Source organism: Echeneis naucrates, chromosome 21 (assembly GCF_900963305.1).
Source record: "Echeneis naucrates chromosome 21, fEcheNa1.1, whole genome shotgun sequence".
NCBI classification, from domain to species: Eukaryota; Metazoa; Chordata; class Actinopteri; order Carangiformes; family Echeneidae; genus Echeneis; species Echeneis naucrates.
The window spans coordinates 7,351,480-7,405,008 of record NC_042531.1 but is presented as its reverse complement, the minus strand read 5'-3'; the positions used below and the strand labels follow the sequence as shown (position 1 = coordinate 7,405,008).

The 53,529-nt window shown below is 41.2% G+C and overlaps 4 protein-coding genes across 5 annotated transcripts in view; 1 reads left to right on the top strand and 3 right to left on the bottom strand.

The window, feature by feature from the left end:
- The first annotated feature begins 368 nt into the window (after positions 1–368).
- On the top strand, positions 369–2,984 carry dnajc15 (DnaJ (Hsp40) homolog, subfamily C, member 15). 2 transcript variants are annotated; one of them, XM_029529846.1, is made up of 6 exons: positions 369–483; positions 1,257–1,308; positions 1,478–1,551; positions 1,822–1,898; positions 1,986–2,056; positions 2,230–2,984. In XM_029529846.1, the coding sequence occupies exons 1-6, from the start codon at positions 376–378 to the stop codon at positions 2,298–2,300; spliced, it is 453 nt and encodes a 150-aa protein (XP_029385706.1). In that variant the 5' UTR covers positions 369–375; the 3' UTR covers positions 2,301–2,984. The 2 variants fall into 2 exon arrangements, with proteins under 2 accessions (XP_029385706.1, XP_029385707.1); XM_029529847.1 differs by having other exon boundaries at positions 376–487; positions 1,261–1,308.
- Positions 2,856–18,730, bottom strand: sestd1 (SEC14 and spectrin domains 1). The gene is made up of 19 exons (XM_029529845.1): positions 18,491–18,730; positions 16,641–16,710; positions 16,428–16,536; positions 15,117–15,207; positions 14,925–15,038; positions 11,201–11,314; positions 10,993–11,087; positions 10,846–10,901; positions 10,006–10,086; positions 9,374–9,531; positions 7,657–7,779; positions 7,286–7,480; positions 6,931–7,045; positions 6,593–6,758; positions 6,422–6,503; positions 6,222–6,344; positions 5,903–6,094; positions 5,542–5,645; positions 2,856–5,001 (listed from the first exon to the last, which is right to left on the bottom strand). The coding sequence occupies exons 2-19, from the start codon at positions 16,708–16,710 to the stop codon at positions 4,695–4,697; spliced, it is 2,295 nt and encodes a 764-aa protein (XP_029385705.1). The 5' UTR covers positions 18,491–18,730; the 3' UTR covers positions 2,856–4,694.
- A 1,103-nt stretch (positions 18,731–19,833) lies between these two features.
- Positions 19,834–26,428, bottom strand: LOC115062279 (solute carrier family 22 member 4-like). The gene is made up of 11 exons (XM_029530909.1): positions 26,219–26,428; positions 25,009–25,215; positions 23,543–23,646; positions 23,201–23,355; positions 22,799–22,970; positions 22,551–22,677; positions 22,379–22,479; positions 21,998–22,212; positions 21,385–21,567; positions 20,798–20,933; positions 19,834–20,441 (listed from the first exon to the last, which is right to left on the bottom strand). Exons 1-11 carry the CDS (start codon positions 26,426–26,428, stop codon positions 20,342–20,344), a joined length of 1,710 nt encoding a protein of 569 aa, XP_029386769.1. The 3' UTR covers positions 19,834–20,341.
- Positions 26,429–32,336: 5,908 nt separating this feature from the next.
- znf385b (zinc finger protein 385B) overlaps positions 32,337–53,529 on the bottom strand; it is a 41,435-nt gene continuing 20,242 nt past the window's right edge. Inside the window, exons 5-12 of the mRNA XM_029530773.1 lie at positions 38,749–38,885; positions 38,497–38,607; positions 35,666–35,837; positions 35,161–35,556; positions 34,551–34,735; positions 33,834–33,929; positions 33,575–33,609; positions 32,337–32,373 (exon numbers count right to left, since the gene is read on the bottom strand). Coding sequence (XP_029386633.1) covers positions 32,337–32,373; positions 33,575–33,609; positions 33,834–33,929; positions 34,551–34,735; positions 35,161–35,556; positions 35,666–35,837; positions 38,497–38,607; positions 38,749–38,885 — 1,169 coding nt within the window. The remainder of the gene's footprint in view (positions 32,374–33,574; positions 33,610–33,833; positions 33,930–34,550; positions 34,736–35,160; positions 35,557–35,665; positions 35,838–38,496; positions 38,608–38,748; positions 38,886–53,529) is intronic.

The following is a 53,529-nucleotide window of genomic DNA, read 5'->3' as shown; positions in this document are numbered from 1 at the left end:
GTCACTTGCTACAACCGCTTTTATACAAACGGATAACAAAGAAATCGAAAATGTGTTGACTTTTTTTTTTTTTTTTTTTTTTTTTAATCTTTTGAGGCATTTTATTCATCTGGTTTTACCAACTCAGAAAGACTTCCTCTTCATTCGGATGAATTAAAAACACATAGAGAAATATCGACGACAGAAAACACATTTCTGAGTCGACATTTGTAGTTTCATTTAAAAATATTGTCAATTTAAACAAAAAAAATATGTAAAAGTTGTTTTTGGATTAAGTGAACCATCGCTGTAGTTTCTGACAGGAAGCGGCTTTTGCACTTGAGCCTTATTTTGAAAAGTATAAACGGACGCGCTTGGATGACGTCAGACGGAGACATGGCGAACGCCGGCGGAGTGACCGCGGACGGAGGAGACTTGATGCGATATGCCGAATACAGCTCAAAAACAAAGGCCAGGGGCGACGCAGAGATAGACAGACGGCTGGTGAGTGTCTGCTGCCTTCCTCAAGACATTTGTGTTGTTTTGTCAAGCGAAACAAAATGTCTTTTAGTTGTTTGCCTGCTGAGGTTTGTGTCACCTCAGTGACCGCCAGCCTGTCAGCGCATTTCCATCAGCTGCACGGAGTGATGAATTTATTACAATGAGGCGTTTTTTAATGGCACAAAGCTCATTTTTATTTAGATCGACAAAAGTCAACTCATCCTGATCATTCATGTTAACTAGCTAGTTCAAACGGGTGACCTAAAGATGGATGTCTGAAGGTTTAGGAGTAAATCGATTTTAATTTATATCAACCTACAAGATGATTAATTTCTATCATAATCTATCATATAAAAAAGCCTTAAACAACTCGACTAGTAGTCAGTTAAGCCATCAACAGAGCTGGTAACTTAAACCTAAATAATCTTAACTGGTAACACAAAACATGTATTATGACACATTACCATATAACTGATTGTGATGGCAGTCCAAGTAAAATTAATATAGAAGCACTGGTATTTAGATAATTAAAATTTCACTGAAACTCCTGCAGTTTTAGTTTTATATCTTTACAATTAGATGGTTCTATGAGGATTGAGTTATAGTCCTGCAATGGAAAACTTACTGACTTGAATTTATTTTCCACATTGTACGAGATCAGTTATTCTTCTAGCCACAGAATTAGACCATATCAACACATTATTGCTGCCACACAAATCATAAACTACCTGTGTGACCCAGTGTGGTAACTGCTGGATGCTTTGTTTTGGTGGCAGGGAGGGACTCTGATTGCAGTCGGTCTTGGTGTGGCTGCTGCAGGTTTTGCAGGTAAGAATAGTTTGATATCCGATTAGTCATTTCCCAATATGATATGGTCTGAATGTGCATGTGCAGAAATCCTTTCCAGGGTTCTGTTTGCCATCTGCCTAACAGATTGTTATTATTTCCTTTACTCAGCGAGATGAGTTTTGTCCCATGTGTCTTTGTGTTTGAATAGGCCGCTATGCATTCCAGCTGTGGAAGCCTCTTGGACAAGTCTTCTCTGAAACTGTTAAGAAAATGCCCACAGCAGTAAGTATTTGATTAAGCTCCTATACATCAGTGTCTTCCATGATGTTAATAATCATTGGTGCTCCTTTTCTGCTAAATTCTCCATCTAAGTTTTTAGTTGTTTGCAAATTTGTCTCAATGTTTTTGGTTTGAGATTTAGATCTTAGGTATCACAAGAAAAAGCCCAACATTGTTTCAGGAGAAACTAATACAATAAATGTAACCCATCTCAAGTATTTTTTTTTTTCCTTACTGACAATCAATGCTTACCATACTTTTCTGTCACCTAAGGCTTTCTCATCATACTACAAAGGTGGTTTTGAGCAGAAGATGTCCAAACGAGAAGCCAGCCTCATTCTTGGCATCAGGTATAAAACATGTTGTAGTAAATATTTCATTCACTTTTAGCGTTTCTCAGTGTCTTGATCACATGGATGTTTGGTTTTCATTTCCAGCCCAACCAGCACCAAGGCCAAGGTACGTGAGGCTCATCGGAGGATTATGGTCCTGAACCATCCAGATAAAGGTAAACAGTGCTGTTGCTTTGCCAAGCTTCCTTTTGCCTCAGTTGATGTTTTCCATCTCTGACTAACAAAACACTCAAAAGTCTGATATAGATGGTGAAATGTGCCAGTAGCTGAGTAAGCAAACTTGTATAAGCCATTATTAATAGCTAAAAGTTGTTTTGTGTGTATGCAGGCGGGTCACCGTATCTTGCTGCGAAGATTAATGAGGCCAAAGATCTTTTGGACAAGGACACTCGGCGATGACCTGCACTGTGAACCAACACTTGGTACATCATCTCAGCTCCAAAGGACTGCTCCATCAACACACTTGGAAATCCACTCCTGGAAAATGACAGAGAAAAAAAATCCTGAAAGTATCTAATTTAATTTAAATAACTTGGAACTGTATTTTCCAACCTTCAGAATATATAACTATGTATCTCATGGATGGACTGTCCAGTTTATATGTAGTGGTAACTATTTTATATCTGAGATAAACTGCTTAAAAAGAGAACTGTTCTGGTTCGGGTATGTAACATTTTGGTGTGAGTGTTCATACATCAGCATGTTATGTAATTTCTAATATATAACTTTCATGTCACTAAAAGCATGGTGGGGTTTTTTTTTTATTTTATTTTTTTAATTTTTTTTTAAATGAAGTTACTTTCAAAATGCCTGAGCAGGTCTGATGATTTGAGTCCTGTGGAGTGTGAGAGTACAGTTTGTTTTAGTACCAAAACGGTTTGCTCTCGAACTTTAAGAAACAAAAGTGGTGTCAAGTCAGGACCGGTGCTTGGAGTTTCAAACTAATTTTGGCCTTTGAATTTTATAAGCACATTTAGTCTTTGTTGCTGTCTATCAACTTAATGATTTTTTAAAATCATTTTTAAAAACAGGGAGAAAAAAAAAAATCAAAGACAGCAACTTCAAAAAGCTTCTTTATTTAAGGGACGAGGTCATTGATGTCGTATGTTATTGGACTGAGAGGACAGAGAGCGAGACGTAGCATTTAGCAGTTACACTTACAGCAGCAGTTATTGGCCAAAAACAGCAAACAATAACAGCAAGGTTTTCAGTCAAATAAATAGAAAAGGAATCTTTTATACAGGTGTCACCATGTTAGCAAACCAGTCCCAGTGTTCCCATTCAGTCAGTGCCCTTGACTGCCAGCAGAGTCAGGAGGTCATCTCAGTCCCTGGACCAAGACAAGCAGCATGGGTTTGATTTCTATCATGAAGGCAGCGGGTTTATTTAGAGCAGCGCGATGGTGGGAGCCTCTGGGTCCTTGAAAGATGTAATCACTGAATATATTAATGTCACAATTGTGTTGACTGCAAGTCCCAGAGATCATTCAACAAAAAAAACAAGGACAAGTCAGACTCTAAATAAAACTCACTTCATAAATTCAACTCATCTTTCTTTGGTCAATGTTTACAAATTGTGAATTTTTGGTCAAGTCATTTTTCACTAAAAGACAGCTCAAAATTAATTTGTGCACATGATTTGTAAGTGCAGCAAATGTAATTTCAGTCAGCTGGACATTTGGGTATCAATGTTTTTACAGCTAAAGAGTGCATTATCCTGTAAAATGTCAAAGACAACACTATACTGTACCCAATGAATACCCACACATATTCATTCAAGTTCAAATATATGACACCAACAGGTGAATGACATCAGGTCAAACAGGTGTCATTTAGGGGGATTTTATAAATTACATAATGTTTTTACTTTAAGCTGAACAGATGTCTTTTTGTTTTGCTCTTTGGGACTTGAAGTTGCTTTCTCTTCTCTAATTGCTACAGTCTTTGATCCTGGAGTTTTCTTGATGAAAGCAGATTTATTTTTTTTGTTTTGTTTTTTAGCATATCTGTATCTGCTTCAGATCCACCACAGTGAAAGCTCCAACAGTCAGTCACCTGACATTGTCTGTAGGTGAAAAGTACAGCACACATTCAGGTCACTGCACACCTGATATGATGTAGTGCCGCCCTGTGAGTCCCCGGACTGGCCATCGAGCTCATTCTTTTGTTAGAAGCAAATAAAAGGAGGTAATGAAGCAAGAAATGGGAGGAAGTCTGAGGCGGCACAGACAGAAACTTTAGTAGCCATGTTAGCACCATGGAAGCTCCGCCTGCTGAGGGCAGCAAGTGGCATGCTGGGAGGAAGGCGGCCTTGTTAGGTGTATTTTTCTGATCCAAACATGTTATTTTGCAGTTGATCATCATCAATGTAGCATCCGGAGTCATGGGTATTAATTATTCCAGTAAATAAGTCCAATATGTTACATTTTTGATCCCACAGGTCCAGTTTGGAAAGAAATCCACGGGATTGCTTAACGGCAGAAAAAGTTAAAGGTTGCTGTTCTTCCAGGGCAAACGGTGATAAAATGTTCAGTTTCAGCTGAAAGGCATGAAAGCACGATAGAGAAGGATGTTCAGCCTCTAGAAGAAATGGAAAGCAATGCAGCTGATGGGAAACGTCATCTGATGTTGAGAACCCTCAACAGTAAGAACAACCTACTGCTGCAGCTAGAAAGATGCAACTAATCGAGGGTTTCATGGCTCAGGAGGCGACATATCGCAGGTCTTGGTGGAAAGTGATCTGCAGCCCTTCATTAACAAGCTTCATTAAGGCTGCTTGGGTCAACACTGTCCATTAGCAGTCCTGTGTAGCCTTCTCTATCTCTTCATCTTGCTGCCCCACCACCTGCTCCTCCTCCTCCTCTTCTTCTTCCTGTTCTTCTTTCTCACTGAGTTCCTCTCCTATCACATCTAGCCGTGCCTCCTGCCCATTTAGCACCTCCTCCTCCTCCTCCTCCTCCTCCGCCTCCTCCTCCTCATGGTCATTATGAAGCCTCGCCTCCTGCAGCTGCAGCCGCCGCTCCTCCACCAGCAGGAGGCGCTCTCTGACACCCTCTGCTGCTGCTGCTGTGTCGCTGGGACTCCCAAAGAACTGCTCACTCCTGAAATAACATTTTAAATTAGTAACTTGCATTATGTGTGATTAAGATTAACATCAAGTTTTTAGATGTGAGATTATTTTTGGTAAAGCTTAGTCATGTAGTATTTATGGATACAAATTCCAAATTTAACACAAAAGGTGTTATTTATGGCTATAAACCAAGGCAGAAAGAGAGAGTTATCAATTTGCAGCTCTTTACGGGATCTTACGAGATTGTTTTCAGCAAGAACTTTACTGTTTTTGTTCATTCTCAGCCACTGCAGCTGTTTATATCCCATTGGACGGTAGCTGGTCAGTACCAAAGGGAGGGCAGACAGTTTGAAATCTGCTGGTATTTCAGTCAGTCAGGAGGAGATTGATAAAAGAAAGGGATTAATGAACTTTTACAACCAGAGAGTCAACTATTGATACGTCTAGAGGCAGCGGCTAATTTTCCCATATCAACTTAAAACAGTATTGCTTTATTAGCATGGCAAGTCAAGGGTAAATCTTCAAAAAATATCAGCCAATGCAAAGTCCTCTTGTGTGTGTATGTTTGTACCCATCAGGGAAGATAACAGGCAATGTCAGTCGGTCCAACAAAGTTTTTCCAGAAGAGTCGACTTCATCCAGAGACTCTGCCTCGACACATTCCTGCTGCAACACCTGAAAATAAATAAATAAATAATACAGAGGAGAGACATATTCAGTGTTTGCATGGCTGCATGAGGTGCAATAGCGTGTGAGATGTCGAGTTCCACAAGCTGACTAAACATGACTGGTCACATGCACTTGTCGTAACAGATTTATTTCCTACTTAGTGTTTGCTGACCTGCTGACACACAGGTCAAGCTCCAGTCAGCTGTTCTGACACCTGAGAAGTAATACAGTGAGAGCCCTTTCTCTCGCTCAGCCTGTCTTACCCTCTCAGCGGAGGTGTGGAATTTCAGAGCCAGCTCTAGTCTCTGTTGTCTCTCCTCAGCGCTGACACTGAACTGTTTCCAGACTCGGTTGAGTCTCGGTAGTGTGTCTCCGGACGAGCGTGTCGTACAGCGCAGAGACTGACAGAGGACGACAGTCGCCTGCAGAAGCTGACGTCCGTAATCATAGGTGCTCTGAAATGAGACAGGAAGGAGACAGATTTTAAATATAGTTATAGTAAACTACAAATCAAAGCTGCAGTAATCAATTTTGTTGCATTAATGAAATAAACTGACAAACTGCAGTCTGGATGTGTCTCACCTGAGCGACATCTACAAACTTTCTGTGTTTGTCCAACATGGTCCTGGTCTCTTGAGAGTCATCGCCCAGTCTGACATGGGTCTTCAGGAGGGCATCCAAAAGTTCTCCAAGCCACTCTACTGCCTGAACACACACACAGATCATCAGTACAGGAGCTACATGTGCATATGCACATGTTTTATTGTTGTTGTGTGTCTGACCTGTAAGGCATCTTCTTCACACTTGAACAGCTGGACCATCTGGAGCATCTTCAGTCTCCTCACATCCACCATGTCCTCACACCTGTAAAAGAAACCGTCTCTTTAAATCTCCAAACTTACAATATAACCAAACAAACTAGAGTCCCAAACACGCACACAAAAAAAAGTCACCTCTGCTTGCGGAGCTGCATCTCCTCCATCACAGCCTGGATTTGCTGAATGTTGTCCTGCTGTTCTCCAGCGGGACTCTCGGTTTCCTCCAGCATCCATGGTGGCTGGCTGCACATCTGCTCCAGCAACACCCCCCCCTTCTGACGCAGAGAAGAAAGACCTGCCTCTACATGAGGCAGGGAGGAGGTTAATGTCACAGGGGAACTTTAAGCAGTTGATGCATCACTGCTCTGCCACAGGTATGAAAAGTGTTGATACATATGCAACTAATTCACAGGAATGTGAAAACATCAGTGATTTGGAGAAAAATTCACAATATTCTTATTCAGAGCACGAACCGACTGTTTGCAGCTTTTCCTCCAGAAGTTTGAGGTTTTGCTGAATGGAAGCTCCGTCTGCTGGAGCCACATCAGCACAGAGCATGCCCAGTAGGCCATCCAGCTGCTGAGAGAGCTGTTGACACAGACACATCAAATGCTCTTTCTTTTTTCTCTCCATTTGCACACATTCAGCTTCATCCTGCAACATTTTGGTTTTCGTTTTTTAGTTTGATAACTTCAACAATTTTTCTCTGGCTTTCTTTTAAGGGCGGCTAAACACATCATAAACCCATTCCTGTGCTAGATACACAAAAATGTAGATTACAGTAAGGTTAGAGAACTGATGAAGTCAGGTCCAGAGAGAAAGTGTTACCTCCTGTGTGGTGCTGTGGAAGCCCTGTGCTGCCTGCAGGACGTTCTGGCGACTCTCCAGCTGAGCCGCCTGTCGGTAGCAGACGTCACTGAGCTGCTGCTGCAAAGCCTTCAGCTCCACCACTTCCTCCTCCTCCCCGGCGCTGAGCAAGGCAGCAATCTGCTGGTTTAACTCCACATACACGGCAAACCACTCCTGCAGACACACAGAGATACACAATCAGCAGCCAACTCTATTTGCCACACCACAGGGACACAAAACACTTCGAAACATACTCTGCTGCAATCAATGTCGTCTTTATGGAGATTATATGATGGATGTGTCAAAACACAAACTACAGCCATCTTGTGTGAGTGTCAATGGTGCATTACACTGTGCTGGCTCTCGATCTCTTCGTGTTTCTGCTGCAAAGCCTGAGCCGCTCGCATTGAGTCCCCAATCGCCTGATGAGTCTTCAGCAGCTCTGATCCTGGACCCTGAAGCCACGTTACCACCTGAGAGAGACACACACACGGGGAAATTGCTGTACATTAAATAAGACTTCTTATAGGCGTCTCTGATCTTGCTGTGACCAAAAAGTAAGTAAATAATTTTGTTATTTAGAAATACTTTTCCTTCTTTGAAGTGAAAATGTCTGTTATGAAAAAGGCCTTTTAAGAGACATTAATGTCTTTGAGGATCTTCCTCTGTCTGGGTGCAGTGCAGTTCACTGACCAGCAGGAGGCTCTCAGCCTCTATCAGTGATATGATTATGAACTTCAACTTCAGTTCACTTCAGGTATGACATGATGTTCATAAATATGTATATGAAAATGACTATTGGGTATATTGTTTTCTTCATATAGTCAGTAGTAAAACAAATATGTTTACATGTTACAACAAATTAAAATACAAACAAGAATCTGAGAATTTAAGTTGAGGCTGGAGTCAGAGATATTCAGACTTTTACTCTCTTGTGGGGTTAAAGTGCAAACTCCAACATTTTACCATCAAGGCCACAACCATCACATGTTCCAAGATTTTGTCTGAGCAGCTAGATGTTCAACATCTAACATGTCGAGTCAAATCTGACATCATCCAAATCACCACATCAGTGACACTGTGATGGGTGCGTTAAATCAGTGGAATGACCCTTTAAACCTTAAACTTCACTGATAGAAAGCAGTGTTGTGAGAACAAAGGCAGAAAGCATCCATCATTTATAAGTCGTATTTATTTGTCTAACTATAATATACCGATTGTTTTCGAGAAAAGGTAAAATTTGAATTAAACTTTTAGGGAAAAGTTTTGTGGAAAACAAAAAACAAACAAAAACTGAATGCTGTTATGTTTGTTTAATATAATAATATAAATCATATACAGGGACAACAGCATCTTGAGCTCTATCCAGATGTATGTACCCAGATCATGATTTAACAGGTCAGTGATGCCTTGAAGACCTACCACCCACCCACACACCCACACACACACACCCACACCCACACACTTCAATCTTAGAACTAGGCCACCTCCCAAATCCTCTAGGCTAGCGACTGACATGTTCCAGTTACCATAGCAACCCCAGGCTCATCGCCAAGACATTAGTGTTACCCATCAGCCCTTGCAGCTGCGGAAACCCAAGTAGCAATAATGGAGACGTATCTATACTGAGGAGTGAAGCTGCTCTCTGCTCTGTCAAAGTCTGGATGAGAACAGTAAATTTCAGGACAGACAGCTTTTTGAAGGAAAAACAAAACAACAAAAAGATCTAAATTTTAATCTAAACTTAGAGGCTGAGAATTTAAAGATAACAGACAACATCCAGAAATGTGACAAATTTACATTTCCTACAAACCAAAGTAACCTTTTTTAAATATCTCAACGAACAAACATCAACGAAAGAAAGCATTCAGCTGTTTTTTTTCCTAAAAATACCTAAAACAATTTTTGATTATCAAAATGATTGACTAATTCACTCGATTAATTGAGCAATTGTAGCTATTCTATTGGTTTTATATTTGAGACTACATTTTAAAATCATACCATATTCACTGATGGGCACAAATATTCTTTCAGTTGTGTGTGTGTGTGTGTGTGTGTGTGTATTACCTGCATGACCTTGGTGTGGATCTCGTCTAGCTGGGTGCGTTTGTTTCGCTGCCTGCAGAGCTCTTGGTATCTGGTGTACTGCTCCCTGAGTGAGTCCAGCAGCTTCATCACCTGAGGCTGAGCCAGCAGTTCCTCCTCCATGGGACACCAGGCTGGACCTGGGGGTCAGAGGTCAGACAAGTCATGAAGAGGATCTCATTGGCAGTGTTCCAGCTTGCCTCAGGGCTGTTGAGGATAGTTCTTTAACACCAAAACTAACAAACGCATCATTGGCCGGACTTTGTGCAGACAATGAAATCACACATATAAGCTGACTGTGACTGCACAAACTATGATTAAAGCTCAACATTGGGGTTTGAGGTTTTACAGCGTTTTTAGGTTCAACAGTAGGTGGAAGAAATTAAATATAGAAAACAATAATAATGCCATTTTTGTAGATGTAGCAGTGCGGACTGTAACCTTTTAGTCTACCTCAAACTGTAGTAGCCTGTGTAGTACTCTGGAACAGCTGAGTGACTGCATTCAACTGCCCATCTCCAACAACAAATAATCAAAACTTTCATTCAGCCTCATTCATCCATCTCAACCAGCACAGTCACTTGCTGGAGACAGCTGCTTCCTCGCTTCCTCACCTCCTTGTACTCCTCCTCCTCCTCCTCCTCCCTCCGAACCATTAAAACGGCGCTGCTGCAGCTCCGACAGCAGCTCATGACCTGCAAACAGATGGAGAGACATACACAGGTTTGGTTTGAGATTTAAAAGTCTGTTATAAAAGCATCTGAAACAATTAGACGTCAGAGTTTGTGTACATGTTGTTATTATGAAATGAGCTGGTAGAGGGAGACGGGTGGTACCACAAACAAAGACTCCTTTCACCTCTGCCCAACACACAGACACAAGCTGCTCAGTACAGTGAACACAGCCGTCCATCTGTTCGTCTACCATTCATCCATCCTTCATGTCCATTTGGCTCCAGCAGTCTAAGTAACCAAGACCACCGCCTACCTGCTCCAGGTCAGGAAAGTAGTTTGGCTGCTTGGACTTTTTAAACATTAGCTTGTCACCAATTAGTCAGTCATTCTGCCCGAGCTTTTCTGTAAGCTGGTTTTGTTATTTATTTTTAAAACACCACAGTGTGCTGACCTACAAGCATAGACCTGGTGTTGACCCGGTGCGGCCTCAGATCTCCTGACCAATCACTGCTCTTTGTGTTATGCTTCACTAATTCATTCATTCATTGTCCATTTCCAGGTTACAGGGGATGCTGGAGCCAATCCCAACTCACACTGGGCAAGGGCGGGGTACACTCTGGACAGGCTTCACTAATTCCAGTTCAAATAAATGACTGGACTTTTTTTTTATTATTATTATTGTTTACTATGATTTAATGGAAGATTTGAATGGGATCCATAAATATACTGACCCAACTCAGAGTAAAATGTACAATGACCATCACATATGAGAGCAGTTACCGGTCTGAAGGACAGTCTCAGGGTCAAAGGACGGCAGGAGGGCACAGTCAGCTGATCTGCAGGGGACAGACATACACACAGTTCTGGATTTCATCTGTCTATTGCTCATGCACTTCAAACTGAAGTGTGTGCTGTGTGTTTGCATACTTGTCTTTGTCAACAGCGCTGCTCTTGTCACTGTCATTGATGATGGACAGCTCGTCCAGCAGTGACGTTGACTCCTTGGTGAACTTCTCAAAAACCTGCGACATGCAAACAAAAGCAAAACATGCTAAGACCAGCTACCATATTACCACGGTAAGACCTATTTTGAGGCATAAAGGCACGAAATATGTGGATGAAATAAAATAGTGACCAGTCTCTTGTTAAGCCAGTCATTGTGGTCGTAGTCCAGGCTTCCTCCAAAGTCGTCCGTCAGCTGACAGGGTTCAATGTAACGAGTCAGTTTGTTGGCTGAGACCAGGATGACCTGACAGACCAGAGAATAATAACAACATTAGTTAAAGGTATCAACAGAGGAACACTGAGCTGTAACAGTGGGACTGTTTCAACATGAAAAACTGATAAAACTAAAGTGATCCATGACTAACATAAGACCGGGGGACGGGTCAGTACAGTTGATGTTACACCATCATCTGCACATCATGCAACACATCATGTGTGGTTGACACCATGGCAGAAACCTGGCAACATGAAAATGGTGTTTTTGTGAAAAATATGGCAACAGAAACCACTAACCACTGTGGCACTCATTTATTGTGTCTACTATTAATTTCAGATCAAAGATTCCAAATAAAACTCAAAAATTTTTTGTTAGGTTTGAAGAAGGCTGTGCTGGTCTAACGGGTTTGAACCAGTCATAAATGCCACAAACTCCCTTAAAGCATTTGCATGCTCCACCCAAGGATCAATGTGCCCACATGTGGTTTTACAATGTGAAATTTACAGTTGTTCAGTTTAAATATGACATCACTAACTTTGGTTCATCTACTGGATCACAGATCCCAAAAAAATGACTTACACCCCTTTACAGAGCTCATGGATAGACATATCATAATGTGTACGCTATCAAATATACAGTTTGTATTTTTCCTCATTTATTTCACACTAAACACCTCAATGCCCCAACAATGATCACATCAGGTTATGCTTTCTACAAATTAGTCATAATCCCCAGAAAATTGTAAATGAATACTGTCAACAATTAATGCCTAGATGCATTGAACATGTATTGAATGTATCTGAATCCACTGAGTTAGTGATGACGTGCGTTCCTTGATGGAAACGCCCTTTCTGTTTGTCACGTGATCTGAATCATTGTAAACACATTTCTTAAACAAATCTAAAACATTATGATCCAACACTGGCTCATCCTCCAGTCACAAACATTTTTCTACTATTTTTCACTTTTAGACATGAATACATGTCCTGGTATGCCCTGTCAGGACACTGGAAAGCCACAGTTGGAGGTCACCAAAGGAAACTTTAGGTGTGGAAACTGTTTCCAGACACTGACTACTTCAGGGCATCCTCTGACAAACCAGACAAATATTCTGGATAGATTGCTGAAATGAAGAGGTTCCACATGGTCTGAATATCTCAGCATGGTCTTTGTTTCCTAAACAGTGAGGACTCACTGTTCAGCTCTGATCTCATTCATTTTAGCTTAATCATAGCTTTTTATCTGAGACCTTGAATCTCCCACTGTGCAGCACGTACCCAGGTCTGGTCACAGATTATATATGAACCATTGCTTTAGTCTCCCAGCTAAACACACTTGTGTGATCACAAGACATACCTCTCCCTCAGCTTCAAAGCACTTTCTAAATCTGTAGATAGAGCGTTCAGTGTTCGGGACCAGCCTGTGAGCTGCTCTGAGGTTTTACAACACATCTTTTCTGAAGAAAAACAGCCAGCTTCAACTTCCAACATTTAGCCATGTTTTTTGTGTGCATATGTGTTTTATCCCTCCTTATTGTTATATCACTCCATAAAGCCTCCTGAACAACACAAGCATGAAATATTGCTCTCCAAATGAATCTGGACAGTCGGACAGCTGGGATTGAATCTATCTTCCATTTGTCCCTGCAGCAGATGCTCTCAAAGTCAGAGATGCTGGCCTTAGCTCAAAGAGTGTGTGTGTGCATGTGCATGTGTGTACCAAGGGCTAATTTTGGAGACAAATTTTGAAATTTTAGCCTAAATACCCCGTAACTGGAGACATGGCTTTTCAGGTGCACACAATTTGCAAAAACCTTATCCCCACTCAGTGGGTGAGTCTAAGTTTTTAGTGGGGTTAAATTAAGGTTAAACAAAGCAGTGGTTAATGGTTACAGTGAGGCTTAGTCTCAAGGAAATGAATGGAAGTCTATGTACCTTACTCACCCTAAAGGTGACCAAGAAGTGTGTGTGTTTATGTAAATCTTCAGTCAGACTTTAAAGCAACCATACAGCAAACACCTCACTGTGACATTCACACACCCAACTATGACATCCACACACACACGCCATAGTTGACATGAGTCACATTTTAACACCGGCCCGAGAATCTGCCTTCCAGCAGCTGTGCGTGCACATGTGTGTGTGTTTGAATAGTGAAAGGATGAGCGAATTAACAGATTTAAATAATTTTTTTAATTTATCACATTTCTTTTTATAGCCAGTCACCTTTCAAATTTCGTTTAGCATCAAAAATAATCTTTTACAGCACACACACAGGAGCAAACATGGACATTGTGAACGGATTAATGTGTATTTGGCTCAGTCTTTGCTGCCAAACTGTTGCTGTGCGTCAGCCAACTCTCACATGTCAGATCAGCCTTGAACACACTAACAGGGAGAAGTTTCCCTGTTAGTGTATTCTCAGCCAACATGGCCGCCAAAATCTGGGTCACAGTGGCTACTGCTCTCTGTCGGTAAAACCATCTGTTATTATAGAGGAGGAGGCTAACCGAATAACACACACACACAAAAACACACTCACTCACTCACACACACACACACACATTCACTCCATCGATCCTGGCTCAGGTTTCCAGCAGCAGCACTTAGTTAATGATGCTCGAGGTTATTACAACAGGCTCAGTTTGTCTCCATTTGATATCAGGTAACAGCAGAAATCTGTGTGTGTGTGTGTGTGTGTGTGTGTGTTTGTGTGTGTATCTGTGTAGTAGGTCTAAGGTCTAATACAAAAATGTCCTCTCAACAACAAAAGCTGGAGATACAGACGGTCTTCTTTCTCTATGATAAGCAGCTTTTGATTTCAAGAAGGGCTCCAGAGGAGCTGATTGTAACATGTATAAACGCCAGGGACCAGACATTTCTCAGGGTCACATGGACAGATACACAGCAAGCCAGACAAGAAAAGGAAAAAAAAGATAATAAATTTTTTTTTAAATGGTAATTTAAAAAAGGTAGGAATAAATAAGAGTTAAGGCATACAGTGACACAAACAGAAAAACTAAACTAGGTGGACCAGCTTGTGTGGTCCTCAGCAGAAACCTGAACTCGGTATGAAAGACTGTCAATAAAAACTAACAACATTAGGAAGGATTCTCTCTCGTTATTTGTCCCAGAACATTAACAACACTTGAGTTTACAGTCACTGTAAAGCTGCACAGCTCAGTACTGCTCTGAACTAAATCCTAAAAAGCTCACAATGACATGTTCATCAACTTAGTTCAGTGTTAGCACCATTATATAAAAAGTAAAGTTTGTGTGTGTGTTTGCCAATGTTCATCTACAACAAAAATGCCATGGCAGTCCAACACTCCGCTAAAGCAATGCTGCAAGCATGACTGACAAATGACACAGTTAGTTTCAGTGTTGTCTTTTTAATAACACACTCTCTACAGTCAGAAAAGCCACAGATACCAGGAGAAGTTCCTGCAGTGGAACACGGATCCAAAGCCCAGAGCTTTCTAGGGACACTTTTCTGATCACAGCCAACAAACGTAAGAAATTACATTAAAAATGGCCTCTGATTGAGAAAATCTGCTAAACTGGTTAAAGGGGGAAAAGGTATTTTCAAATACTCACCTTTCCTCCTGTTTGGAAAGGTGAAAGCAGAGGAGACTCACCTCAAAGCCCAGGCGGTCCTTCTCCTTCCAGAAGCAGAAGTGTGTGACCTTCTTATCCCAGAATTCATCGGGCTTCACCACGCAGACCAGCGACACCTCAGCCGGGATCACATTCTGAAACAGTGACATTGTCCTAAGCTGTTAATAATCTAAAGCAACGTCTCCTTGAACATTATGTTGTTCCTAATGTACCTGGAGCATCAGCACCACAGTCTTCACAATATTCCACTGAGACTTCCGTCCGTCCACAATAACGGTGAAACCCCGAGCTTTACACTTCTCACTGAGACAGAGAGGTGAAGAGAATAAGGACATTTAGATCATTTACAATATTTACATAGAGATTCCTGGTAACGTGTGCAGCTCCAGAACTTCCAGAGTGATGCATACACAACACATTCATACATACAATTCATTAGACTTTAAACCATGACGGTGACTGGCAGATTCATTGAACAGATCATTTAAGTTAAATTGAAAGTAATTACTATTCTCATTGTTATTAATATTTTATCATGGTAACACTTGTGTCTCAGATCCATTAATATGATCTTAAAAATCTGCAATTAAAAAATTCAACATTGTGCCTTCATGATATCACATATTCTTTTTGTAATAACTGCCCGTAAAGAGAGTGTTTCATTGTGGGTTGTCTGTGTGCTGATGTTGCTGGCAAGCTTTTGAAGTTCAGTTATTTTTAAAAAGAGCCCACTTTTTGCAGTTTTCACGAAGCCCAAGCTAAATGACAGGAGTTTATGACAGGATGTATAATCTGTTTTGGAAGAATCAGCCAACAGCTTTAGTGGAGAAGCAAAACAGAGTGAACCATCTGTCTATCTCTCAAACATGGCCAGTGACAGAGGCCGTACTGATGAGGAGCTCAACAAGAAAGACTAAAAAACTCATTCTGACCTGAACTGTGACTTAGCGGGTGAAAAACAAGCTGCACAAAATGTAGCTCTGCTATATTTGTCTTTAACAGAAGCCTTTCTTGGTTTCATTTGCATATGTTGTGGTTTCGTAAGAAAGAGCTTTATATTTTCATAAAACCAGGTTCACCTCTTGTCTCTTTTTTGAGGAACCAATCTCCGATTAAAAGAGTTGCTGCATGAAAACTGGCATCACAATGAAACACTTAAAGTAAAGCACACCTACAAAATCATGCTGCTATAAATAAAACTTTCAGCTGTGAGAAAAGGATGGGTCATCTTATGGTCAGAGCCACACACATTAGGACCAATACAGCAAGAGCTGAGTTGTTATAAAGTGGCATCATCCTTCAAGCCTTTCCCAGAGCAGCTGAACAAGATGGATCCTTATACAATAGCCAAAGACACAAAGTACAGATCCAGAAGTTCTTCAGTGACAGTTCAAGTCCAAACATGGCCAAAGGCATAAAAACTGAGACAAAACAGGCCTTAATTTACACAGCTGCACACAGACACACTTCAAACTGTCACTATGGCCGCCAGCACCGCTCCTTCTGCATGTGCATGTGTGTACCTGGGGATGCTGAGGAGGTAGTCCAGTGTGGCACTGAGCTCCTCCATACTGGTCTGATCTGAACTGAGGGGGATGGTCAGGATCAGACCGCTGCGCCGGTCTTTGCCTCCTAAAGAAAGACAGAGCAGCAGAGAGATGTGTTCGGTTACCAAATACAAGTAAAATGACAGTAAACACATGTAGAGCTGTCGTGTGTGTGTGTGCATGTTTTACCTGACAAAAAGGCCAGCTTCTTCTTGAGGATGGGGAGGATGGTGGTCGCTTCCATGGTTACGTTTGACATCTGTAGACACACAGCCGAACAATATCTCAGAGTTAGTCTCATGCTTCTTTCAAGTCCATCTTAAAATGGCATTTCAGTGTTTGTTGTCGTCGAGCTTTGATCCCTAACTGTAAAATTGGGAAAGAAATGGAGACATAATCCAAAACATTGTTTGGCCAAACCTATTAAAAGTAAAAATGAAACGGAGCCAACATGAGGCTGCAGCAGTCTGTGTCTAATTCAAGCCAAAACCGGATAAAATCCCCTCTTTGTATCTTCAAATGTAGCAACATAAATAAGAAATTTCATGGTAAAAATATACACAAAATATACACAATTGTTCAAATCACATTAGTACACAAGTTCAGACACCACCCTAAATCTGAGACACTGTTCCACGTGTTCACTCTCTTCTCCACAGGCTCAAACACTGTTTCCTCAAAGAGGATCCAAAACTCGAAACCTGGTGTGAACTGCATCGATTTCAAGAAATATACAGGAGGTACAGCAATACTGCAATTCAGCAGGAAAAAAAAAACACCTCAGGAGTATAACAGTCATGTTACGGCTGATAAATTTAACTATTATAGGATCATTATTAAACACTGCAGCAGCACCGAGGCTGCACAAACCCCTGCTGATGTATTATGGGACTACAGAGAGACTACAGCAGTTTTATATGAGGAGTTTTCATCGGCTGGTATTTGTCCCACAAGATTCAGAGTCTTAGTGAGTGTTCCAACAGTCTGGCAGTAAATCAGACCATTTATATTTCTGCTAATTTATTGGGTGAATCAACCACAGAGTGGTAGAGTCAATTAGTACTGTATTCACTTCTTCTGTATGTCCACCACATAACGGTCATGAATTTCCCTCGTTTCTCACATGCTATGAGGTTGACATTGACTTGCTTTGAATCAAAGACTTCTTTTCATTTAAGGTTGTGATTTTAGACTTATGTTATATTCTTCATGTTTCATTTTCCATTTGTGCTGTAGTCCATTTTTTTAAATAATTATTAAAGGCCAGAAAAAGACTGTTTTCCACAGATATCTTCTTACCATTAATGACGTGATCCTACATCATTTTCCACCACAGCTGAAAGAGTTGTGGTTATTTTCACATGAGGGAATGTGTGTATGTCTCCTCTCTGTGGTTTGGAGTGAGTGGAGATGTTTGGAAAGTAAACACAATGTCATGTGTATAACTATCAGGATTTATAAACACTTCAATTAATATCTGTGGCCAGTTGTGGATGTCTTTCTGTGTTATCAATCAAATCGGACCAAACCACACCCAGACAGACTAAATGAAGCCAATTACTACTTCAAAATTTTGGTGTTGAACTCATAACAAATATATTTTAATTCTTCCTTTTTAGGCGTACATAAAATGTGAAACCAGGTTGAATATGTTGTTTACTTGAGAAACTTTCACTGAAGATTTTTTTTACAGTTCAACAATTCCACTCAACTTTAATTGGAAATAAGATCAGAATTATTTTCATTATTGTTAGTATAAATGCTGGAGGTAAGGATGAGTGTTGATCCCGTAGAAGCAGCAGCTTCCTCCTCCTCCTCAGCCTGCGGCCTGGCTGCAGCCGCAGGACGGCCCGGCCCAGCTCGGTTTGTCTCGGCGTGGTTCGGCTCGGCTCGGCCCACAGACACAATGACCTACATTCAGCGGCTGCAGGCTGTGGCCACCGCGGCTCAGACCTCATCTGACCTCAGACGCCATCCGCTTAGTATCGACAACTTGGAGATCGATCGACTTTAACTATTGATCAGGCGGGTTTTCTTACCTTTCCCTCAAATCTGCAGCATTTTACGCTGTCCCGTTTTTTTTCTCCTCCTCCTCCTCGTCGTCCTCTCTCCTTGTGTCTCCTTCCTCTCTGCGGCTCTTCCTCCTCCTCTTCCCCCTCCTGTCGGCGGATTTCTGTGCAGATGCTGGATCAGTTTTCCATTGAAGGACTTCACAGATTTGTTTCTTCTCCGTTTGCTTCAACAACAGCAGAAACAGCAGCCAGGCGGCGGAGCTCGCTGCTCTGCGCAGCCGCAGTGAAGGCGAAACAATTACGGCGACGTCCGGTCAAGCGACTTTCAAAATAAAGGCCCGGAGGAACAGTTTCTCAAACGATGAAACATTAATTTCTAAATTTCAAGTAATTTCTAAATGGACATTATTAACAGTGTTGGGCAACTTACTTCAAATTTTTAATGCATTATTAATTACTTGTTACTGTAATTTCAAACAAATTTATTACATACCATATTTGAAATGTAAGGCATTACACTACTTTTGCATTACTTCTAATCTACTCTCACCAAAATAAATGGAAATAATAAATGTAGCTCATTACACATACACACTGTATAATATAATATCAACATCATAGCCACAATTACTCGTGCTATTCCTGGAAGTGGACAGATCTGTAGGTTTCGCACTCAACGTGCATTTAACTACGACATTCCTTATGTCCTTTTTTCTAACGAACTGCAGTAATGGGCCGATCTCGGGAACGGATTGTCCCCACTAGAGACTCGGCCCCCTCAGAGGATGGCTCCCTCCACAGACCGGACCCCTTCAGAGACTAGAGACCAGACCAGACCAGACCCCCCTAGAGACTGGCTCCCTCCACAGACCGGATCCCTCCAGGGTCTAGAGACTAGACCAGACCAGAACCCTGCAGAGACTGGCTCCCTCTAAAGACCCGACCAGACCAGACCTCCCCAAAGACTGGCTCCCTCCACAGACAGGACCCCTCCAGGGTCTAGAGACCAGACCAGACCAGAACCCCGCAGAGACTGGCTTCCTCCACAGACCGGACCCCTCTGGGACTAGAGTCCAGACCCGACCAGAACCCCGCAGGGACTGGCTCCCTCTAGAGATCAGACCAGACCAGACCCCCCCAGAGACTGGCTCCCTCCACAGACTAGAGACCAGACTCCGTGGGTTGGAGGCGGGGTCACAGACAGACAGGCCACACCCTAACAAGCTCAGACCTGTGAGATGTTCAGGTGCCATCATGTCGAGGTAATGCACAATTTGGACAATAGACATTAGAAACGATTTTTTAAAAGTGGTTTATTAATTTAAACACCACTGAATATAATTAAATCTGTATAATATGCCCCATTACACTGGTAAAAAACACACACGAAAAACCCCAATACATTTTGTACAAACACAATACAATTGAAATTTATAAATACACCATTTCAGAATCTTTTAATGTAGCATGACTTTTGCTAACACTTATGGTACACCTGCTATTAAAGATGTCTTTACCAGATTAATATTCATGTCAGTTTAAATTCATTATTAGGATTAAATTTTATATTAATGCTGAGGCTGGCTGCCCTCACTTTCATGTCTTTTTTACTGTTTTTGTTTTTCAAAGTCTCTTCTTTAATGTTTGTTCCTGTCCTTGTAATTTTTCCTCACAAACTGTTTGCTCATGTTGAACTGTTTTCTTTCAATCTTTAATACTGCTGTTGTAAAGTGTTGACTTTATTTTGTAAATTATGTTGAGGTGTGTGTATGTTAAAGTGAACTCACTACAACTGACCCTGAAAAGCAAAGCAGTAAACTTGATCAACAGTTGGCGAAGTCGTTTGTAAATTTATTTTTTAAAATCTGTTTGTGTTTCTTATAGGCAAGTTGTGCAGATGATTTCAGGTGCTGTACTCTGCTCTTTAGCTGATTTCCCATCATCCTGAGGAGGAGTGGAGGCCCATGGCCACCTGAGCCTGGAAGTCAATTGAGGATTAATGCATCAGTGAGACTGCTTTACATAATGTGTATTCAATTTGTGTTCAGTCTGTGTGTGATGGAAGTTGTTCCATACAAAATTAGTTTAAACTTAGATTGGTACCACACAGCAATTATTTGGTTTGAAGGAGTACAGGCTACCAAGGAGGTCCAAACCTGCATTAAATAGTCTGCTCTGCAGACACTTTTACCACCATTTACCAGCATTAATGGTCTGTGGACCAAACTTTTTATTCTTGCTGCACAATACAGATTAATTGAGCTATAGAGCTCTAAGCCTGTTAGTGTTAATGACTGTGACAGTAAGTGGCATATTATGACTCTGTAGATGTACCTCTGTGGGGGTGGCATCTGTTCTATGGTGTCAGGAAGCGGCTGTCTGAATGTCTCCGGCAGGAAAACACAGAGGAGAACACCAAGTAGTGACAGAGAGGCCACAACGATCCACGGTAGGAACACATAGAACACAGCTGGAGAAGGAATCAGGCCAGATCAGACAATATCAGATCAGACCAGACCAGAACTGACCAGATCAGACCAGACCAGAACTGACCAGATCAGACCAGATCAGAACCGACCAGATCAGACCAGACCAGAACCGACCAGACCAGAACAGACCAGATCAGACCAGATCAGACCAGATCAGACCAGATCAGACCAGATCAGATCAGAACCGACCAGATCAGACCAGAACCGACCAGATCACATAAGACCAGATCAGAACCGACCAGATCAGACCAGGCCAGGCCAGACCAGACCAGATCAGATCAGACCAGATCAGAACCGACCAGATCAGATCAGACCAGGCCAGGCCAGACCAGAACAGACCAGACCAGGCCAGAATGAGTGGCCCAATACAGAAGACTGTCAGTAATAAAGGGTCAGTTCACCTAATAATATGCATGAAGTGAAAGGTCTCACCCAGCTGCATCATGTATGGAGAAACAGAGGAGCCTAATCTGGAGAACATGGCACATGTCGACATTGCTGTGTTCCTGATGACTGTGGGAGACACCTCACCGGTGTACACATATATCACCCCAGTGCCAGCCAGAATACCAAATTTACCCAGCAGCACCAGGGCCAGGATGAAAGCTGGTTGGCCTACAGGCAGAAAGAAGACGATAAGTCAGTGATGTTGGAAACAAAATTTTTAGAGAACGATGTTAGCGGCACATTTATTTCTAATACTCTACTGCATTACTCAAATTACTAATACTGCTCCCTTTGTCCTTCACTTGGACATAACATCTCCCACTGTTGCTGACCAGCCTACTGGAACAGACTACAACACACCGAGGCAAGTAATGGGAAGATCATAGGTTGGAATTAAGATACCGCTATTTTGCATGATTATGATTCTGGGGAGGGGCAGGATGCAGGATTTTCTTTCTTTGAATTTCTTCCATTGTCATATTTGCACATAGGTTTTACACCTTAAGGATACAATATGTTACACAGAACACGATACGTTGAAGAAAGACACCGGTAGACAAACAAAGGAGCATGGCTACATGATGGTCGTTTCACTCACTGTCCGGCGTGGCCTGGATTAGGAGCAGTGCTAGCACCCCCAGCAGAGTGAATGCAATGAACGACAGGCGACGAGGGAGACTGCGTGTTGCTAGCCAGATGGCAAAGTATGCTGGAAGCTCAACAGCTGACAAGAGGAAGTAGTTTAGGTAGGGGTTTCCATACAGGCCAGACGTGTTGAATGACAAACCAAAATAGCTTACACTTGTAGAAAACCTACAAGCCAGAACACAGGACAAAAAATGTTTTGTGCAGGCTGCACTGTTTGTCTTTTCTTTTAACACTGTTGTGTTAGAGTAAGGACCTTTAAGATCTCAATGGGTTATCTGGAGTACATTAAGTCTCGGAGGAGAATTTAAAATGAAAAAATGCTTTTACTCACCAGATGAGCCACAGAATGAGGGTGATACAGCGAACTTTAGGGCTCCTCAGCAGGTCCAGGAGGCTGAGAGACTCTACCTCCTTGCTAGAGGCCTTTTCCAACTGTGGAGACAGAAACTACTGTCCACTGTCCTTTAAAATCTGGGACGAGGCTAAGGTTAGAGGTTCCTTACGTTGGGTGGCAGGAAAATGACATGTGGTGGCTCCACTTGGTTCTCCAGAGCTGCTGATCTCACAAGACGTTCTGCTTCCTGCAAACGGCCTTGAGATACCAACCAGCGAGGGGACTCTGGGACCAGCCTGGTGGACGAACACAGACATGTTATATTTCCTCCAGTGCTTCAAGTTTAACTAGTAAATTGTCACTTACAAAGTAGTTAATCATGTTGTAGATAAGCAAATGAGCATTTGGTCATATTACCTCCATAAGGGTATACAGGCCAAGCCGGGTACAGCCATGACCAGAGACAGCTGTCTCCAGTTCCTGACCAGGTAGGCAGTCGCAGGCAGCAGCATCATTGCAACCACGTAGACAAAAGGTAAGCACAGGCTGGAGAAGAGCACTCTGTTCGAACCAGTCAGGATCTCTGAACCTGTGGGGGAAACATTATGAATAAAAGAAGTGTAATCACCTGATTTCAATTTTCACTGTTATTCAGATTACCCCCCAGCTATACTTGTCAATGAAGCTGAATGAAGACTTGAGGTATGTCTTACAGACAAACATCTGGATGACCTGCAGCTTTTTACATCTGAACTCAGACAAAAGTGAAGTCATTGCACAATTCTGTGAAAAGCCTTCAGTTGATGCAGTAACCCTTACCCAGTACAAACACTACGATGTAGCAGGCAATCTGACCCATGCCCAACACAAAGAAGAGGACAGTAAAGACAGGCCAGGACGGCGCAAAAGCCACAGCACTGCTGAAGATGCTGAGCATGGCGATGGCCCCAAACAGAACGGGCTTCCTGCCAAACCTGAAGTACAAATACAACAGAACCGTGTCAGTAACAACAGCAACACGAAGGTCCTCAGATATTGATGCTAAAGAAAAGTAACACTGACAGCAGGATACGCTGGGATAATTCATTCAGTTACTGCCAGAGTCTCTGAGGTATCTGAGGGGCTTTAGTGCAGGAAAATCCAACTAAAACTGAAAAGTACCGGTCAGAGATTAGGCCGGAGATGAAGCATCCACTCAGTCCACCCAGGAAGTAAACGAATGAGGTCAGAGGTTGTTTCCACTGATCACTGCACACCAGGTCGAACTGGAAAAACATTCAATACAAAGCAAACATGAAATAAAACTTGGAATATCACAATAAACATGTGACAGCCATGATCATTGTCCTGCTTCCCTGAACCCCCATCTCCACACTCCATCTCTTTTGTCTAGTCCTCATGCATGTGTCTGTGTTCTTCCAGTGACCTGGCCTCTGAGCTTCCTCCTCCTGCAGCCATTTCCTTACATCCTGGTACTCCACCATCGAGTTTGTCATTGTCCTTTAGAGGCCAGCTCCCCAGAGCCCTGGTCTCTGAGGTCCAGCTGCTCCCTGCCCAGGCCTTCAGCTACCAAACTCTATCCTACTTCACTCCTTTCAGCCTGTTCTACCAAGTGGCCTCTCCCTGTCCAGACTTGTTTGTTTTTTTTGTGCAGCTGTCACATCAGCATTTTTCTGCCCTCTTGCTCCTCTGCTTTACTTTTCACCTCCTGGGCCAAAGGTTTCTTTGCACACAAGATCAGATTAAGTTACAGAGTTTCCTTAAAGCGATACAGGGACGTAAACATATGTTTTGTGGGGGAATTGATTGTGGAGATATTTTTAGCACATGTCTTTATCATCTATATGAGCAGGTTATTGTATCTTAGCCCTCCTTATTTTCTTGGAAACTTGTTTTCCTGTTTTGTTTTGGGTTTTTCTTCAGAGCCCTCCCTGCCTGACTTTCAGTTCTTAGTTTTTTTTACTCCATATTGATTTGTTGACAGCCACTCTGGCTCACAGAAAACCCTATCTGCTGTGCCATCGTTTCCAGTTCCAGATGTGAACAAGTTAAACTGTATAGAGGAAGGCCATAATGTTGTATGGCTGCAGGTATGCAAACTGACATGAATTGAATTTTGCAACCAAATGTGCAGACCTGTACAAAAAAGTGGAGTAAAATGCTTTAAAATTGACAAAATATAAAAAAAAAAGTACGAATATTGTTTGTGTCTTATTTCTGATGTTTGCTTTTGTGCAATGATTTGCTGACTCACACTGGGAAATGGATCTCAGTGGTTTACCTCACACAGTCTAAGCATCCTTATATTTACTCAAGTAACCCAAACCAATAAAGAATAACAAACAATGAGTTCTCCACCTCAGGGATATAAAGTAGATCTCTGACTAAAAACCTCTTCATATAATCTAAGTCAATGATTGGTGACCACTGAGAAAGGACGAACATAGTTCTGACCAGAGTGGATGCTTACATAACATAATGAAGTCTAAACAGTAACATCTGTTAGGCAGAAAGAGGCCATGTTACCAATAGCAACAGTAAAACCCGTGAATGCAAGTACAAATATTGTAACTATATTTGTACTTGCAGAAGCAGTAGTGGTGGATACAGCAGAAACAGTTCGGTACCTCAGTGACTACAGTAGATCGGTAGAACTCGGTACTGTAGGTCCATCCGTCCTTACAGCTCTCCTGCTGCAGGCTGGAGAGGAGGACCTCTGAACCAGATCCAGACAGATTCTGGTGTAGGCTGGGTCTCATTCCCATTTCAGACAGGTTCTGTACCAGGTCCAGCTGATACCGGCTACAGCTGCTCCTCTCCAGCTGCCCGCTCACCTGTTGACCAGGAAACACGATCACTGCTGATTCCTTCATTTGCTGCCAAATCATTCTGTGACATCAGCTCAAACTACACCAGTTTTAACCTGCATGAACATCCCATCCTGAGTGTAATCCCACATAATACAGTGAATTATTAGCTGCCATTATATAACAAATAACTTTGCCTTACCTTAAACCCAGAATCCCATGAAAGATATAAAATTTCCTTCAGTGCTGTACTGTACTTTAGTATAGTTCCTGTGTTTTCTATTTTATACTAAAGATGAATATGGATTTAAACTCCATATATAAATATGGTAGCTAAATGAATAAAGGAATAAAAGGAATAAAAAGCTTCTAACTTGTTTATACATCACCACTTATTTACTATGAAAAAAATTTTTAGCTGTCATTCAGCTGTATTAAAGTATATTTCACTGATAATACAAATATAGAGATTAGGAATAATTATCTTACTGTAAGTAAAAGTTGGAACATGGGAATTTTTTTCTTGTAATGAAATATTTTTACATTGTTGTATTTTCACCTTTAGTTGAGTAAAATATGTGGACTGTGAATTACGTTGACGTTGCTGTTTTTCAAAGGTTTGGACGACAAACAATGCTTCCAAAACACAAGGATAAGGTAAAATTTTATCAGTCACAACTAAACCTAAAACAACAGGCATGACCAAATTCCACCAAGAGGAAAAGAGTGATTAAAGTTCTGCAACTCTTCTTTTAAATTTGGATGAGTATTGTTTATCATCATCAGATTATAATATACAAAATATATTAAACTGTGAAACCTGACAGTCGGTGATAGAAACTTTGATTTGGACATCAGTGAGTTTTTTTTTTTTATCAATTACCAGTTATCCATGAAAGCTTACATATTTTATTGTAGGACCGGGAAATTTGAAAATTGTAATTTAAATGTAATTTTTTTTCAGTTTATTGATCACTTTTAAAATCGCCCAGTTCACACAGGCCTGATTCCAGCACTGTCTGGTTCTGACCTGTAGTGGGATGCTGGCCTGGATCCACTCCTGGCTCAGGTTGCTCTGGTCAGGGATGTAGCAGTGGTGTTGGGGGCTGGCCAGCAGGAAGATGACAGACAGGATGTTGTAGCCACATGGAACTGAAGTAAAACAGAGCAGGAGGAAGACTCTCCTCTGAAAAGGGCCCCAAGTCCCCAAGAACGACACAGAAGCCTCGTAGTCCTGCATTTCACTGGACTCTACTTGTACTCTAGTTTGTTTCCTTACTTTTCAGTCAACAAAAATTTTGCTGCTGTTTCCAGTGAAGAAACAGCAAAGACATGCAAGCTGACTATCCCTGCAAGAAGAATATTTAAACAAATACTTTTACTCCTCCATTTACTGCAGTGGATGAGAAAACTGATGTGTTATTTAGAAGTAAAATTACAACGCTAACTTCAAATACGTCCCGATAACTCAAGCACAAGAACAATAAATACAGAATCCCACCAGTTTACGTGATACTACAGTAAATATAAATATGGCTCTCTGAATACAAATGCTGTTAGAGAGAGGTGGTGTCAGCCTCTCTGCGGGATATTTAGCTGGATAACTCCTTTATCCAGCTACAACCAAAGAACTCCTCCTCCTTCTCCTCCTCCTCCTGGTCTTATCATTTGTGGTAGATTTTCATCCTATGTGTATATTGTAAAATATTTTCTATATCTAAAATTTTGAATTTGCACAAGATGTTTGGAAGCTTGAAATATGTTTTCATTTCTGATATGCTGAAGCTTTTTTCTAAGATACAAATAATCATTTTCTCTGTTCTTCAGTTCTGCCTTTCCCATGGAAGATGTCATTTAACGCAGTGTCACTGCATCATGGTGATGAACTGGTTGAATTTAAAAACAACTTTGTTTAAAGAAGTAAATACAAGTCTGTGTTGTGAACTAATCTGAGGTCCGATGTGTTAAATGCTCAGGCCAAAGGTCAGATGGATTTGTGTATTTGCAGAAGAGAAACCCCGCCCCGTACATTTTTCTGGCGCTCCATGTGTTTGAAAAAACACAAACAGCTATTTTGTGAAATCAGGTTATTGGAGATGGCCAAATTTCATAAGTGACTAAGTGACTAACTGTCTAATCTTAAATTGACTTTCCATAATGTAACCACCACCACCACCACCACACACACAGTCGCAGAGAGCGTGTCAGGAAGTGTTATGATCCAATGGGTCGGTGCAAGCTGGACAGCACTGCACTACAGCCTTGTCACGATTTAACTATGCCAATTATTTATTTCCACAGAAGATGCTGGAGATGCTGACTGTGAAGTAAATGACTAAACCAGTCTGAGGCCTCCAGCCCAGTCCAGTTTTGCCTGTCTGATGACCAGTTTGTTCAGGTAATGCTGATGCCTGGTGACCCATCTCTTTCCCAGCCACCCAGTGATATCCTATAATGTTCTGCTTTATATACGCTGCTTATATATGTTATTACACTGTAATCGTCAATAGTTTTGCTCATAATTGTGTCTCTCTCATGTATAAGCTTTAGAACTGACCGCTGTGCCATTGTAAAGTATCTCTAGTTTACATTCACACAACATATGTAAAATGCAAGGTGAATTTATCCACATTATTGTAATATTTCATTGTCTAATAAATTGCTAGCAAAAAAAGAAAACTATCTGATGCCATGATGACATAACGTGCTATGATGAGATCAAACCCGAAAGTGACAACACAGCACAGACCAGCGTTATCAGCTGTCACAAGCGCAAATGATCTGCAGAGTGGGGACCATGTGAACGAGCAGCTTTGTTTTGTTAACATTCAAGGCCCACGGTGTTACCACAGCACTGTGATTTAGCAAATTTAAATGTGTCATTGTGGAAAAAGCTATGTAGGCTGGCTTATGTAAGCTAGGGGCCCCCTAGTGGCTGTATAATGAGAGTTATTATAGTCATTATTGTCTTCTAGAAGATCTTTGGGGTCATGTGAGAATAATTAAGGTCTCATTAGAGATGTGAAGGTTTCAGTTTGGTCACAAAAACATCACTGGAGCCACATCAGTGCCTTTAAGATCACATGAAAGCAGTTATCTTTACATTTTCATGCACTTTTATCCAAAACCACTTACAAGTGTGGAACATCACTTTCAGTGCAGTGGGAAACCAGTTACATGGTATTGCATCTGTTTAAGAACTGCAAAGACAGGTTGTGCTCTCGGGAGAGAAAAGTTTTCAAGAGATTCTCGAAGACTGATAAGGATGTCCCAGTCCTGATGGACTTCAGCAGCATAGCTAAGGAACCAGAACTGAGAACAGTCTGAAGTCTGAGTCTGCAAAGATTTCTATGTCTGACCGAGTCTTGCATATGATTGGGAAGCTATGGTTTGCCAGTTTATGTAAAGAAGCAGGGGCGGGACTGTGCATGAAAGAAGGCCCATCAGAAGAGAATTGCAAGGGGAGAGATAGTCAAGGCCTGGACTGAGAGCTGGGCTTATTTCAATGAGTGCAGGACGGATGATGGCCAGCAGTTTTTAATGAAAATAAATAAAACAAAGTCACAGAAATAATATAAGGAGAGAAATGTTGTTTCTCTGTTTTTTAACTCTGCTGTTATGTTTGAATCATAACCTTCATCATTATCGTCATAAAAAACAAGCTCAGACAATAAATACTGTACATGGAGAAGAGTCAGAGGCTCCCTGAAGCAGGATGTGCTGGATTTAACAAATCTGCAGAGGAGTTAACGCTGCTCTACTGAGCTGAACCTCAAAAGCCTGAATTCATTCATAAAATATATTTAGTGAGAATGTAACATAGAACTTAAATCAAAATAACTTCAAAATTAAACCATGTTTTTTCATAAACTTTAATGTTATCAGAGGTGTTAAAAAGAACTCTGCCTCGATCAGATATGAGTGCAGCAGTTTGGGTGAACTGCTCCTTTAAACACATATTTATTTATTTATTCACTGTTTACATTTCATTTGGGTTTATGGAAAATTAGCTTTTATTCTGGAAGCTGAGAGATCTAATCAAATTGATATAGTTCCACCCACAGAGAGAAAACACATACAGGTACACATACATACATACATATTTGCACGCACGCGCGCGCACACACACACACACACACGCACACTTTTCAACAAAAACAGTCTGAACAGACGCTATCATGTTTACAACATGCCAACTAGAGTCAACACTTCATTTTAAACAGTGCATCCCAGTTTACTTATTTCCAGTATTGCAACTCAAGCCCAGTATCAAGACTTGGACCAGTATTGAGACTCTCCGGCCTCAGTATTGCTGATAAGGAAGCAGAGCGAATGGAATAGCAGCAGCCAATCTTTACATTATTGCATCATGATGACATCTTCAGACAGAGGAGGAAGTTCAGATAAGAGCTGAGAGCTCTGTTTTCAACAAGCTGCTGTCAGACAGCCTCACTGGAGGTTAATTAATTAGCATCATCAACATTTGACACTTTGTCTTATTCTTTTTCTTGTTCTGTTTTTTTTTTTTTTTTACAGATTCATATTGATGAGATAGAGCTTTTGCACCATGAGACCAAATACTGCATAGATAAACACAGATACACACACGCATAATGTCCTTACACCTGTTTGTTCGATATTGGAAGACTGAGATGCTTCAAGTTATTCAGGAGGAGGCAGGAAGACAGACAAGAAAATGTGGACCATTTGAAACCATTGAAACACCGAGTGCCATGAAAACTGGATTATTGAATTGTTGGATTATTCCAAGATATTGACAACAGTCAGTCCAGAGTGTTTTTGCTTATATTTTTAAGATTTCTACTCAGTGCTCCTTCATGTGTTTTAAAGCTGCCATTCACATTTTCAGAAACATTGAATTTACTTTTATTTTTTTCTTTTAGCCGTTTTACTCAATTTTAACTTAAGTGTTTATTAAAATGTGCTCTCTGAATATCAGTCATAATTTTATTATTGTTATTCTGAATAGATAGTGAATATATATTTTGTGTTTTGCTGTTCAATCAGTTGTCCTCATTTATTTGTAGATTTGGGGCAAATTGATTGTTCAGTGGGGAAAAACTAAAGAATAAATGTGATTTATATTTGTTGAAGTTTATTGTTGTAAAGCTTGTTCCTTTTGAGGACTTATCAGTCAAGTTATTGTTTGTCTTGTCCATGTGAGCTTATACTTTACACAGGATTTTCATGGTCATGTAAACTTGGGATAATCATATAAGGATGGCATTTTCGATATTATCTTTTAGCTTTAATTGATCAAAATCAAGCAAGACTAGTGTTTGTACTGAAAGCCAGCTGGAGTGGCATCTCGAGGTAAACAGACAGGAGGAGCTTTCTACATTGTTTTCGATGGTTTCAGCTGGTTCTGTGAAGCCCTGTCATGACTGTCAAACAACCTCCTGATCATTCTCATTTCAGGACACGGAGAACGAAATATTCTTATGAAAGCCGACCGTAAAAGTGCTGCTGGTGCCCCCTGCAGCCTGCAGAGTTGACAACAGACACGACATGAACGTGATGGACACACTAAAGACACTGATGCTTAAGTTTTTTCTGGTGGATATCCTCAGCTAAAAAAGGTCTACTTCTGAGCTTTCAGCCATATTGAAAAGTCATCTTTAGTGAATAGAGCTACCTCAAACTTCATTAAAAAAAAAAAAAAAACATCAGAAAACCAGTCAAACTTATTCCTTCACATCATAAAATTTAGTATGGGGACCTAACAGCATTGAAAATCTGCAACGTCCAAGTTTCATCAATTGAACAGTACAGCAGCATAAAAATTGCAGCATCAAGATAACTACTTTGTGCAGAATTTCTGCTAATGGCAAACCAGATTTGCATTTGAACTTTTGTTCATGCTGTATAGGCTATTTAAATCTGATCCAAAACCATGCAACATGGACAAATCACTAAAGGACAAACAAAATATTGGTGGAAATGTTATCTTTTTGCATGTTTCTAGGTCATCATGTCACAGACACTCCAATTATGGCTATTGTCATTTGGCAACAACTTGGTGTTCAACATTTTCAGAGAGCTGGAATCAATCACCTGTTTCCCTGTTTTCTAAAAACAACATCTGAGCCCTTTAAAGTGACTGGGGCTTAAATTCCAGTGAATGTTTTCTATAGATGTTCAGACGTGTTTTCTTGGATCCTGGATGTCCTTAAGTCACAAACACATGGTGAGTTTAACACATTCTTCACACCTATTGTGTCTAATTGATTAAACCTTCTTGAGGCCAATTTGGGAGTTTTAATAAATAAAATGTCTCAAATTTAAAATACAAAGGCTCTTGTCATAATAGTGAGGGTGACTGTGACTTGGAGAGCAGGGGTGTAAAGCGACTTAAGTGAATGAACAATCAACACAGCAGCAGATCATGCTTTAGATTGTGCAGTTGTTTGACAGTCATGAAAAAGCATTTCGTAAATATTTACAACACACACTGTAAAATCAGTGATCAGAAAAGAAACCAGAGAAATGATAATATTTAGTTTTGATTGTGGAAAGTGAATAAGCTTGTTTTAGGAAAATGCTCCCTTGCAATGCTCAGGTTGTGAAAAGTTCCAGTGAAGTATTTAAGTCTTCGAAATCTCCTTTTTGTGATAAGAGCTCGTGTTAAAAGTTCTGCTCAAATACTTTAAGCTCCAGAAAGTTCAGGCTAGTTCCAGCCAGATGACGGAAGAAAAAAGAGCTGACAGAGTTCACACCAGGCAACAGCCAGCAGGAAAGGCCTTCTCCGCTGTAAAACCAGAGAATAGTCTGATCCAGAGCCCACAAGGAGTCTGTACCACAGCGGCAGTGGAGACGACGGGAACATGAGGTACAGTTGGACATCAGACATAAGGAGTGAGAGAGATCCTGCACTCACCTCTCAGATCCAATATAATGAGGAGAATGAGCAACAAACTCTTCTTTGTCAAATTTGTGTTAAGGATCCTGTTGTTTTTTTTTGTTTGTTTGTTTGTTTTTACCAAAAGCAGCTGAGCTGTTAAATCTATTTCTGATGATGACGATGCCATAAAATACACAAGAGAACATTCAAACAGTTTAGGCTCCTATTGGCCCTTTTTTGGAGGTAAAAACATTTGATCCTATTTGAGGGATGTTTTCTTAAACCTTTAGGTCTTCAGAAGGAACCAGTAGGGCTGAAGACAGCTGAGGGAGGTCGGAAAATATGAAGAAACTAATTCATACATTGTTGTTGTTGACAGTAATAACAACATTGCATAACATCAACCTCATCCTTTGAATTCGAATGCTGGGAGCGAGGAGTCTCTGAGTGCTGCACTGAGGAAGGACATGAGTACGATGTGATAGCTGCAGTAGTCATGGCAGGAGTGTATTTGATGATGGAGGGCGCTGGCTGAGCTCTCTGACATCTTATTTGTGCTGGTTGTTGGTTTGGACAGAGCGTTGTTGGTCTGGAGCTGTAGCAGGCTCTGAGTCCACCTTTTTGTCTGGACTCAAATTTAGACTGAAAATCAAAGTGCGGAGAATTAGTGGCACCACTGTGTGTTCACCATCATCCTTGGAGGTTATTCTTAAGATACTGCTCAGTTCTGTGCCCCCCAAATCCTGATTCTGATTATTAATTACATCTAAAATCTCATTACTTATTTTCAGCAGATTTAGGAGGCCACAGACTGTTTTGGTAATGGGGAGGTTTTAAAAAGGTGCTCTATCTCTTATGGTACCTTGCTCGCATTTTCCATGAGGGGGATGTCCTGTATCTGCTGATTTTTATTTATTTATTTTTTTTATGAATGAATAAATATAATTCCTGCTTCCTGGTTCTGGCCTCTGGTTCCTCTTGGGTTCAGCTCTGCTCTTTTTTTTTCCTCTCTTCTTTTTTTGAAGCAACATGTCCATTTCTTGTTTGGATAAAATAGTCGCAGTCTCGCTTCAGCTGGTGTCAGACCCAAGAGTAAGATATCAGATTCAGACAGCAGAAGGAGGCTCTGTCCTCTCATGTCTCTGCGTGAAGCCTCAGTCAGGTGAGAAGGTTGCAGGTTCAAACCCTTGCAGCCATGATGGAAGAACTGCCGTCTCTTCCGACACTTCTGCCTCTGGAGCTCCAGCAAACTGACACCAGAGGTCAAAGGCTGCCAGTTTGATTTCCCACAGCTGCTTCTGCTATCAATATGGCGTGAAGAGAATTGACCCTTGGCTTGCTCTGATTGGTCCAGGAGCGGGACGCAGGAAGGAAGCAGTAAAGAGGGATGAGGAGGCCGGAGGGCGTGGGTGGAGGGAGATGGCAGGGGTGAGGGGTGAGGAGGTAGGAGTGAGGAGGGGTGGGGAGGAGAGAGAGGAGGGAGGGATTGATATGGAGGAGGGTGGAGGAGCAAAGGGAGTAGACAGGAAGGAGGGAGAGAGGGAGGGTTTCACTAGCTCCTTCTGGTGAGAAGAAGAAACAAGAAGGGGAGAAGACGGGGAAAGGAGAGGTTCGAAGGAAGAAAAAAGACAAGGAGATGAGGAGAGGAGAGAGTACATTGATATTTGTGCGGATTGGTTTATTAGCATCATCTCAGATCTGCTTCCATTTACTGAACTAAAATGAGGCCATAACAGTGAAGAGCATCTGAATTTGAATGTGAGAGCGGTCAGGCGACACTTACAGTGAGGGAGTTTCTCTGCTGTTTGTTGTAAGGGCTGTATTTGGGTTTGCTGGGTTTTCCTGCCACTCGGTCCTTGTGCCTCCTGCTGGAGATGTGCTGCAACAACAACAAACACACATTAGCTGAAGACAGAGCAGACTGAGGCTTTCAGGGCTGCGTTTCTGAAAATCACTGATTTCAGAGAGTTTCCAGACGCCTTTACGTTTTACTGGAAGCAAAAAGTAAACCAGGTGACTTGGCTAAATGACCCGACTAAACGCTGGAGTGACCTCAGGAAAGGTCTGTGACAGACGTTCAGGTGAAACAATAAACCTGAAGATGGCAGTTCACACATCATCTGATGGAGACTGACATGATATGCCAGGCAGATCTGAAATACCCTTTGTACTTTTTTCTCATTGCTCATTTTGCAAACCCCCCGTGAGTTTTAAGTCTGAGTTCCATCTCAAAACTTAAAGCGACAGAAGGTTTAATGCCATTCTAAGATACAGAGAGAGAGGAGTCAACATTAAAATGTAAGAATTCATAAGACTGTCAAACAAAACTCAGCAGTCACTTGTGGTTCAGTGTGTGTGTCGTGAAAATTAGTGATGAAGACTTCTCCAATAACTTACTGAATAATGTGAATGTAGGAAGAGCTGGGACACTGAGATGAAGAACAGGCTAGAGTTTCTGCGTTTGTCAGAACAATATGAAAATTGCTTTGGGTGTTTCTACCTGTTTGAGTTGGATCTCGGAGTTGACGTGGACGTCGCAGATCTGACAGTGGAAGGTTTTGTTCTGCAGACCGGAGCCCTTCAGGCTGGCGCTACTGCCATTCTTCAGCTTAGCTCCAGGTCGAGGGTAGGCCTTGATTGGACCGGCGCCACTCCGGGCCTCCAGCATCGTTTTGTGCTTTGAACCTGAAAAATACAAGATGGACTAAACGGGACTTTCATGGACTGTCAGTGAAGGTGTTGCCTTGCGATGCATTTGTGAAGTCATGTTTAATGTTTTTTTTGTTTTTTTTTTCCCCTACATTTTATCCAATTAATAATCTTTTGCACCTTATTTCTTCATGCTGCTGATTTTGAGTTTTATGTCTGAGTTCCCTGCTTTCAGAAACACACGAGCTTCAGTTCATTTGTATGCGAGTTGCACTAAAATACTGGTATGACCAATTATATATATTAGAATTAGAATCTAATAAAGGCCTGTTGCCCCTGTCAGTATGTGAGGAAAGACGTTAGTGAAGAACTGACGTAGCTTCACTATAAATCTGATGACATAAATGAATCTGTTTGCACTTTTGAAAGTGCAGCACATGCTCTCTAATATCATCACTCACCTGCATTATGAGCCTCCAGCTGAGACAGAGAGTTGACGGCAACTTTGCAAAGAGAGCAGTACAGCAGCTTCTTCGCCTTCTCCTCCTCAGACTCCGCTGAGAGAGGGGCATCCTGGGAGGAGCTCTGGGAATGAGGGGGTGGAGCAAGAGGAGCAGGTGATGAAGAGGAGGTGACAGGAGCAGGAGGAGGAGGAGGAGAAGTTTTAGAAGAGGCGGAAGAGGAGGAAGAAGAAGACAACACGCCTGGAGCTGGGAGAGCAGAGGGAGGACTGGAGGGAGGAGGCTCACTCTCCGCTCTGCTGGAAGAGGGAGAGGAGGAGGATGGAGGGGAGGAGGAGGAAGGGAAGAGGAAGGCTTTGAGAGGAGAAGAGGAGTCTGTAATGCTGGATAGGAATTCTGCAAAGACGAGAAGCAGGAAGAGGAAGAAAAAACAAAAAACACGTGATAAAAACATAAAAATCAGTGCAGAAGAGTAACAAAATTTAAATTGGTGGATGAACTCAACCTGTGTGCTGATTGGTGATGCTGTTAGCTGCGACATGATGGGCGGGGCCTGCAGGGTTTAAGCTGCTGCCATTGTTCTCTGTAGTGACTGACAGCTTGGCCTTGGCCTTGTTCTCCTGAGACTTCAGCTTCTTGGCGTGACGACTGCCCCTGTAATGAGCCTCGGCCTGAGACTGAGCAAGAGACACATATAACTTTTATTTGTCGGTCTTTTGGACACAAAGATCTGAGACACATGTGCCTACATTCCCCATATTGCTACTCAACCCCCAACACTTCAGTCTGAAATATGCTAATGGAACAAAGCTAATTAAACTGGTGAGCCATGCAGCAGTACTTTGTGATGCCTGTAAAAACGAGAGAAATTGGTCCTTTATTTAAGCATTTAAGAAGATGAATCCTTCCAGCATTCCTCCTCTACTGGTGTCCTTCCAGCCTTAAGCTGCTGTCTGAACAGCACGAGGACAACAGTTCTCACAGTGACCCTTAAAATACACAGCCCTCTCCATTTGAACAGAGCTGGTCCATCAGTGCAGCGGCGGTGCCAAAGTACAGAGCTCCAGCCAAAAAACAACTACAACAACAACAACAACAACAAAAAAAAAAATAGAAAAGACAACCAGCCTTTTGCTGCACTGAACCATTGTCCAGCCAGGAGCCGGTTTGGTCCATTCACTTTCACTACACACAAGCACACACATTAAATTTGTTTACCAAGATTTTTATTGTTGACCTTGAAATCATTGCCCAGAAAGACACAAATATAACAACACTGCAATTTTCTTGTCTTTGACTACATTGTATAGTGTGCTGGCGCCTGTTGAGCCTTTTTATGTTATGCTGTCTCTTTGCTCCCACAGCAACATACGCCCTGCTAGCTGCTATCTGCTCTATGAGAATGTAGTTGGATATGGTGGCGTCTTTAGTTTTGCTGAACAAATTGAAAAATGGCTTAATGATTCTAAGATGAAAGGGGAACTAATGGCAGAAGTAATTGCAACAGTAATTATTTGAAGAACATTAATCCCAGATGTGGTCTGGGGTGATAACAGTCTCTGTTTTGTCCTGATTCAGATGACCAGAGACAGATCACCAGATAGGAATGACGTTGTCGCTCTTTACAGGTCTTTGTGCCGTGGGAGGACAACGTGATGCATATGGACAGAGAGGTCCGGAGAAAAACACGATACCCTACACTGTAAAAACCACTAATAGGTGTCAGCACACAGTGTAAGGAGCTCGGGGCAGCAGTGTCACCGCTCTGTACCAAAACCATGTTAACACTGTCCCTGTGTGACTGTCTGCAAACGCTATGACTCAGCTTATTAGGCTGACTTAATGCTCTCATCCCCTCTTACCTCTCCACCCCTCAGCAGTGATTCCCGTTTTCATGCTCACTCATGCATAATTTTACCAGCTCATTAATTAATCATGTCTGATTGGCGTGTCACTGATGGGGCAGTGCGTTACCTCTCAGCAGTCATTATATGAATGAGCTGAGTGTCATTTACACAAAATAGGGTGGGGAGGGTTACACCTGGTTATATAAACCTGATGTTGTATGCAGGCCTGACAATGATCAGTACAACACTGTCAAGTATCACACAACCACAGCTCCATGACTGTGCAGCATCAGGCAACATATGAAAGTTTATCCCTCAGTAACTCCATGTAGATGGGAAAAAAAACCCCGAACAGACAGGAAATCTCCTTAAGGGAGACAACAACAACAAAAACAGTAATAACGATTCTTCAGAAACTCCTTAGAATCCTCTTTAGGACACTAAGTTTATGTTTGTGTATCCAGCACAGAGACAGATCCAGGACATTTAAATAGAGCTCAGCTAAAACAAAAACAAAAAGAGAGAGAGAAAAAATACTCTGCAGAGTTGAGACATTTTTAGTATCATTGATAAAAAAAAAAAGACTGCAGTGCCATTATTAACAAATAAGGTGAACTATCCTCACATTTGAATTTCAGAGCCCTGTTGTATGCTAAATTTTAATCTGATTGTTGGAAACTGTTTCAATTCCCCGTTCTCAACCCCGCAGATCTTAGCTGCTAATGAACATCGTGTATTTGTAAGCTGCAGTATTATCTAACAAGCAACCGAAAATATATTAAAGGAAAAAAAAAAGAAAAGAAAAGAAAAAATAAAGAAACAAAGAAAAAAAAAAAAGAGAAAAGAGCACAGTTCTTCTCTGTGTTCCTTTGAGTGAGAAGACAGGATATGTATCATCATCATTTTCTCTCTGAACAGACAGAGGCAATAATCTAGTTCTTTAAAATGTAAGAGGTACCACTGTTGTCCCTTTGTGGTCGTTTTGTGTTTCTTTATCACCAATTTGTGTCTCTTTATCCTCATTTGATGTCTCTTTGCAGCTGCTTTGCATTTCTTTTTGCCATAATCCATCCCCTCATTCATTTGGGGTCTCTAAGCATCAATTAGACAATCTTTATTGTCATTTTGTGTTTTTTCTGATCATTTAGTGTCTCTTTGTGGTCAGGTTGAGCCTTTTTTATGGTAGTCAAATGTTTGTAGTCATTCAGTGTCTCGTTCAAGTCTCTGAATATATTTCAGTGTCTTTTATCAGGTGTGCAGTTTAATTCTGTTCAGTAATCCAATCGTGTTCATACAGGAAGCACAGAGATTAAACTGATATCCATCTTCTCAGGGAAAATGAGGATTTCCAAAAATATCAGACTGTTCCCTTAAACGTTCCCTTAAAATTCTCATCAGAGAGAGACTGATGCGCAGACGAATTACCTGAGAGGAAGTGGATTGCGGATTGGATTGAGGCATATGACCTAAACAAAAGACACACACTTACGTCAGAGTTGAACCTCAGCTGACAGACGTTACAGGAGATGACCTGTTTTTTCTTGGGCACCATGGTAACGCCAAAAGTGTGGTTAATAACGGCCTTTTGGACTGGGTCCATCTGCAGGAGACACACAGAGGTCAGAGGTCACCAGCTGGATGAACAGAGGCTGAACAGTGATGACGGAGTGACAGGTGTTTTTATCACAGTGAGTCTGCAGCACCAACAGCTACAACACCCCTTTCATTGTTACTGTCTCACCGAGTTGAAGTTTGGAAAAATCCCAACTGGTGACGTTGTCTCAACAGGAAAGGACAGGAACGGTTTCATCATCACTGAGGGGCCAGTGGCGCCTATCAACCCTGGCAACGCCCCGCCCACTGTTCCACACCCACTTCCTGTAAACAGAGAAAAGGACAGGTTGAATAATTGATTTCTCATCACCGAGCGATGGCACTATTATTAATTTGAGCACTCTTTTATTTCCTAGAGTGTCACTGAAGGTGACTGGTGGGTCATTAAAAAAAGGCCCCCAGCTGAATGGCTGAACATTAAGCTGGATAAGGCGTGCTCAAAAGGTTCACAAAAACCACTTTAATTCTTCAGCTGTCCTTTCTGCCTCTTTAGAGGAGACTGAGGAACAGACAGCTCTCTATTCAGTCAGCACTTAACACCCAGCCTCCCCTTTTTGGCAGCTTTCGCGGCTCACAAACAATTTGTGCAGCAGCTCAGAGTTCTTGATATAGTCTTGATATAGTCATTTTCACCATCTCTTCTAGCACATCAGACACACTGTGTTTCAAGTGGATGGTGGATGATTTTGATCATTGTCCTGCTGTACAGGCCAAACTCTTTTCGCTGTCACATTCTTGACTGACTGCAGGACTTTAAAGCCCAGATTTTTCTGGACAGACTGGGATCCATTCTTCTCTGTATCGATACTGTAGTTCCTGTGCCAAAGCAGAATAGTTTCACTCCCACAGTTGGCAAAGTGGGAGTTACTAAAAGCACTGACTTCATGACTTTTGAAAATGGCACGATTACTGTTCTTATTGTGTGAGGGTGTATTAAAAATTGGAGAAAGGCTCATTTTCAATGTCCGTCTGCCAAACATAACCAAACATGCATGGTGTTCACTACAGTGAGCTCCATGTATGAAATCAGTGAGGCATCTCTTCAACATGGGAAAATCAGGAACATCCCTGTTCTGGGATTCATTTCACCCATTGTTTAAATATTGTTCCCATCAAAATATCAATAATGATTAGCCAATAATGATTTCTATCATTTTAGAAATCATTTGGAAATCAGTGAAGCAAAGTACAAAAGACAGTGAAAGCTCATTTTGGCCAAATTTCTTGAGTAAAAATGTTAACATTGGATTTTATTTGGTGGTGACTCTGCAGCCATTTTGCCACCAGATGTGATTTTAGCCAAGTTATAATCAAATACATTTCTTTTTCTTTTCTTCAGAGTCTCCAATGCAAACATCTGGTGTACATCTGGGAGCAGTAATGGAGTCTTTTCCAAGTAATGACAGCCACTGAAGCTGAAGTGAAAGACTCGGTGTTCATAGCTGCTGTTTCTATGCTACTACATGAACGTGGACAGAATTAACCTATAACCTAATTTTCACTTTGACACTGAGCCAAAGAGGCGGTGAATACATTCAGACTACTGAGTCATAAGATTTCACTCTTCACATTTGAACAAGCAGCCACTTCAACTTGAACCTCAAGAGAGATGTGTGACATGGAGTCTTAAGTCTTGGCAAGGCTATCAAAGAACAAATGGAGGCGATCCATCACCTTCACATGTTTATGTCGTCCAGCTGACATTATACACTTTACAGAAACAACATGAGGAACATATGGAGCTGCAGCTGCTGCAGGCAGACAGAGGCGATGGTATGGAGAGAAAAACAGGAAGAGAAGGTGAATGAGCAGCCGCCTTAATGACTCCATGTGTCCAGTTGCCCAAAGGGGCCACGAAGAGCTTCTCGCTACTTCTCAGTCCTGATTCACCGTCTCTTTAAGAGGCAGAAATCACTTTAGCTCAGGTGTCTAACATGAGAGCAGGTGGAGGGTCACCCTGCAGAGATGAAACCATACACAACTATCACAAAACAAAATTGCTGTGGCACTTAAAAGGAAAAAAGAAAAAGTCTTGTGGGTCATCGAGAAATTATGGAAAGACTTTGAACTGCCAACAAGAAACGAATGAAGACACTGATTTCGTGTCAGCCATGTGGGGAGTAGGCCATTTTAGAAATGGTAAGGCCCAAATTTAAACCTGTTTGTTCTCAGTCATGCACACTGTGAGGAGAAGTTACATATACAGCTGCAGTGCGCAGAGCTTACAAAGAAGTGTATTTCCTCTGTCTGTGCCCAGTTATAGTCACAGATTATAGGAACCCTGCTGTGAGTGAACTATTTCATAACAACAGAGTGTGGGTGGAAACACTCAGAACAACTGAATCAGTCCTGACAGAGGAGGAGGAGGAGGAGAGGTTTTGGTCTTATTGGTTTTGTCCATCTGTCAAACTTAACTAAATCCATTGCCTCCCATTTTAAATACAGTCAATTCTAAACGCCTCAATCACTCACCCTCATTCGTTCCTTATCATGGACTAAAGCTTATTGAAATTCACTGGAATTACACTATATTTCATTCAAGCCTGTTTTAAATGGAATGACTGGTGGTAATCCATTTAGCGTGACAACTCATCATATCCATACATGGCAGCTTGTAAACCATTCAAACCCATTCTGTAGCCACTTTAGCCCAAACTAGCCAATTTTAATAGTGACATAACACATTTACATGTTACGTAGTTTATTATAAGCCAGTGTACATTCACTACGAGCCCTTCTACATGCATCATCACCGACCCCAGTCCATTTTAATGTCAGCGTTATGCATTTAATCCAACCTAAAAGATCTAAAACCAATTACAGTCCATTCTAAATGCCCAAAAAGCTATTATAATCCACTCTAACTGCACTATGGCCAATTTTGATACATATAATAATCCTCCTCATCCTCAGATGAACTGCCACTTTATAAATAAATAAAAAAAAAATACTTATTGCACTTCAATCTAAATGCACCATACATCACTGTAAATATTATAAATATAAAATTCTAATATATAATTGTTAAACAATAATATATATAAACTGTAGCTATTATTGATGCTAACTCAATGAAAATTGCTTTCTCATCATGGAAATGATGTAAATAACCTGTAACCCCACATCACATGTTGCAAATCCAGCTCCAGGCTCACAGATGAGAATGACAGCTCTAAGTGCTGATCTGAACACACTTGACTGAGAGGTTTGGTTTGACATGTATCCAGGTCAGGGCAGGGCAGCTGTGTCGGTTTCCAGAGTAACATTAGGCTGGCTGTGGATTAGCTGGGTATCACGCTGCCGCTGTTTGAGTTGGCCTCCATATAGCTGAGCTGTGAGTCAGTGTCCGCATTTATAACTGCGACTCTTCATTAAGTTCAGAACAGCGTGGCACAACACGACGACGACTATCATCAAACACAAGAAGCTGGACACACAACGGCTCAGATCAGAGTCTGGATCAGTTGTTATTAGCTGGAACATTCAAGATAGTAAATACAGATTAGTGTCTATTTTGAAAGGTGGTGTGTTGTGTCTGTTTGGTTGATCTGCCAAAATAAAAGCTTCACTTTCAGTAGCACATTTCAGATTAACCATTGTATCATCACCCACTCGGAAGACTGACACGTATTTAAAAGCCTACTGGTAAGTGATAGCATTAAATTACTGTCCATTAACTGTGCTAAGTACTTCAGGGTACACAGTGTCAAAAAGGTTGGAAGTGGTGTGACCTTTTGAGCATCTGAGGGTTACAGCTTAAGGAAGTCGAGTCGTTACACTGATTTTGATGAAATTTTACCAGATTACATAAGTCACTCTGTCAGTGAAAACAAAAAAGAAACCTTGAGAGCTTCGTCACTGGTCAGTTATGTGAAGTGGACTTGCTAGTTGGCCATGTTTAAAAGTGCTAAAATTTGCCAGACAGTGACCTGTTTCTATGACATCAGGAAGGTGATTGTGGTGTGAGGGGTCTCAAATGTTGTGTCTGACCGCTGTAGCCTCCCCACGGCCATTCAAACCACCTCTGGAACTTCTGGAAGGGCCACTAAGACAGGAATCAATCAAGATTTACCAAGTGCTGCTGGAAATAACTCAACCATAAGGCATCAGAAAGGGCTTGAAAACTTTCTAAAGGACACCTTGACGAGCATTATTGCCTCTGAAGCCGTACAACCTCTTCACTGACAACCGAACCCACTAAAATCTTATGCATCCTGAGAATCTGTACAGGGACGGCTTAAACCAGCTCAAGAATTCATGGAACATCCTGAAGGAGCATTTGAGACTTCTCAAAGACACCTTAAGCCTTCACAAATGCTGTCCTTCAAACCGTCTCACCACTGTGTTGACCTTGTTTTTCCAGCGACAGTGGAGCAGCATCCATCGAAGCCACGCCCAAATGTCCAGTGATTTCAGCTGCCGCGGAGGACTCTTCGTACTTTACTAGGTTTTTGTTTTTTTAATTGAATATGCACTGTTTTATTTAGCTTCAGTTTACTTTATGCTGCATATGAATTGAACATCTATTCCAGTACGTGTGTGATTATGATGAATAGTGTGGTGACAGATTCTTCTTAATTCTGTCCTCATGTCCTCTGAGATCTGGTTACAACACACACACACACACACAGACACACACGCGACCCTTCTCTCTTACAGTAAGTTGCTGTTCTAAGAAGCTGCTATAAATACTGATACACATCTGCTGCTGCCTTCACAGGGGAGGTATGTACACCAGTATCAGAACTGACCGACAATGAGGTAATGAGCCAAACAGTTTTATTTCAAGCTGCTGCTGATTGGATGAAAGATCTGTTGAAGGCAGTTGTAAATGAAGACTTTTACTGGGAAATTTATTTCCAATTTTTAGCTTCACGTTTGCATATAAGTAACAGAACTGCTGAATGTTTCAGGGAGAGACCAGACTGGGATTGATCACACCAGTATGATGCACACCAGCCCGACACTGGAACCACGACTGCGTTGTTTAGTTCAGGCCAGTTTCACGATGATTTGAACCAGACTAGATTAAACTGTTACTCGACTAGACTGGATTCATTTCTGTGCTACTGAAATGACTTCAGACTGATCTGGTCACACCAGAAAGTTTATCAAAATGCATCCATATGATTTGAAGTTTTTAAAGGTTGAACACTAACAAGGCTGCCAGATGAAATACTGAAATGACCTGCGTAGGGGAATGATGGACAGATGGTGCAACACGTCCAATAAGCTACAAGAGTTTCCTACATCCTGGACGCTCTGTTCCCTCAGCAGGGATCACTGTGCAGGTGTTTGTTTGGCGGGGGGCACAGAATGTCAATGTTTTAAATACTGGTGTGTCCAGGCCTTAAATCATTTTCACACAACAGGTCGTACTTTGAAACTTTTTCAATTTTCTCTCCAGGGTAACATTTGCTGACATCAGTGGCGGCATTTGGGATTAAATGGTCTATAAATTGCTTGCAAACCTTTTCGTAAGTGGTAGCATTTCCTGTTGGTCAGTCTGGTTTTCGAAGCAGTGGTCAGATTGATGATGTGGCTGCAGCCAGGGTCATCTGTGGCATTCACGCCCCACACACGTACACTTACATTTACGTACACAAACACAATGCCTGGAATCTCATATGATGAAGACGTAATTACGAAAATTTCACACGGTGTTGTGGTGTGCTGTGAGACTGACCCTGTAACTGATCTGACCTGCAGATCTCCATGTCATCTGTTGCAGACCACTTTCTATATTTTTCCCAGTAGGTGTGGTTGCTAAGAAGAGTAGTTGATATTTAATGACCCTGGCATACAAATCTAAATGGGATGGAGTTAGTTGCGTGAAAGCTTTACGTTATAAGAGAGTCCTGTCTTTGGAGCAAGTGGAAAACTACAGAGAGAAATGTATTGTCCTTGTATTTAGAAAAAAACAAAACAAAAAAAAAACCAAAAACACTTTTCCAGCTTCCAGCCATCCATGACAATAAACTGACGATGTCTGAGTTTTTTTAATGCTGGTCCAGCTTGACAACACATTTGAAGGCATAACCTTAAATATAAATTTTGACCTTCTGCAGGCAAGATGGTTAATTATTTAATCAAGAAAACAATCAGCAATTCAATACATTATTAAAATGATTGACAACAGAAGGAAAACAATAGAAAGAAAGAGAAAATAGAAGATAGGAGAGAACAAAATTAACAAGATGGATGAAACAACCAGCTGTCCAAATAATAATAATAGTACTGCACTCAGCAATACACACAAACGTAGCACACCCACAAGCCCAAATGCGCACACACACACAAAACGATAAGTAGGTGTAATTACAATAAACTAGCACCAGCAACCAGTTGGACATTAACACCTCATCTTTCAGCTAGTGAGTGTTTGTCAAAGAGCATCGCTCCTCCGAACACTCGAAATATGTTGATGCAGACATCAAAGTGTGTCAGTCAGTCAGTGTGTTTCTGAATGACTGAGATGCTTTGATAACCTCCTGCAGGCACCGAGTCAGTTAATCATCACCGCTCTTACAGACAACGCTGTTGACCAGCAGGAAAGCGTGTTGACAGCTGTGACCTTTCAGAAACAAAATAACCAGAAAGTACAGAACAGAGAAGGATGTTGTGGCTGATTAGCTGTCCATTTTTTCCCCTCACAAATTTTTGTTTAAACTTCTTTGGAAACCAAAACATTTTTTAATGGTAATCGATGTCTGGAATAAATTTTGTGAATTTATTGTCTGATTTGTGACCTAACTAACGCACTTCCTGACATTTAAATCATTTTTCAGTAGTGCGATACAGGCTGTAAATGGGCCATATTTATTATAAACAAGATGAAAGAGGTGTCTTAGAGCATGAAGCTGTTTAAATACACAGCAGCTTCTTTTACAGTTTCAATACATGAGGGAAATCCCTGCACTCAAACCTTAATTAAAATCCATTCTTTGACACTTCAAATGATCAGGACGTGGATTAAAGGCTGTAATTTGAATCGGTGCTTTAATAACATATATCATTTGGTAGTCAACGATGCTGTCATACAAGTTTGGTATGGTTTATTGGTGTTGCTGTGGAAACTGACTGAATCTGAATTTAATTTGATGAAGATCATTTGAGGTCGGAAAGCAACAAAAAGATTGTGTGAAAGTAAAAGTACAAAGAAAAAGTGCTGCTGAATTAACCCTCTGGCTACTACAGAAACTGTCGGGAAAATGATCTGGATATCCAATAATTACAGAGGATCATCTGATTGCCATGGTAACGTACATAGATCAGCTTGTGAGCGGGGAAGTGAAAAGGATTTGAGGTGGATATTTTTAGAAGTTGTATCCTACACATGTATGGTAAAGTTGAATGAAAGATCTCGACCTCTCAGGAACTGTTTTAACATAAAACTACAGTGCAAAAGGTCTAATATTTTCTTATTCCCCATTTTATCTGTTTGCCTCTATTTATAACACAAGGCCAAGTCTTACAGTTTGACTGACTGGTTATTTTTTTGTGACACCAGAGGAGGTTTTTGCCCGTCAGTCCACATGAGATTTGGTTCAACAGTCAAAATGTCAAGCAAAATTGTGTATTTTGTCACTTGTTTATTTTATCATCTGTGGTCTGAATAAAATGAACTGCAAGATTAAAAAATTCAGTCAGATCTCCACAAAATAACCACACCAGACCAAGACTGTCCTCACTCCAGACTCTAAATCACACCAACCTAAATAAACCAAATCATCCGTCATTTAAATGGCACCAAACTGGCCGAGAGTGAAATCCACCTGATTTTGTACCAATTTATAACACGCAGTACGGTGCAGACCAGATTTCTAAACCGCCATGTTACATTCACCTAACATTTACCATTCACATTTCCTGCTTGTAAAGAAATCACCATCGTCACCATCCTTTTCCAAAACATTTTTCCAAAATGACTTTTTTTTCCTTAGAAATAGAAATGACTGTAAATGTAAAAGTAGCCAGCTAACTTTAATCTTTTTCCCACTCAGAGATTCAAGTGATTCCTGCTTCTTTCAGACTTGAAACACAATCAAAGGAATAAATCCATACACAAATATCACATTAGCATTCAAACAGGATCAAATTGGAATATGAGATCAGAATGAAGTCTAGACTGGTGAGAGTAAGTTACAGCTTGGTAGCTGTCAACTCGAGTCACACACTGTTAAATCACACTCGAGTGAAAATTCAATAATAATCCCAGAGGAGTCCATATCATTACTCGTCTGAACAATCACAGCTATAGCGAATTTATCTATGTGACAATTTTACATAATAAAGTTGAAAATTTTTGAATGTGTTGTGACTCTTTCGGAAGTGCTGAAAATGTTCTTAAGAGAAAAACTGATGGATTTAATAACAGTGTAATTCTGTTGTGAGAATACCAATAAAAGGCATTCAACTGGACAAATAAAATATGCTTCAGTATTTTTTATAGTGCGTGCCTGCAGGCAACAGTACTCAGGAACAACTGAAAAAATAGAAGTGCCAGCCTTGTTCGTAATGTTAGATGATATTATAAACACCAAAGATTTGCCACATTTGCTCCATGCACATTTTCTAATAGTTGTAAACCAATGTCGTGCCTGCATTTTACTGATTGCTGACTAATAAAATGATCATCCATTTTACTAAAGAATTGCTATCCATCGATAAACTCATCACTGCATGGCAGAAATAAACCCTGGTTAGCAGAGCATCACATTTTAATATTTTATCTTCCATACTCAGCACCACCTTTGATTAAACTACACTGCATTTTATATTACCAACTGTATTATATTATATCTATAATATAAAAATGCTTGCTGAGTCCCCAGTAGTTACAAAAACACAGTGTAGTTTCTCCTTTCTTTGATAATTCTCTTTAATAATTCCTGAATTTGGATTTAGCCGGCCATCCAGCTTTTGTTTTTCTTTTAACATCAGGACAGTATGCTTAAATCTCTAACTAATGCCAGAGTTTGGGGAATAAAATGGGGCTGTGCAGTAGGGTACTTCCTGTGACAAACATCAGCACATCATCATGCAGATGCATTACAACTTCATTACAGCTTCGTGGCATCACCCTCCAACAGAAACATCTGGTTTCTCTGTTAATCAGACTGTGAAATGATTCAGACCAAAGAGAAACCAACAGCAGCTGAGAATATTCTTACACAAGACGAGAGGAAGTGATGAAGGCAGAGAATGAGGAAGAGCGAGGACGCTTCAGAAAGATGGGAAGGTTCCTACCTGCATCGGATGTCGATTTCTCTTGATCCGGATTCTCTTTTTCTCTTCCTGTCTTAATTTGATTGTACTGCGCTCTACTGTAGCCCTCTCTGTCGTCTACTGCACTCTGCTGTTTCCGTCTGTGATACTCTGCTGTCGTCTTTTTTTACAAACCAAACAGCCAAAAACACCCACCACTGAGTGAGTGTGTGTGTGTGTGTGTGTGTGTGTGTGTGTGTGAGAGAGAGAGAGAGAGAGCAAGCAAGCAAGCGAGTGTATGTATCAGGTGACTGGAGCAAGAGTGGCATGTGTCATCGCTATCTGAACCCCCGAACCCTCCGTGTCAGGTGTGTGTGTGCGTGTGTGTTACTTCTTAATCCCCTGCTGCCATTTCCTCCAGGGAGAGGAAACCCTATCCCTAAGGACGAGCGAGAGCAGGGGAGAGAGCGACCACACACACACACACACACACACACACACAGTTTACAGATTATATTGGGGGATTAAAGATTAAATTACCCTGTCGCAGTCTCTGCCTTTTGATCATTCGAGTGTGCGATGAGATCAGAGAGCAGTTGTTATCGGTTCACACCATGACCTGTTACTGTGTGCATTTGACATACAGCCAGCTGGCTCACAGGTAATAAAAACACAACATAAAAAATAAAGTGTTACATTAAATGTTTCAGGAGCTAACTTGGCTCTAACTCACTCCGGCCAGATTCGGAGTGAAACATTTGGTGTCATTCATCCTTCACAGATGGTGAAGCACAAAAGTCATGAAGAAAAGATAGTGAAGATGAGACGTTTCTGTTTGCTCCATGAAAAGAAACAAGAGTCTTTTGATCGAGTCCTTCAGTGGATGTTCAAGGCGCCAAGTCGTGATTTATTTTACTTTTTTTTTTTAATCGCACCGTTGCATTTTGATTTTAAACGATGCACAAACCTTTCCACCTCAGTAAAACGCTTAAAAAAATATTCTCACAATATTGTTCTCAATGTCAATATAATACTTCAACATCGTTATTCTTCTCACTCCAGAATTCAAACAGAGCATATAAGAGGTCATTAGAAAACATCCACATCAAAACAGGTGATCTACTGATATTCTCCAGAAAGGACAGATGCTTGCTGGACATTGCTGTAAGCCTTCATAGTTACTCTTAAACCTGAAAGAAAATAATAGCTAATAAGTACCAATCAGCTGCTACAAAGCTGCTCTTTAAGGTCCACTACTTGTGTAGACAAGAAGCTTGTCTTTGTCACTTCTCTGGCTTGAGAATGTCTCACTAATGAACTGCAGCTGACACCGGCACATGTTGATTAATGTAAATTTATTTATAATTTAATTATTTAAACTTATAGTGCAAATCCCTTGAGACGCGTAATCTAATTTTAATTTCAGCACATACCTGAAATGATGCCTAAAACCACAAACTCACATTTTTATATCAGTGTTTGTTTTCATGTTAAACAAACTGGATACAGGGTGTTAATTAGTGAGCTTTGGAGGGTGGGGGGGGGATATTTCCTGCAGCTTCCACTCTTTATGAAGCTCGATGACTCCAGCTCTGCACCTCTTTTCCCTCTCAGCCAGTATATTCCCCCTTACATGTTTACATTTGACCAAAGTCCTCCATCACCTCCACAGTCTTTCCCTGCTGTCGTGTCCCTGTCACTGACCAGTGGAGCCCTGCACTGCCAGCGTCGCTCCTGGACGTCCTGACAGTTCACCCACATGATCCCTCTCTGGTTTCCTGCTGCAGAAAACACTGCTGATGAGATCGCTGCAGCTGGAGGAACACAGGATATTAATACACCACTGATTCTACAGGGAGGAGAACCCGTCTTACTACCTTCATCTGCATCTTAAACATCCCTTCTCCACAGAGAAGGAGGGCGGTAAAGAGAGAGAGACTTAGTGTGGTTTTGCTGACAGCAGCATTAGACATCACACCGCATTATTATAATGCAGAGAAACACACATTAACATAACAAGTGTGTGTGTGTGCGTGTGCATGTGTGTGTAAGTAGGTCACATTCAGATCCTTCTCCATCCAAAATGAACACACACACACACACGCAGACCAATCAGGAATATGAAAACAGACAGGAGAGAGCTCCAGCCTGAGTCTACTGAATCAGTAGAAACCAACATAAACAGCGCAGATCCAGCGACCATAGAAACTTCATTAGAATCAAACATCGTACGTCGACAGACAGCGTTCTGCTCACAGCCTACAGCTGACTACCTAGCCAACGTAGTAAAGTTTGTCCTGCGAGTGACACTACAGCTACATTAAGGAGGTGCATCTCCTGTGAAGCAGGAAGGTGACCAGGAAATTTCATGGAAACCTGAGCTGTGGATTTCCAGAAGCTCGGAGGAGTCGGACAAAATCAAATCTCAACCATGTTTTAGAAACTTTTTCAAACACTTTGATATTTCTTATGGAGGATATTTAGCACACAGGTAAAACAGAGCTAGTTGATCAATAGCGAATCATTTAGCATTTATTAATAGTTTAGGTGATTTTTCAAGGAAAGATACCAAAATAATTCCTTGTTTAAAGTATTAAATCATGAGGATCAAGCGTGGTAGTTAACTGGATCTTTGGAACTGTGAGACATTATAACAGCCTATTTCAACATTTTATTTTTTACCTTACAAACTGAATGATAGTTGATTAATCAAGAAAAATCTGCCTTAAATAAAAAAAAGAATGAAAGTAATCATTGGAAGCAGCCTTAAACATTAACACCAAAAGACCCAGGCTTTTACTTTGTAATGATTGAGTACTCTCTCTTATCTGATCAGTTTTTCCATTTGTTGAAGTGCTAGTGACTCTGATTTAATATCTCAGTGTCAAATGATCTCAATGTGACTAAAAGAAGCAAAAGAGCAACTGCAGCTACTCTGAAAATCCCAGCAAATGAAACCAGACTGAGCAACCCGGCTCTACAAACGGCATCGTAATGAACAGCCCAAGAAACTGGAAATACAAACAGCATCTATGAGCAGTGAAGGATGAAGCTCAGATTTAATATGCAGAAAAAAAAAAACGGACTGACACAAAACAAGGGAATCTATTGTGCGTGTTTTTGTCTTTCACACTCACACACACACACACACACACAAGCACACTGTGTTGTGTTGATGAGCAGCAGTGTGTGGGTAATCACAGTAGTCATGCTAGCTATAATGAGAGGAATGTCAGACAGACACACAGCAAGTAGCCACAGATCCAGCAGAACCAATATCAGCATTTCAAAATATTGTTTCCTCCAGGATTTCTTTCTTATTATTATTAGCCCAGATCACTAATGTTCATCTAGCTGTTAATTTACCTGGAAATAGTCTGTGAGAAGACAGTCAGACTTTTCAGGTTGAACACACAAAAGATCATTTAAAAGAGCAAATGATTCAGAAGAGGCTGCAAAGTGTGCCGCAGTGTCTGTAACGGAGATGTGAGGAGAGCATAGTAACTATTTAATCCACCTGCTTTTAGGAGCCCTTTTAATGTGCGCCCACCCACAAATTGGTGAGAATGCCAGAAATGGCATAAAATTTGGCAACAAAATCAAAAATAGTGCTCGCTGTTTTTTGAGGTGCAGGGTTGGCACATAGAGAAAGAGGTGATAACTGATGGTGACAGATTTTAAGCAGAAACTTGGTTTAGTCGCCACCAGACTGAAATATCTCCTCAACTATTCTGCAGAGCGTCATAATTTTCGGGGTTAGGGTACGTCCTGCTGACTTTGATGATCATGTGAAAGCAAAAATCACTCATCAATTCTCAAACTGGAAAACAACTTCATGACCTTTTTCGAGATTATGATTTTTTTTGTTTTAGACCAAGCAAAACCATGACGTCCTTGAAACTGTGTTCACCACTAATTAGCTATTCATAGTAAACATCATACATGTTTACCATCAGCAGGTTAGTTTTGTGACAGCTTGACTGTTTACATACTGAGTTTTATGAAATTTAGCTCAAAGTAATGTTCGTGAATCCTAACAAAGCTATTGGCATCTACAATCTTCAAGTCATTTTCCAAAACTAGCTCAAAATTTCGATTTAAATACAAATTTTTGGTTGTGCAAGATGATAATTTATATTTAAAACCAGCTTTTGTCACATCTTTTATCTCTTCTAATTTTTATAGCTGAGGTAGAAAAAACACCATTAGGAGAAATTTTACCTTTTCTTTTAAACATGTTTTACTACAAGGATTCTACAAGCAATCCAAACAAAAATAATATTTAAATAACTAAACAACTGAGGACACTCATCAGAAACGAATGGCGATCAGGCTTTAACCATGACCACAGCCTCAGTTCAAGGTTTGAGTTGAGGTCATGACCTCGGGGTCTTCTCCTTGACCCTCTCACACCTTAGACACACCTGTATGCAGACACGCTGCACACACTTGATCCTCCAGCCTGACACAGGAAAAAGACCAACACTGAAGAACAAAGCAGCTAATTTAAGAGCTAAAACAGAATTAGACGGAAGAAGGATTTCCTACCTCGATTCAGAAAACTACTCCACATCATCAGCAGGGAGACAGCTGTCTCACCTCCTCCACCCTCTCCTCTCAATCATCTGCTCCCCCAGTAACAAAAAGCAGTGAAGAGAAAACACAAGCCAAACAGCGGCGATTCGCTGTCTCACTGTCTGTGTGAACACAGAGAGACACGTGTGTGTGTGTGTGTGTGAGGAACGCGACGACACACAGCGAGAAAGAGACAGTGTATATGAATCACTGAGGTGATGATATTCAGGGTGAGTGGTGATGACGGCCACTCTGTCTCACTGGAAATCCCTTTTTCTCCATCTCTGAAATGTTCACTCGCTCTCACCCACTTCACAGCATCGTAAATTAAAAGAGGAGGAGAGGAGGAGGGGAAATTAGAAAATTAGTTCTTCCACCACCCCCCCTAAAAAAAAAAAATAAAATAAATAAAATAATGACAAAACAAAAAACTAAAAACCGCATAAGAGAATTGGACAAAAACTGAAAAGAAACATATTGAAAAAATAACCAACAGGGAGCAGAAATTGAGAGTACAACCAGCCTTCCATGTGTTTACTAGTCCCACAACCAGCTGTCTGCTCGATAAATCTAACCCGGACTGATCCTGCTGGGGTTTCCAATAGACCAGTTCTGCTAGTTCAATTAAAAGTTTTCTGCTAAACCTGAACTGCTCTCACTAATCGTCTTCTTGTTATTCTATAAATTGCAACTTTATATTCTCCTGCTGGTTTTATATCATCCATTTACTAGCTCTGCCATTAGAGCTCTATTAAATCTTAACCAGCGCTGCCAGTTTTCTGCTGGAACCTGTTTCAAGCTGGTGTCTGCCTTCATCAGTAGTATATTTCCCAGAAGATTTCGACCATCTCCTGAATCCAGTGCACTGTCTATCTGGCTTCCTCTAGTCATTTGTTATTCTTACCAGTCAAACTTTTCTCCTGCTGCCGTAAACATGCGGCTGGTTATTTGTTAGCGCTGTTGAAGTCAAACAAGCCCCAGCTCTAGTTCTTTTGAGTATTACAAATTGTCTACTGATGGTGACAAACGTGTCATGTGGATGCAGCATCACAGGTTCACATCTGGTCATACATTATCTGCCAATCCAGCTGCCCCCCCCCACCCAGGGAACATTGTCACCTCTGCA

What these genes read in the sequence shown, in the direction of transcription:
- dnajc15 (XM_029529846.1), top strand. Translation starts at nt 376, where the DNA reads ATGGCGAACGCCGGCGGAGTGACCGCGGACGGAGGAGACTTGATGCGA. An exon ending in TTAAGAAAATGCCCACAGCA is followed by an intron (nt 1,552 to 1,821) that starts GTAAGTATTTGA and finishes CTGTCACCTAAG; the next exon opens with GCTTTCTCATCATACTACAA. An exon ending in CCTGAACCATCCAGATAAAG is followed by an intron (nt 2,057 to 2,229) that starts GTAAACAGTGCT and finishes GTGTGTATGCAG; the next exon opens with GCGGGTCACCGTATCTTGCT.
- sestd1 (XM_029529845.1), bottom strand. Translation starts at nt 16,710, where the DNA reads ATGTCAAACGTAACCATGGAAGCGACCACCATCCTCCCCATCCTCAAG. An exon ending in TCCACACCAAGGTCATGCAG is followed by an intron (nt 7,780 to 9,373) that starts GTAATACACACA and finishes TGTCTCTCTCAG; the next exon opens with GTGGTAACGTGGCTTCAGGG. An exon ending in AGATCGAGAGCCAGCACAGT is followed by an intron (nt 7,481 to 7,656) that starts GTAATGCACCAT and finishes GTGTGTCTGCAG; the next exon opens with GAGTGGTTTGCCGTGTATGT.
- LOC115062279 (XM_029530909.1), bottom strand. Translation starts at nt 26,428, where the DNA reads ATGCAGGACTACGAGGCTTCTGTGTCGTTCTTGGGGACTTGGGGCCCT. An exon ending in AATCCAGGCCACGCCGGACA is followed by an intron (nt 21,568 to 21,997) that starts GTGAGTGAAACG and finishes TTCTGCCTGTAG; the next exon opens with GCCAACCAGCTTTCATCCTG. An exon ending in CAGATGCCACCCCCACAGAG is followed by an intron (nt 20,442 to 20,797) that starts GTACATCTACAG and finishes ATTGACTTCCAG; the next exon opens with GCTCAGGTGGCCATGGGCCT.